The 72,089-nt window shown below is 42.2% G+C and overlaps 1 protein-coding gene across 3 annotated transcripts; it reads right to left on the bottom strand.

Moving 5' to 3' along the window:
- Window positions 1–15,589: 15,589 nt before the first annotated feature.
- Window positions 15,590–61,628, bottom strand: CFH (complement factor H). Of its 3 annotated transcripts, XM_077928341.1 has the most exons (23): window positions 61,412–61,625; window positions 52,418–52,609; window positions 51,196–51,301; window positions 50,221–50,297; window positions 48,161–48,355; window positions 45,104–45,274; window positions 43,568–43,741; window positions 42,282–42,482; window positions 40,717–40,899; window positions 40,022–40,198; window positions 36,190–36,366; window positions 34,980–35,153; window positions 33,927–34,109; window positions 33,098–33,277; window positions 31,560–31,724; window positions 30,466–30,636; window positions 27,855–28,031; window positions 25,715–25,891; window positions 23,458–23,634; window positions 21,740–21,916; window positions 19,757–19,939; window positions 17,705–17,901; window positions 15,590–16,090 (listed from the first exon to the last, which is right to left on the bottom strand). In XM_077928341.1, the coding sequence occupies exons 1-23, from the start codon at window positions 61,473–61,475 to the stop codon at window positions 16,088–16,090; spliced, it is 3,681 nt and encodes a 1,226-aa protein (XP_077784467.1). In that variant the 5' UTR covers window positions 61,476–61,625; the 3' UTR covers window positions 15,590–16,087. The 3 variants fall into 3 exon arrangements, with proteins under 3 accessions (XP_077784467.1, XP_077784469.1, XP_077784468.1); XM_077928343.1 differs by lacking the exon at window positions 23,458–23,634 and having other exon boundaries at window positions 61,412–61,628; XM_077928342.1 differs by lacking the exon at window positions 31,560–31,724 and having other exon boundaries at window positions 61,412–61,626.
- Window positions 61,629–72,089: the final 10,461 nt, after the last annotated feature.

Genomic DNA, 72,089 nt, shown 5'->3' with positions numbered 1-72,089 from the left:
TCTCAAGGGAGCATTTGCAACCGTTTGGCACCATTTTTGAGTGAATTGCCGAAAGTCAGATTTTTGATGAAATTGTGACCCCGGGGCTTAGCGATTTTTTCAAAAAAATCTTTTTTCTGCCGGTTAAGTTGTCGAGGGCTGATTTATTTTCTTGTGTTAAAAAGCCTTCTGTTTCCACCGCCAAACCTCTCAGGGGAGCATTTGCAACCGTTTGGCACCATTTTTGAGTGAATTGCCGAAAGTCAGATTTTTGATGAAATTGTGACCCCGGGGCTTAGAGATTTTTTCAAAAAAATATTTTTTCTGCCGGTTAAGTTGTGGAGGGCTGATTTCTTTTCCTGTGATAAAAAGACTTATTTCGACCGCCAAACCTCTCAGGGGAGCATTTGCCACCGTTTGGCACCATTTTTGAGTGAATTGCCGAAAGTCAGATTTTTGATGAAATTGTGACCCCGGGGCTTAGGGATTTTTTCAAAAAAATCTTTTTCTGCCGGTTAAGTTGTCGAGGGCTGATTTCTTTTCCTGTGATAAAAATGGTGCCAAACGGTTTCAAATGCTCCCCTGAGAGGTTTGGTGTTCGAAACAGAAGGGTGATTTCGAGGGCTGTTTTCGAGGGCTGATTTCTTGTCCAGTGATAAAAAGCCTTCTGTTTCGACGGCCAAACCTTTTAGTGTAGCATTTGCAACCGTTTGGCACCATTTTTGAGTGAATTGCAGCACGTCAGATTTTTGCTGAAATTGTGACCGCGCGGCTTAGGGATCTTTTTCTGCACGTTCAGTCGTCAAGGGCTAATTCTTTTTCTGATGATAAAATCCTTCTGCTTCCACCAAAAAAGCTTTCAGGGGAGCATTTGCAACAGCTGGGCACCATTTTTGAGTGAATAGAAGAACGTCAGATTATTGCTGAAATTGTGACACGTTTTATGAATGTGCGTGGCTTAGGGATTTTTTCAAAAAAGAGCTTTTCCGCAAGTTCAGTCGTCGAGGGCTTATTCTTTTTCCGATGATAAAAACCCTTCTGTTTCCACAGAAAAAGCTTTCAGTAGAGCATTTGTAACCGTTTGGCACCATTTTTGAGTGAATTGCCGAAAGTCAGATTTTTGAGGAAATTGTGACGCTTAGGGATTTTTCTTTTCCTTTGATAAAAAGCCTGCTGTTTCGACCGCCAAACCTCTAAGGGGAGCATTTGGAACCGTTTGGCACCATTTTTTTAGTGAATTGCCGAAAGTCAGATTTTTGATGAAATTGTGACCCCGGGGCTTAGGGATTTTTTCAAAAAAACCTTTTTCTGCCTGTTAAGTTGTCGAGGGCTGATTTCTTTTCCTGTGATAAAAATACTTCTGTTTCGACCGCCAAACGCCTCAGGAGAGCGTTTGCAACCGTTTGGTACCATTTTTGAATGAATTGCGGAAAGTCAGAGTTTTGATGAAATTGTGACCCCGGGGCTTAGGGATTTTTTCAGAAAAATCTTTTTCTGCCGGTTAACTTGTTGAGGGCTGATTTCTTTTCCTGTGATAAAAAGCCTTCTGTTTCGACCACCAAACCTCTCAGGGGAGCATTTGCAACCGTTTGGCACTATTTTTGAGTGAATTGCCGAAAGTCAGATTTTTGATGAAATTGTGACCCCGGGGCTTAGGGATTTTTTCAGAAAAATCATTTTCTGCCGGTTAACTTGTTGAGGGCTGATTTCTTTTCCTGTGATAAAAAGACTTGTTTCGAACGCCAAACCTCTCAGGGGAGCATTTGCCACCGTTTGGCACCATTTTTGAGTGAATTGCCGAAAGTCAGATTTTTGATGAAATTGTGACCCCGGCGCTTAGGGATTTTTTCAAAAAAATCTTTTTCTGCCGGTTAAGTTGTCGAGGGCTGATTTCTTTTCCTGTGATAAAAATACTTCTGTTTCAACCGCCAAACCTCTCAGGAGAGCGTTTGCAACCGTTTGGCACCATTTTTGAATGAATTGCGGAAAGTCAGAGTTTTGATGAAATTGTGACCCCGGGGCTTAGGGATTTTTTCAGAAAAATCTTTTTCTGCCGGTTAACTTGTTGAGGGCTGATTTCTTTTCCTGTGATAAAAAGCCTTCTGTTTCGACCACCAAACCTCTCAGGGGAGCATTTGCAACCGTTTGGCACTATTTTTGAGTGAATTGCCGAAAGTCAGATTTTTGATCAAATTGTGACCCCGGGGGTTAGAGATTTTTTCAAAAAAATATTTTTCTGCCGGTTAAGTTGTCGAGGGCTGATTTCTTTTCCTGTGATAAAACGACTTCTGTTTCGACCGCGAAACGTCTCAGGAGAGCATTTGCAACCGTTTGGAACCTTTTTTGAGTGATTGGCCGAAAGTCAGATTTTTGATGAAATTGTGACCCCGGGGCTTAGGGATTTTTTCCAAAAAATCTTTTTCTGCCGGTTAAGTTGTCGAGGGCTGATTTCTTTTCCTGTGATAAAAATACTTCTGTTTCGACCGCCAAACCTCTCAGGAGAGCGTTTGCAACCGTTTGGCACCATTTTTGAATGAATTGCGGAAAGTCAGAGTTTTGATGAAATTGTGACCCCGGGGCTTAGGGATTTTTTCAGAAAAATCATTTTCTGCCGGTTAACTTGTTGAGGGCTGATTTCTTTTCCTGTGATAAAAAGACTTGTTTCGAACGCCAAACCTCTCAGGGGAGCATTTGCCACCGTTTGGCACCATTTTTGAGTGAATTGCGGAAAGTCAGAGTTTTGATGAAATTGTGACCCCGGGGCTTAGGGATTTTTTCAGAAAAATCTTTTTCTGCCGGTTAACTTGTTGAGGGCTGATTTCTTTTCCTGTGATAAAAAGCCTTCTGTTTCGACCGCCAAACCTCTCAGGGGAGCATTTGGAACCGTTTGGCACCATTTTTGAGTGAATTGCCGAAAGTCAGATTTTTGATGAAATTGTGACCCCGGGGGTTAGAGATTTTTTCACAAAAATATTTTTCTGCCGGTTAAGTTGTCGAGGGCTGATTTCTTTTCCTGTGATAAAACGACTTCTGTTTCGACCGCGAAACCTCTCAGGAGAGCATTTGCAACCGTTTAGCATCTTTTTTGAGTGATTGGCCGAAAGTCAGATTTTTGATGAAATTGTGACCCCAGGGCTTAGGGATTTTTTCAAAAAAATATTTTTCTGCAGGTTAAGTTGTCGAGGGCTGATTTCTTTTCCTGTGATAAAAAGACTTCTGTTTCGACCACCAAACCTCTCAGGGTACCATTTGCCACCGTTTGGCACCATTTTTGAGTGAATTGCCGAAAGTCAGAGGTTTGATGAAATTGTGACCCCGGGGCTTAGGGATTTTTTTCAGAAAAATCATTTTCTGCCGGTTAACTTGTTGAGGGCTGATTTCTATTCCTGTGATAAAAAGACTTGTTTCGAACGCCAAACCTCTCAGGGGAGCATTTGCCACCGTTTGGCACCATTTGTGAGTGAATTGCCGAAAGTGAGATTTTTGATGAAATTGTGACCCCGGGGCTTAGGGATTTTTTCAAAAAAATCTTTTTCTGCCGGTTAAGTTGTCGAGGGCTGATTTCTTTTCCTGTGATAAAAATACTTCTGTTTCAACCGCCAAACCTCTCAGGAGAGCGTTTGCAACCGTTTGGCACCATTTTTGAATGAATTGCGGAAAGTCAGAGTTTTGATGAAATTGTGACCCCGGGGCTTAGGTATTTTTTCAGAAAAATCTTTTTCTGCCGGTTAACTTGTCGAGGGCTGATTTCTTTTCCTGTGATAAAAAGCCTTCTGTTTCGACCACCAAACCTCTCAGGGGAGCATTTGCAACCGTTTGGCACTATTTTTGAGTGAATTGCCGAAAGTCAGATTTTTGATGAAATTGTGACCCCGGGGCTTAGGGATTTTTTCAAAAAAATATTTTTCTGCCGGTTAAGTTGTCGAGGGCTGATTTCTTTTCCTGTGATAAAAAGCCTTCTGTTTCGACCGCCAAACCTCTCAGGGGACCATTTGCCACCGTTTGGCACCAGTTTTGAGTGAATTGCCAAAAGTCAGATTTTTGAGGAAATTGTGACGCTTAGGGATTTTTCTTTTCCTTTGATAAAAAGCCTGCTGTTTCGACCGCCAAACCTCTCAGGGGAGCATTTGGAACCGTTTAGCACCATTTCTGAGTGAATTGCCGAAAGTCAGATTTTTGATGAAATTGTGACCCCGGGGCTTAGGGATTTTTTCAAAAAAATATTTTTCTGCCGGTTAAGTTGTCGAGGGCTGATTTCATTTCCTGTGATAACAAGCCTTCTGTTTCGACCGCCAAAGCTCTCAGGGGACCATTTGCCACCGTTTGGCACCATTTTTGAGTGAATTGCTGAAAGTCAGAGTTTTGATGAAATTGTGACCCCGGGGCTTAGGGATTTTTTCAGAAAAATCATTTTCTGCCGGTTAACTTGTTGAGGGCTGATTTCTTTTCCTGTGATAAAAAGACTTGTTTCGAACGCCAAACCTCTCAGGGGAGCATTTGCCACCGTTTGGCACCATTTTTGAGTGAATTGCCGAAAGTCAGATTTTTGATGAAATTGTGACCCCGGGCTTAGGGATTTTTTCAAAAAAATCTGTTTCTGCCGGTTAAGTTGTCGAGGGCTGATTTCTTTTCCTGTGATAAAAAGCCTTCTGTTTCGACCACCAAACGTCTCAGGGGAGCATTTGCAACCGTTTGGCACTATTTTTGAGAGAATTGCCGAAAGTCAGATTTTTGTTGAAATTGTGACCCCGGGGGTTAGAGATTTTTTCAAAAAAATCTTTTTCTGCCGGTTAAGTTGTCGAGGGCTGATTTCTTTTCCTGTGATAAAACGACTTCTGTTTCGACCGCGAAACATCTCAGGAGAGCATTTGCAACCGTTTAGCATCTTTTTTGAGTGATTGGCCGAAAGTCAGATTTTTGATGAAATTGTGACCCCGGGGCTTAGGGATTTTTTCAAAAAAATATTTTTCTGCCAGTTAAGTTGTCGAGGGCTGATTTCATTTCCTGTGATAACAAGCCTTCTGTTTCGACCGCCAAACCTCTCAGGGGACCATTTGCCACCGTTTGGCACCATTTTTGAGTGAATTGCTGAAAGTCAGAGTTTTGATGAAATTGTGACCCCGGGGCTTAGGGATTTTTTCAGAAAAATCATTTTCTGCCGGTTAACTTGTTGAGGGCTGATTTCTTTTCCTGTGATAAAAAGACTTCTGTTTCAACCGCCAAACCTCTCAGGAGAGCGTTTGCAACCGTTTGGTACCATTTTTGAATGAATTGCGGAAAGTCAGAGTTTTGATGAAATTGTCACCCCGGGTCATAGGGATTTTTTCAGAAAAATCTTTTTCTGCCGGTTAACTTGTTGAGGGCTGGTTTCTTTTCCTGTGATAAAAAGCCTTCTGTTTCGACCACCAAACCTTTCAGGGGAGCATTTGCAACCGTTTGGCACTATTTTTGAGTGAATTGCCGAAAGTCAGATTTTTGATGAAATTGTGACCCCGGGGGGTTAGAGATTTTTTCAAAAAAATATTTTTCTTCCGGTTAAGTTGTCGAGGGCTGATTTCTTTTCCTGTGATAAAACGACTTCTGTGTCGACCGTGAAACCTCTCAGGAGAGCATTTGCAACCATTTGGAAGCTTTTTTGAGTGATTGGCCGAAAGTCAGATTTTTGATGAAATTGTGACTCCGGGGCTTAGGGATTTTTCCAATAAAATATTTTTCTGCCGGTTAAGTTGTCGAGGGCTGATTTCTTTTCCTGTGATAAAACGACTTCTGTTTCGAACGCGAAACCTCTCAGGAGAGCATTTGCAACCGTTTGGAACCTTTTTTGAGTGATTGGCCGAAAGTCAGATTTTTGATGAAATTGTGACCCCGGGGCTTAGGGAGTTTTTTCAAAAAAATATTTTTCCGCCGGTTAAGTTGTCGAGGGCTGATTTCTTATCCTGTGATAAAAAGCCTTCTGTTTCGACCGCCAAACCTCTCAGGGGACCATTTGCCACCGTTTGGCACCATTTTTGAGTGAATTGCCGTAAGTCAGAGTTTTGATGAAATTGTGACCCCGGGGCTTAGGGATTTTTTCAGAAAAATCATTTTCTGCCGGTTAACTTGTTGAGGGCTGATTTCTTTTCCTGTGATAAAACGACTTCTGTTTCGACCGCGAAACTTCTCAGGAGAGCATTTGCAACCGTTTAGCATCTTTTTTGAGTGATTGGCCGAAAGTCAGATTTTTGATGAAATTGTGACCCCGGGGCTTAGGGATTTTTTCCAAAAAATCTTTTTCTGCTGGTTAAGTTGTCGAGGGCTGATTTCATTTCCTGTGATAACAAGCCTTCTGTTTCGACCGCCAAACCTCTCAGGGGACCATTTGCCACCGTTTGGCACCATTTTTGAGTGAATTGCTGAAAGTCAGAGTTTTGATGAAATTGTGACCCCGGGGCTTAGGGATTTTTTCAGAAAAATCATTTTCTGCCGGTTAACTTGTTGAGGGCTGATTTCTTTTCCTGTGATAAAAAGACTTGTTTCGAACGCCATACCTCTCAGGGGAGAATTTGCCACCGTTTGGCACCATTTTTGAGTGAATTGCCGAAAGTCAGATTTTTGATGAAATTGTGACCCCGGGGCTTATGGATTTTTTCAAAAAAATCTTTTTCTGCCGGTTAAGTTGTCGAGGGCTGATTTCTTTTCCTGTGATAAAAATACTTCTGTTTCAACCGCCAAACCTCTCAGGAGAGCGTTTGCAACCGTTTGGTACCATTTTTGAATGAATTGCGGAAAGTCAGAGTTTTGATGAAATTGTCACCCCGGGTCATAGGGATTTTTTCAGAAAAATCTTTTTCTGCCGGTTAACTTGTTGAGGGCTGGTTTCTTTTCCTGTGATAAAAAGCCTTCTGTTTCGACCACCAAACCTTTCAGGGGAGCATTTGCAACCGTTTGGCACTATTTTTGAGTGAATTGCCGAAAGTCAGATTTTTGATGAAATTGTGACCCCGGGGGGTTAGAGATTTTTTCAAAAAAATATTTTTCTTCCGGTTAAGTTGTCGAGGGCTGATTTCTTTTCCTGTGATAAAACGACTTCTGTGTCGACCGTGAAACCTCTCAGGAGAGCATTTGCAACCATTTGGAAGCTTTTTTGAGTGATTGGCCGAAAGTCAGATTTTTGATGAAATTGTGACTCCGGGGCTTAGGGATTTTTCCAATAAAATATTTTTCTGCCGGTTAAGTTGTCGAGGGCTGATTTCTTTTCCTGTGATAAAACGACTTCTGTTTCGAACGCGAAACCTCTCAGGAGAGCATTTGCAACCGTTTGGAACCTTTTTTGAGTGATTGGCCGAAAGTCAGATTTTTGATGAAATTGTGACCCCGGGGCTTAGGGAGTTTTTTCAAAAAAATATTTTTCCGCCGGTTAAGTTGTCGAGGGCTGATTTCTTATCCTGTGATAAAAAGCCTTCTGTTTCGACCGCCAAACCTCTCAGGGGACCATTTGCCACCGTTTGGCACCATTTTTGAGTGAATTGCCGAAAGTCAGAGTTTTGATGAAATTGTGACCCCGGGGCTTAGGGATTTTTTCAGAAAAATCATTTTCTGCCGGTTAACTTGTTGAGGGCTGATTTCTTTTCCTGTGATAAAAAGACTTGTTTCGAACGCCAAACCTCTCAGGGGAGCACTTGCCACCGTTTGGCACCATTTTTGAGTGAATTGCCGAAAGTCAGATTTTTGATGAAATTGTGACCCCGGGGCTTAGGGATTTTTTCAAAAAAATCTTTTTCTGCCGGTTAAGTTGTCGAGGGCTGATTTCTTTTCCTGTGATAAAAATACTTCTGTTTCAACCGCCAAACCTCTCAGGAGAGCGTTTGCAACCGTTTGGCACCATTTTTGAATGAATTGCGGAAAGTCAGAGTTTTGATGAAATTGTGACCCCGGGGCTTAGGGATTTTTTCAGAAAAATCTTTTTCTGCCGGTTAACTTGTTGAGGGCTGATTTCTTTTCCTGTGATAAAAAGACTTCTGTTTCGACCAAGAAACCTCTCAGGAGAGCATTTGCAACCGTTTGGCACCATTTTTGAGTGAATTGCCTAAAGTCAGATTTTTGATGAAATTGTGACCCCGGGGGTTAGAGATTTTTTCAAAAAAATATTTTTCTGCCGGTTAAGTTGTCGAGGGCTGATTTATTTTCCTGTGTTAAAAAGACTTCTGTTTCGACCACGAAACCTCTCAGGAGAGCATTTGCAACCGTTTGGCACCATTTTTGAGTGATTGGCCGAAAGTCAGATTTTTGATGAAATTTTGACTTAGAGATTTTTTCAAAAAAATATTTTCCTGCTGGTTAAGTTGTCGACGGCTGATTTCTTTTCCTGTGATAAAAAGACTTCTGTTTCGACCGCCAAACCTCTCAGGGGAGCATTTGCAACCGTTTGGCACCATATTTGAGTCAATTGGAGAACGTCAGATTTTTGAGGAAATTTTGACGCTTAGGGATTTTTCTTTTCCTTTGATAAAAAGCCTTCTGTTTCGACCGCCAAACCTCTCAGGGGAGCATTTGCAACCGTTTGGCACCATTTGTGAGTGAATTGCCGAAAGTCAGATTTTTGATGAAATTGTGACCCCGGGGCTTAGAGATTTTTTCAAAAAAATATTTTTCTGCCGGTTAAGTTGTCGAGGGCTGATTTATTTCCTGTGATAAAAAGCCTTCTGTTTCGACCGCCAAACCTCTCAGGGGAGCATTTGCAACCGTTTGGCACCATTTTTGAGTGAATTGCCGAAAGTCAGATTTTTGATGAAATTGTGACCCCGGGGCTTAGAGATTTTTTCAAAAAAATATTTTTTCTGCCGGTTAAGTTGTCGAGGGCTGATTTCTTTTCCTGTGATAAAAAGACTTGTTTCGAACGCCAAACCTCTCAGGGGACCATTTGCCACCGTTTGGCACCATTTTTGAGTGAATTGCCGAAAGTCAGATTTTTGATGAAATTGTGACCCCGGAGCTTAGGGATTTTTTCAAAAAAATCTTTTTCTGCCGGTTAAGTTGTCGAGGGCTGATTTATTTTCTTGTGTTAAAAAGCCTTCTGTTTCCACCGCCAAACCTCTCAGGGGAGCATTGGCAACCGTTTGGCACCATTATTGAGTGAATTGCCGAAAGTCATATTTTTCATGAAATTGTGGGATTTTTTTCAGAAAAATCTTTTTCTGCCGGTTAAGTTGTCGAGGGCTGATTTCTTTTCCTGTGATAAAAAGACTTGTTTCGAACGCCAAACCTCTCAGGGGACCATTTGCCACCGTTTGGCACCATTTTTGAGTGAATTGCCGAAAGTCAGATTTTTGATGAAATTGTGACCCCGGAGCTTAGGGATTTTTTCAAAAAAATCTTTTTCTGCCGGTTAAGTTGTTGAGGGCTGATTTCTTTTCCTGTGATAAAAAGACTTCTGTTTCGATCGCCAAACCTCTCAGGGGAGCATTTGCAACCGTTTGGCACCATTTTTGAGTGAATTGCCTGAAGTCAGATTTTTGATGAAATTGTGAGTCCTGGCCTTAGAGATTTTTTCAGAAAAATCTTTTTCTGCTGGTTAAGTTGTCGAGGGCTGATTTATTTTCTTGTGTTAAAAAGCCTTCTGTTTCCACCGCCAAACCTCTCAGGGGAGCATTTGCAACCGTTTGGCACCATTTTTGAGTGAATTGCCGAAAGTCAGATTTTTGATGAAATTGTGACCCCGGGGCTTAGAGATTTTTTCAAAAAAATATTTTTTCTGCCGGTTAAGTTGTCGAGGGCTGATTTCTTTTCCTGTGATAAAAAGACTTGTTTCGAACGCCAAACCTCTCAGGGGACCATTTGCCACCGTTTGGCACCATTTTTGAGTGAATTGCCGAAAGTCAGATTTTTGATGAAATTGTGACCCCGGAGCTTAGGGATTTTTTCAAAAAAATCTTTTTCTGCCGGTTAAGTTGTTGAGGGCTGATTTGTTTTCCTGTGATAAAAAGACTTCTGTTTCGACCACGAAACCTCTCAGGGGAGCATTTGCAACCGTTTGGCACCATTTTTGAGTGAATAGCCTGAAGTCAGATTTTTGATGAAATTGTGAGCCCTGGGCTTAGAGATTTTTTCAGAAAAATCTTTTTCTGCTGGTTAAGTTGTCGAGGGCTGATTTATTTTCTTGTGTTAAAAAGCCTTCTGTTTCCACCGCCAAACCTCTCAGGGGAGCATTGGCAACCGTTTGGCACCATTTTTGAGTGAATTGCCGAAAGTTAGATTTTTCATGAAATTGTGGGATTTTTTTCAGAAAAATCTTTTTCTGCCGGTTAAGTTGTCGAGGGCTGATTTCTTTTCCTGTGATAAAAACACTTCTGTTTCGACCAAGAAACCTCTCAGTAGAGCATTTGCAACCGTTTGGCACCATTTTTGAGTGAATTGCCGAAAGTCAGATTTTTGATGAAATTGTGACCCCGGGGGTTAGAGATTTTTTCATAAAAATATTTTTCTGCCGGTTAAGTTGTTGAGGGCTGATTTCTTTTCCTGTGATAAAAAGACTTCTGTTTCGACCACGAAACCTCTCAGGAGAGCATTTGCAACCGTTTGGCACCATTTGTGAGTGAATTGCCGAAAGTCAGAGTTTTGATGAAATTGTGACCCCGGGGCTTAGAGATTTTTTCAAAAAAATATTTTTCTGCCGGTTAAGTTGTCGAGGGCTGATTTATTTCCTGTGATAAATAGCCTTCTGTTTCGACCGCCAAACCTCTCAAGGGAGCATTTGCAACCGTTTGGCACCATTTTTGAGTGAATTGCCGAAAGTCAGATTTTTGATGAAATTGTGACCCCGGGGCTTAGAGATTTTTTCAAAAAAATATTTTTTCTGCCGGTTAAGTTGTCGAGGGCTGATTTATTTTCTTGTGTTAAAAAGCCTTCTGTTTCCACCGCCAAACCTCTCAGGGGAGCATTTGCAACCGTTTGGCACCATTTTTGAGTGAATTGCCGAAAGTCAGATTTTTGATGAAATTGTGACCCCGGGGCTTAGAGATTTTTTCAAAAAAATATTTTTTCTGCCGGTTAAGTTGTCGAGGGCTGATTTCTTTTCCTGTGATAAAAAGACTTATTTCGACCGCCAAACCTCTCAGGGGAGCATTTGCCACCGTTTGGCACCATTTTTGAGTGAATTGCCGAAAGTCAGATTTTTGATGAAATTGTGACCCCGGGGCTTAGGGATTTTTTCAAAAAAATCTTTTTCTGCCGGTTAAGTTGTCGAGGGCTGATTTCTTTTCCTGTGATAAAAATGGTGCCAAACGGTTTCAAATGCTTCCCTGAGAGGTTTGGTGTTCGAAACAGAAGGGTGATTTCGAGGGCTGTTTTCGAGGGCTGATTTCTTGTCCAGTGATAAAAAGCCTTCTGTTTCGACGGCCAAACCTTTTAGTGTAGCATTTGCAACCGTTTGGCACCATTTTTGAGTGAATTGCAGCACGTCAGATTTTTGCTGAAATTGTGACCGCGCGGCTTAGGGATCTTTTTCTGCACGTTCAGTCGTCAAGGGCTAATTCTTTTTCTGATGATAAAATCCTTCTGCTTCCACCAAAAAAGCTTTCAGGGGAGCATTTGCAACAGCTGGGCACCATTTTTGAGTGAATAGAAGAACGTCAGATTATTGCTGAAATTGTGACACGTTTTATGAATGTGCGTGGCTTAGGGATTTTTTCAAAAAAGAGCTTTTCCGCAAGTTCAGTCGTCGAGGGCTTATTCTTTTTCCGATGATAAAAACCCTTCTGTTTCCACAGAAAAAGCTTTCAGGGGAGCATTTGCCACAGCTTGGCACCATTTTTGAGTGAATTGCAGAACGTCAGATTTTTGCTGAAATTGTGACCGCGCGGCTTAGGGATTTTTTCAAAAAAATGTTTTTCTGCACGTTCCGTCGTCGAGGGCTAATTCTTTTTCCGATGATAAAAACCCATCTTTTCCCACCAAAAAACCTTTCAGGGGAGCATTTGCAGCAGCTGGGCCCCATTTTTGAGTGAATTGCAGAACGTCAGCTTTTTGCTGAAATTGTGAATGCTTCGGGATTTATTCAAAAAATGTTTTCCCCAAGTTCAGTCGTCGACGGCTAATTCTTTTCCTCATTATAAAAACCCTTCTTTTTCCACCTAAAAACCTTTCAGGGGAGCATTTGCAACAGCTGGGCCCCATTTCTGAGTGAATTGCGGAACGTCAGATTTTTACTGAAATTGTAGGGATTTTTTTTTTTTTAAAGTTTTTTTCGAAGCTTTAATTGTGGAGGGCTGATTTCTTGTCCTGTGAGAAAAAGCCTTCTGTTTTGACCGCCAAACCTTTCAGGTCAGTATTTGCAACCATTTGGAACCATTTGTGAGTGAATTGGAGAAATTCGGATTTTTGCTGAAATTGTGACCCCGGGGCTTAGGGATTTTTTCAAAAAAATCTTTTTCTGCAGGTTACATTGTGGACGGCTGATTTCTTGTTCTGTGATAAAACAACTTCTCTTTAGACCGCCAAACTTTCAGGGGAGCATTTGCAACCGTTTGGCACCATTTGTGAGTGATTTGTAGAATGCCAGATTTTTGCTGAAATTTTGACCCCGGCCTTAGGGATTTTTTTTGAAAAAAATCTTGTTTTGCTGGTTAAGTTGTGGAGGGCTGATTTCTTGTTCTGTGAGAAAAGGTCTTCTGTTTCGACCGCCAAACCTTTCAGGGCAGTATTTGCAACCGTTTGGCACCATTTTTGAGTGAATTGTAGAACGTCAGATTTTTTGCTGAAATTGTGATTTCACAAAAAATCTGACGTTATGCAATTCACTCAAGAATGGTGCCACACTGTTGCAAACGCTCCCCTGAAAGGTTTGGCGGTGAAAACAGAAGGGTTTTTATCCTAGGCTTAGAAATCAGGACTTGACGCCTTAAGATGCTCCCAATCTTTTTTTGCAAAAATCCCTAACCTAAATCCCTAAGAAATCAGGCCTCAACTCCGGATGCTGCTGAAAGTCTTTTTTTGAAAAAATCCTTAACCCGCAGGGTGAGAATTTCACCAAAAATACTGACGTCATCCAAATAACTCAAAAATTGTGCCAAACTGTTGAAATTGAAAGGTTTGGCGGGGGAAACTGAACGGTTTTTATGCTAGGCTAATTAATCAAGTGTCGATTACTTAACCTGCTGTCAGGGGCTCAGGGACTGAGCCACAGGAGAGGGAGGAGATGGAGAGCGAAGGGGAACAATCGGAGGGGAGCGCAGGAGGGTGTGACAGTGACCAGGGAGATTCCCTGAGTCTCTCCAGCGAATCAGAAGATTCCCAGAAGGAGGCCCCCAGGGTCAGGGCAAGGGGGGCCAGTGGGGAGTCGCCAAGCGGCAGCTGGAAGTCAGGGCTAGCTTCCCCACCAGAGCGCAGCGGGGGGGGGGGGGGAAGAATCCCACAGATTAGAACAACAGCCTCCTCCTGCAGGAGGAGAGAGTGAGGCAGGACCGACCATGCCTCCGTCAGAGAGTGGAGGGGCGGAGGAGAGAGCAGGGCCGGCCAGCCTCCCAGAAGGAGAAAGCAGTGAAGGGAGCAGTGTAGCCGTTAGGAGGAAAGTGTCCGGCTGGGCGTGCGCGCCAAGTTCAAATGTAGAGGCGCGCGGAACAGTAGAAAATCCGGATTGGGAGCCAGGTCCCAAAGCCCGCCGGAGACAGGGGGAGGAGTCAGAAGAATCTGCCTCCGAACAGTCCAGGAGGGTTGGAACACCAGAGGGCAGGAGGGCCCGGAGGCGAAAGGAGCAGAGGGAAGAAAGGAAGAGGTGGAGCAAAGCTCGGGTCTTGAACTGGTGTAAGGGAGGGGCGGATTCAGACGGGACTTCGCCGGTCTAAGGACTCAGACGTAGCGCTGTGCGCCACTGATGTCAAACCAACAATGAACCACAATAAAGACTTTTGTTTATAAAGAGCAACTGGCGTTGGTCCTTTGTGAGCTGGGACCTGAGGCAGCCGCTGACAACACCTGCGGAAAATATTTTTTTTGAAAAATCCCTAATCGGGCGCCAGAATTTCACTAAAATTCTGACATTATCCAATTCACTCAAAAATCCTGCCAGACTGTTGCAATGCTCCCCTGAAAGCTTTGGCTTTGGAAACAGAAGGGTTTTTATGCTAGGGTTAGAAATCAGGACTTGACGCCTTATGCTGCTGCCAATCTTTTTTTGCATAAATCCCTAACCAAAATTCACCAAAATTCTGACATCATCTAATTCACTCAAAAATGGTGCCAAACTGTTGAAAATGCTCCCCTGAAAGGTTTGGCGGGGGAAATAAAAAGTTTTTTAAGCTAGGCTTAGAAATCAGGCCTCAATGCCTTACGCTGCGGATTTTTTTTTTTAAAAAAACCCAAACAATTTCAGCAAGAACCTGACGTTACCCCATTCAGTCACTGTCCAACCATCTCGTCCTCTGTCGTCCCCTTCTCCTTGTGCCCTCCATCTTTCCCAACATCAGGGTCATTTTTCCAGGGAGTCTTCTCTTCTCATGAGGTGGCCAAAGTATTGGAGCCTCAGCTTCACGATCTGTCCTTCCAGTGAGCACTCAGGGCTGATTTCCTTCAGAATGGAGAGGTTTGATCTTCTTGAGGTCCGTGGGACTCTCAAGAGTCTCCTCCAGCACTATAATTCGAAAGCATCAATTCTTCGGCGATCAGCCTTCTTTATGGTCCAGCTTTCACTTCCATACATCACTACTGGGAAAACCATAGCTTTAACTATATGGATCTTTGTTGGCAAGCTGATGTCTCTGCTTTTTAAGATGCTGTCTAGGTTTGTCATGTTAAATTGCCGTGTTGGCACTTTTCGATAAATTAGTGGGTTTTGGGTTGCAGTTTGGGCACTCTGTCTCCAAAAGGTTCGCCACCATTGTCCTATACCCTTTTAAAATGTGGGTTTTTTTGGGGGGGTATTGGGTTGTTGTTTTCATTTTGATTATTATTTATTATTCATTTATAAAACAGCAAAATATATAAAGGGAGCAAAAGAACTTAAGATTGGGAAACAGAGAAGCAAATGAAACAATATCTATCCCTAGTTAGGGAACATGCACAAGATAATGTTATTGCATTTTGGGCGTACCAGAGGTATATGATTGCTTACTGTGGAAAACAGGACTAGAAAGGCTGATGTGACAGATACTTTCATGGTTTGTTAATATTAGGATTTAAGGACATAAGAAACAGATCGTTACTTCCAAATTCCAGTAGCCACCAATGCAGCCACATATCTCATCTGTGGGGCTGTTAATATGCCAAAGGGTCAATAAGCTTGTTTGAGCATATTCAAAAGCAATGGTAATAGTCAGGGACATAATTTGGTCTTTCAGATTTCAGCAGTGTCCTATGTGGGGCCCAAATTCAGCAAAACCCCCCTTCCATTCTGTTCAATTCACCATGTCATAGTTGCGATGCCCTGTGATGCCCCAGGCTCAGTGCCCAGTGCAGCAGAACCAGTCACACTGATCTAAATCCGCCTCTGTAATACTACAATCCTATAAACGTTAACCCTGAAGTAAGCTTCAATTTACTCAATGGGGTTTCCTCCCACAGGTATGTAAGTTTGCTACTAGTAAATTAAAAAACAAGAATTTGTATGCTATGCGTTTTTATTAAATACTAACAAAGGACATAATTTTTTTTAAACAAGTGCTTTTATTTTTATTTTTTAATGAACATAATAGCCCTACAAGCTTACAAAAATTCACTGCAGTTTTACACAACTAGTGTATTATTTACAGCTGCTAGGCCTCACTGAGAATTCAAAAGTCCAGAGCTGGAAATGTTTATACAAAACTCTTGGCTTATTGTCTCCTGGTGTATTCCTTTCCTTCCTATAATATTGTCTATGATGCTTTAAAGTAGAATTTGTTGTAAGTGAACCAGACCTACATCTATACTCATTGTATCAATCCTTAAAAGTTACAAGTGTGTCTTCAAGGAAGTAGGCTTCCAATTTTAGGCCCATGATTCATTGTGAGCAGCTGCATATAATCCATGGGAAAATCTATTGGTGTTTGTGAAGAAGTAGCTTGATTTGATAATATTAAAAATAAATCATCAATGAATTTTGAAGAGCAGGTGCTGGTTAAAAATGTCTTCTGTATGCTTCTTCCAATTACTTTTGCTGTCACTGTTAAATAGAAAGTAAACAATGGAAATGTAAGGTTACATACATACATAATTATCCTTTGTGTAGATACCTACTAAGAGTCTTTGATTAATTTGTTATATTAAACTGGTTCCATATGCAAGTAACACTATGTAATAATTATATGATTTCAATTTTTTTTTGTCTAGAGTCACTCAACAGACACTGCACAGACCCCATTGCACAATCATTGCTGCCATTATTACTTTCCAAATTATCTGTGTTACAATAAAAGGTCAAACATCATTTTCCATGAGTGATGGCATTACAAAATCGCATTCCACATGTACAAAATATGCCTTGTTAGGCAAACATTTCTGATATTGATAGGTAAACTTTAACACTAATTTAAAGGGTTGGACTCAACCCAAGATTAAAAAAATGGTAAAGGACCCCTGACAGTTAAGTCCAGTCGTGGATGACTCTGGGGTTGCAGTGCTCATCTTGTTCTATAGGCCGAGAGAGCTGGCGTTTGTCTGCAGACAGTTTTTCTGGGTCATGTGGCCAGCATGACTAAGCCACTTCTGGCGAACCAGAGCAGTGCATGGAAACATCGTTTACCTTCCCGCTGGAGTGGTACCTATTTATCCACTTGCACTTTGATGTGCTTTCGAACTGCTAGGTTGGCAGGAGCAGGGACCGAGCAACGGTAGGTCACCCCATCGTGGGGACTTGAAAAACCAGTCAGAAATCAGGTGCTAATACAGACTCAGTGTTGCACCGCAAAGAAGAAGAAGAAGAAGAAGAAGAAGAAGAAGAAGAAGAAGAAGAAGAAGAAGAAGAAGAAGAGTAGTTTGGATTTGATATCCCACTTTATCACTACCTGAAGGAGTCTCAAAGCGGCTAACATTCTCCTTTCCCTTCCTCCCCCACAACAAACACTGTGAGGTGAGTGAGGCTGAGAGACTTCAAAGAAGTGTGACTAGCCCAAGGTCACCCAGCAGCTGCATGTGGAGGAGCAGAGACGCGGACCCAGTTCAACAGATTACGAGTCTACCGCTCTTAACCACTACACCACACTGCTGCTGTATTTATGATACCAGCTGAGATTTTTTGGGGGGTATGTGTGTGTGAATTATGGAACTATCCTAGGGAATATTATGAATCCATTCATTCAGAGTGAAACAGCAACAAGAGATGCTTACTCCACAACCTGACGATTCTGATGCTTAGGAGCACTGAAGTTTAAATGGTCCTGGTGAACTTATTCTAAAGGCTGAGTAAGGAAGCGCTAAAACACTTGTGGCATTTCATACCCAAAGGTGGATTGTGCCATGGCTTAATTTGGGCTTTACTTGTGGCAGCAGAACTACTTTTTTCTCATTTTAATTCTGTCTAGGACTTTGAGAGAGAAAGGAGAAAACAATGGAAGAAAGGGAAGGTGAGAGGAGAGAATAAGAGATGATGAACAACAAAGAAGAGTAACTCTGGGAGGAGATGAGAAAATATAGATGGGTATAGATGGGTAAAAATTGAAAATATGCTGTAGACCAAGAAAATTTCAAATACATTTATTTTGTAATGCATATTGCTTTCTATAGCTAAACAAAAATCACAGATTTTTCTGTTATTATGCTTTAACTGCAATGTACCTACAGGTATACATCTTGGGTATTCCAACTTGCCCTGTCTACATTGGGCTCTGAAGGGAGGCGAGGATGGATCTTCCCGAAAGCCCCATTTGCAGGCAAACTCTGTCTCGTCTCCAGATGTGGAATAGATTTTCTGAGTGGATATCCACCTCAGCCGTATATTGTTTCGATTCATATCTTCTTCAGTTGCTGTACAAGGAACTGTAGAAAGGCACAAATCATGCCATCTAAGAGATTAATTTGACAACGAGGAATTCACTTGACCAAAACGAGAAACGAAAACCAACAACCCTTTGGATTGTGTCCAAAGTTAGTCATACTAAGTCAAACCCACTGAAATAAATTGAGATTGAGAATGTGGTCCCATCAGTGGGTCTCCTCTGAGGAAAAATAAGTAAAGCTTCTGTCAAGTGAATAAATAAATAAATAGCAATTTGAATATTTTCCCCATTAAAACCAATTGGGAGTCACAAGCTTTAGATTTTCTGAGTTGAGATTCAGCCAATGTGAAGAAACCATCAGTAGCAGTCCACATTTAATTGGGTGCTTTCTGAATTGGGGTCTGATACCAATATTATTATACATTATATAGCAGTATGTGGCTGTTGTCATGATAGAAGAAGAAGAAGAGTTTGGATTTGATATCCAGCTTTATCACTACCCGAAGGAGTCTCAAAGCGGCTAACATTCTCCTTTCCCTTCCTCCCCCACAACAAACACTCTGTGAGGTGAGTGGGGCTGAGAGACTTCAGAGAAGTGTGACTAGCCCAAGGTCACCCAGCAGCTGCATGTGGAGGAGCAGGGAAGCGAACCCAGTTCCCTAGACTATGAGACTACCGCTCTTAACCACTACACCACACTGGTCCTTGAGTCAGTCCAGAATATGCAGCCTCAGCATGTAAATGAAGTGTCCAAGCACAAATATCGCAAGGGCTGTCACATGGGAGAGGGAACAAGCTAGCTTTTTCCTGCTCTGGCTCAAACCAATGGCTTCAAGTTCAAGTTACAAGAAAGGATAAACACCAGAAAAAACTTTCTGACAGTAAGAGCTGTTCCACCTCCCTCGGGAGGTTGTGGACTCTGCTTCCTTGAGGTTTTGAAGCAGAGGTTGGATAGCCATGGATGCTGAGATTCCTGCATTGCAGGGGCTTATACTGGATGACCCTTGATGTCCCTTTCAACTCTATGATTCTATGAAGTGCTTGGGGATTCTCTAGTACAACTCCCCAGATCATCTCCACTAGCTTAAACAGAGAGGCTGGTGAACATCAGATTGAACAGTACACCAACAGGATCCTTGTTTTGTGTCTCTGGCCCAACAGCAGGAACAACTCAACCCTCACCCTCCCAGGTGGACTGGCTTCCTGGAGAGGAAGATAGCAGGTCAGCCCCCTCATCCATGATCAAGTCATGGAGGAACGTTTTATTGTGGCCTATTAGGGCATTCAGTAACAGCAGAACAAGATGTGAGGGTTGCCTGTAATGACAGCCCAAATTTTGTCAGAAGATGCAACAACCGTAAGATATCTCCTGTCCCTTCGCCTTATCTGGGGGTAAAGAACAATATGGTCTCCACAAGTGGTTATTGTTCATGTTCTTCTTAAACTATTGATTTTTGTCCAAAACATTACAACGTGAAGTTTGAAGGCTCATTACAGATGTGATTAACCTTAAGGCCCATCTAATAGTTTGTTGATGCAGCTGTTTGCAGGAAGAGGCACTGAGGGGAATTTGAATTCACTGCTGTGAGGAAAGTGGAAAGTCAGTGTCTGAGAGGAAAACCTTGCAAAGGGAAAGACCAACATGGCTGCCTATTATCAGTAAAGGCGCCCAAAGTTTGGTGGGTGGCTCACTTTGCTTCATGAGAGAACTACCTGTAGTTCGTGGGAGGAGCTGGGATGGAGGGTAACTAAAAGTGTGTAGTAAAGCAAAAACACATATAGAACAATGGCAACTGCTGACACCACACTGGTGTCACTAGGTCACAGGTTTTTGAATTTATTGAATATCCATCAATAGAACAGAAAAAGCAAAGATTTAGAGAAATTTCCTGTACCTGTGCATGTTGGTGTATCTGTCCAATGCCCGTTGAGACATTGTACATATTGATTTCCTTGTAGTTTGTGGAAAGCTTGGCACTTATACTCTACATATGCCCCTGGCATATATTCTGAAGTTGCCGTGCCCAGAAAGTCTCCATTTTCAATAGGAGGTGGAGGACCACATTTTCCTGCAGCATCTGTGGTGATGCATTGAAACAGAAAAAGGAATCTATTACATGGCACTTATTAGGATTACACATATGGCTGTGCACACAAGCATTTCTATAATTCAGCTTCTATATCACGAAAAAAGAAAAGTATCATGCAAAGATTTAATTTAAAAAGGAAGAAAAGTTTTAATATACGTTTTATTGAGCTATGTATATCTGCTTGGTGAAATAATCAGTGAACAAATTGTCTTTCTAATGTCTCTTCAAGTGTGGCTGACATTCTATCAGCACCTCCTTAGTTGGTCAAATAGACCAATCATTAAAACAACTAGAATCTATTTTGACACGGATGGGATCTCACTGGGGGGAGGAGCCGGCTGTCCTCTGAATTTTGCTCAGCTCTTCACTATCAAAATTTATCATATTCTGCTGTTTTTGAAAATCTCTTTCAGTATCTTGCAAGTGTCTATTTGTAAAAATTGATTCTGCAGAAGGTTAAAAGGTAAAGGTAAAGGGACCCCTGACCATTAGGTCCAGTCGTGACCGACTCTAGGGTTGCGGCGCTCATCTTGCGTTATTGGCCGAGGGAGCCGGTGTACAGCTTCCGGGTCATGTGGCCAGCATGACTAAGCCGCTTCTGGCGAACCAGAGCAGCGCACGGAAATGCCGTTTACCTTCCTGCTGGAGCGGTACCTATTTATCTACTTGCACTTTGACGTGCTTTCGAACTGATAGGTTGGCAGGAGCTGGGACCGAGCAAGGGGAGTTCACCCCGTCGTGGGGATTCAAGCTGCCGACCTTCTGATCAGCAAGTCCTGATCTTTAGTCTCATCCAGTATTGTGTTTATGTTCCTACCTCTCCAGTCTACTAAAGTTCAGTTTGTAAGCTCTTTCAGGAACGGACGTGTTCTTATTTTTCTGCATTGTCTCCCCTCCACCCCCACTCTTATGCTTTAAAGCACCTTATGCATTGATGGTGTAAAAAACCATAATATTCTTACTTATGAGGTTATAAGGGTTAGCCAAATGGTGGAACGAATGTCTAAATGATCCACAACACATATAACAACACAACTCTCACCACCTCAAATGGCATACTTCAAGGTACACAGGCAGCTCCCAGTCATCTAGAGCTGAGTAATCCAGCTGAACAATTGACTCAACCATTTCCGAGAGAACAAGAGGGCACGTGTGTGTCTTGAGAATGCATCAAGTATTATAAATTCTACTTGAATTTATTATGGAAAGGTTGAGATATCTCAGTTCTTCTGTACTTATTACAGTTCAAGGGACACTGGCTACTAGTGCTGGAAGAGACAAAAATACTTCTAGTCTATCCTTTGCTATGGATCACAGTCATCTGGGAGGGAGACTGGAATCAGATTGGCATAGACGGTCTAGATCAACATGTGCCACAAACAGATGATTACATCGCAAATAGCTCAAATTGATTTAAATAAGCATCGCAAGCCACCTTGTGCTGTGGAAGACCAGTTTGGTCTGCATGGATTTCTTCCCAATCACAATCGTGATGATTGGTCAATGAAGGAAAACTACCACCAACTACTGAGTGATCCCATAGGAATCTCCATCAGGCCCGTTCTAGATGAAGCTTGTTGGTTTTCCCATAGTATACACTTCAGTCTTGACTTCCTCTGGTATATTCCCCATAGCCCAGAGATTAGCAGAAGGTAAATAATAAATGACAGTCCAAGACTATGCAAGAATCTGCACAGTGCAAAATTTAACATACAACTTTATTTTTTTTAAAGGAAGAATGTTATATTCCTCTCTTTTAGACTATTTAAAAAATTGGACACCAAATACCTATGCATCTTGGTGGTTCTGTCCATTCTTTGTTCACACACTTTATTGTAAAAGGTCCAAAAAGGCTGAATCTTTGGCGACAGCGATAGCGCACCTTCTCAAGAGGCAAGTACTTTTGCTTGAGATCAGTCGTAATCTGACCATTAGAAACCCGGGGTGGGGGAGGGCATGTTACATCTGAAATGATAGATAAAACTTCAGTCCTTGAAAATGCATTCTGTTCCCACAAAACAGCACCTACCAGTTTGTTCCAACATTCTGAGAGTGGACAAAAGATGTCATAAGAGAGGATCCTGTCCTAACTGTGAGAATCGCTGGTCTCCAACCCCCATCGAGGGTATAGGCTCCTATCTACCCAGCTGTAACTATAAACACAGAGCCCTGTTCGACTCAGAATAAACTTGCACTGGAGGAAGCTGAGAAAAGAGCACATGCTTGTGGGGTTGCAACCTCAAGCCACGAGCCTGCTATTTGCAACCCCAGTGCTGTCATTCTTTGTTATATAAGTTAGAGGTCAAAAGTGTGTGCTTTTGTCAATGAGTCCAGGAAGAAAAGTCCCTGAAAATGGCAGCTGTATTGGGTCATTTAATGGCAAGTCAAGGTGCATATGGCAACTCTTCTTCCCTGCTGCCTGGAACACAAAAAGCACTGAGGTCCACCTAGATCAATTTTATCTGTGTCAGGGATCTTGTGGCCCTCCAGATGTTGTTGGACTACATCTCCCATCATCCCCAGCCAGCAAGGTTGATGGTCAGAGATGATGGAAAGTGCAACAACATCTGGGGGGGCCACAGGTTCCCCATCCCTGGTCCATATGGACTGGTAGAGGCTCTCCAGGAGTTCAGGCAGAGGTTTGTCCTAGCCTCCACCTGGAGATGCCAGGGATTGAACATGGCGCATTGTGCATAGAAAACCCGTCTTTGATCCCTGCTAGTACATTACAATATTGAAATTCTCCTATACAATTCAAGTCTTCTTTGAGCCCAAAATGCACAGTCTGAGAGGCAGTTTCCATACTCTATCGCTGCCCTTCCCCATCTGAGGCTGACTAGAAAGAGGCATGTCTTAACACTGGGATACCATTCTATCATGCAGTATTTCCTAGTGCAGAGGCAGAATTGCCAGCCTTCAGAGGAGGGCACACAGAAAACAGGGACTCACACAGGTGGATAATTCTCCTTGTTAGGACTTTAAAAATAAACTTATTTGGCTGTAACAGTAAAGCATGCCTCCAGTTTTAATTCAGAAATAAAATATCTGCCTTGGCCACCAGACATTTTGTAATCTCTTTCCAGTTTTTTCCACTTCCTTTTTCACATTTATGTTTAGCACACAGAAGGAAGATCAGGAACCCAGTATACCTGAAGGAGTGTCTCCACACCCATCGTTCTGCTCGGACACTGAGGTCCAGCTCCGAGGGCCTTGTGGCAATTCCCTCCCTGCAAGATGTGAGGTTACAGGGAACCAGGCCAAGGGTAGTGGCGTCTGCCCTGTGGAACACCCTCCCATCAGATGTCAAGGAAATAAACAACTATCCAACTTTTAGAAGACATCTGAAGACAGCCCTGTTTAGGGAAGTTTTTAAGGATTGATGCTTTTTTTTAGTTTTTAGGTATCTTGTAAGCCGCCCAGAGTGGCTGGGGAAATCCAGCCAGATAGGTGAGGTATAAATAATAAAAAATATCATCATCATCATCACCTGCAATGCCAGGTCTTACCTACACATGTCGGTGGTTGTGACCACTCTTTATTTTGACATGTTACATTAGGCGATCCAGAGATTTCAAAACCTTCATGGCACTGATAATGCACCTCGTGGTCAGGCAAATAGACCTCTGCTGTCCCCGCCACAATGTCAGCACTGGCAACTGCTGGGGGCTCTCCGCAGGTTGCATCTACATGGGGAGAGGAAACCAACAAATAAGCTTTTCCTCCACAAATTGTGCTTTCTGCATAATAGATAATCATCATTCTTTTTTAAAAAAGAATACCAGAACCTAATGTGAACGAACACAAAGAGTGCAAGAGCTTAATGCAAGCAAACCTTGCTTACAGACAGAGTCGCCAACTTTTCAAAAACATTGCAGGGGACCCATGCAACGCCCTGGTGTCACATGTGCAACATCACAGAGAGCTGAGCGGTGGAGCCAAATGCGGCTGCAACATGGCCCCAGCAGCAGGTGGACCCCGTCCTCCCCAGCCAGCTGCCGTGCAAGGGAAAGACGTAAAGGACCCCCGTTAGGTCCAGTCGGGGTTGCGGTGCTCATCTCACTTTACTGGCCGAGGGAGCCAGAGTACAGCTTCCGGGTCATGTGGCCAGCATGACTAAGCTGCTTCTGGCGAACCAGAGCAGTGCACAAAAATACTGTTTTCCTTCCGGCTGGAGCAATACCTATTTATCTACTTGCACTTTTTGGTGTGCTTTCGAACTGCTAGGTTGGCAGGAGCAGGGACTGAGCAACGGGAGCTCACCCTGTCGCGGGGATTCAAACCGCTGACCTTCCGATCGGCCAGCCCTAGGCTCAGTGGTTTAACCCACAGCGCCACCCGTGTCCCTGTGCAAGGGAAAGAAGTCGCCCCCAAATGTCTTGGCCCCTATGTTTACAGATCATGGTTAAGGAGGACCAAGCTTAACTGCAATCCTGCTGTCCAATGCCTAACTAAAGCCAAACCTTGGTTTAACTACCACACCTGCATGCAAAGACCAACAGTGGGTCCAACAGTTAAGAAGGCAGTTTCTGCAAATGCTATGAGGGGCAGATGGGGCTCACCAACTAGGTAGCCCATCTAGGAGAAGGAAAGCTCTGATCCTGAACCTTCACTGATTCTTGCCTGATCGAGCACACTACAGTGGTACCTTGATTTAAAAACAGCTTAATTTATGATCAAATTGGAAATAGAATGCTGCAAACCCGGAAGTAGGTGTTTTGGTTTATGAACTTTGCCTTGGAAGCTGAACATGTTCCGCTTCCTGTTGAGTGTGTTCTGTTTGTAAATTGAGTCCCCCCCACTGCTATTCAGAGGCTTCCTGTTGAGTCCCGAGCACCCACACAATACAGAGGTGACATTTGGAGCTTTTGTTTTTGCTATATTTCTGCGTTTTTGTTTATGTGGCTTTTACATTTTTTTGACTGTGACTTGTTCTTCGTTTTATGGGACTGACTTGTGACTGTGGCTTGTGACTTTGTTTTTGTGACTGTGGCTGGTGCCTTCATTTTTGTGACTGTGTGGAACCCAGTTCAGCTACTGGTTGATTGTGTGACTGCAGAAATGGATAAAAGCCCTCCATCCAAACAATGACTATCATCAGTGTACGTAAGAAAAAATAATAATTTTAATTTTTATCATCTACAATACTGTCTTATTTATTTTATAGTTGATTTGATTTTGTGTGGAGTGCCCTACCTGGGTGGATGGAGCAGCCAAGTAATTTCGTTGTCCCCGAGAGGGGGCAATGACAATAAAGATATTATTATATTATTATTATTATTATTTATAGTACAGTACATTGATTATTGCCTTCATTTTATGGATCAATGGTCTTGTTAGATAGTAAAATTCATGTTAAATTGCTGTTTTAGGGGTTGTTTTTCGTTGTCTGGAACGGATTAATCCATTTTCCATTACTATGGGAATCTATGGGAAAGCACGCCTTGGTTTAAGAACACTTTGGTTTAAGAACGGACTTCCAGAATGGATTAAGTTCGTAAACCGATGTAGCACTGTATTGCCAAAGCTGATCAGCAGAACTCTCCAAGGTATCACCAGAGTTCATTCCAAGCCTTTCTACCCCAGATCATTTTAACTGGAGATGTAAAGGATTTAAGCAGAATCACATTTGTGAGCCTAAACATCTACAGAGATGTACTTGCTTGTTCACTATGCCCCTTGCTGTTCAAACCAGTGCTTGAATTGCTCTGTTCCCAGAAGTAAACTACCTTTAGAATTGTTACCCAGGCAAAACATGCAACATACCTTCACAGGTTGAAGCTTCCGACCACTTTCCTTTGTGGCATGTAATATTCCGTGGTCCTTCTGTAGCATAACCTGGTGCACAGCTGAAAGGTATCAGGTCCCCAGGCTCATAGCGATTTTTTATTACTCCTTCATATGCAGCATCAGTGAGTCTGGGGGGCTCCCCACACGACTTTTCTGCGAAGATAATACAAATGAAAATATGATTCTCAAAAAATATCACCACACCTGTGTCTGGATTTCCCTACTAAAATACTGAACAAAGCTGCATTTCAAAGGCTGAAGGGAGTTGTGTGTTGTTGGTTGTTTTTGCGTGGACAGGCGGAGTCCCCAGATCCCGAGTGGTCCCCCCCCCCCCGGCATGTGGAATAACGACTCTCGACAACGTGCTATGGGATTAAATTGGCCACAACTTTATTAAATTTCAAATGTGGGTAGACCTTGGCTCAGGCATTGGGCGTTCTCCCTCCCCAGTCCCCAGCCGGGGACCTAGGGAGCTTCAGGGTTATCCAGTGTGTGTGGGGGGGATGGGCTGGCTCTGGAGAACATATGTTCAAGCAGAGACAGCCGCCCCCATTACGCCGCCGCCGCAGGGGAGAGCAATGACGACCTTTCGGCGTACGGTCAAAGCCTCCTTTCAGAAACCCCCTTTAACGGGGAACCCTGGAGCCAAGTGAGGATTCCCAGGTAAGATCCTCCCTCTATTGTGTGGGCAGGTAATCCCTCCCCCTACCTGGTCTGGTTTCCCTGGCAACGCTTCCCCCAGGTGGGATTGGACAACTCACTGAGGTAGGCGGTGACCTCCAGGTATCCCACCTGAGGGAAGGCAAAGCCTATGCTGATGGGGCCACTCCAGATCCAGGGCTGCACGCGTCCACGCAAAGGGCGCCCCCCGTTTTAAGCGGGGAGCGGTCATTCCCCAAAGAGTAAGATATGAAGGCAGGCAGAAAGTGGGCAGAGGGATCAGTAATCAGAGAAGTTCACAATGGGTTAAATGTTGAAGAACATAAATATTACTGGGAAAGAAAACAGATGGTTTAGTAATTTAATATGTCTGCTATGGCCAATCCACAGAATTTAGATACATGTTTAAGTCTGGCCAGGTCCTTAGTCCAGTGGTTTTCAAACTTTTATACCACCTTCCTAATTGCCTGCTCTCAAGTTTCAATTTGACTCCCAAAGAAATCCTAAATATTGCAGGATTCTGGAGTCACAACCTAAAGCACACTCTCAGTTTAAGCAGGGCAGTGGCTATACCCAGTGCTTTTTTTCCTGGGGGTACGCATACCCCTAAACATTTTGTGAATCTTTGTACTTTTGTCCATTTACTGTATTTATTTTCCTCAATCTGAACTATAAAATGGTGATTTTCTTGAGTCAAAATGAGAGTACCCCTAAACATTTTCTTAGAAAATAAGCACTGGCTATATCTGTTGGGTTTTGCCACTGTCCCACATAATCTTACAGTGCAGCCCATAATACACATTATGCCTTTTGCTGCTGTGCATTACAGGGGAAAACCAGTAAATGTGGATCAGGTTCTATCAATCAAGTTTTCTTTCACAGAAGCTTGTCTGTTCTGACTAGGGATGGTAAGCCAGTAGACCAGCTTCGCACTGAAAAGCCCCTGAAAAGTTTCTGAAACATTCAAGTGCTGCCCAAAACCAAAAGCAAGATCATGGTTGAAATATTAAAGCAACAAAATGTTAGACTGCAATTTGAATTACCCTCAGTTCTGCATGAGGGAGAATATTTCAAAACTCTGAATGTTTGCTGGTTGGCAGGACACTTCAAGTGAGGCAGTGTCACAATTTCTATAGGTTTGGCAAAATGTCTTCCATACATACTCTTGATGGAACAAGACTGTAGTCTCATTGAAAGATCTTCATTGGATATATAGTTACCCTCCACTTTTGAATGGAAGCTGAGGTCCAGCTCTGAGGGTCTAGGAAATAAACAACTATCTGACTTTTAGAAGACATCTGAAGGCAGCTCTGTTTAGGGAAGTTTTTAATGTTTGAGGTTTTTATTGTGTTTTTAATATCCTGTTGAGAGCCGCCCAGAGTGGCTGGGGAAACACAGCCAGATGGGTGGACTGTAAATAATAAATTATTATTATATCAAAAGAATATTTTCTTACCTCTGCAAGTTGGCGGTGGGGACCACTCCCTATTTTCGCATGTTGAAGTACTTGATTCCCCAAGTTCAAAACCTTCATGGCAATGATACTCCACACTTTCACCAGAAAGATACTTTCTCTGGGAACTATTATTTACCTCACCATGGGCAATTGCAGGGGGGTCTCCACATCTTGTATCTGGAAAGGAAGTTATATAGCATGCAGTCTTCATGAATACAATTAAATGGCATAAAAACATTTCCAGAGTGTTTCATATGCAGAACTGCTCTCTCCTTTTTCTTCTGGTAGAAAGTTTCAGAGGCAGCCAATTCAAAGTCAGTTTACAAAGTGAGGCAGGGAAGAAAGAAATTTGGAGGCTTATAGTATTGCTTTGATATCTGTTGTTTTATTAATATGTGCACTGCAGATGGGAGAGTGGTTAGGTACCCAGACACCCTAAGTAGGTTTACCAAGAAGTTTATTCCAGTTAAGTGAGTCAGTGGGAGTTATTCTCATAAAAATGCCCTTATGATTTCAGCTACACTTTCCATTCCGTAGTTCAGTTCTCTACCGCCCACTATTGGGCATTTCAGGATTCTAGGTGGGCGGTAGGGGGTTCTACGGCACAAACTGAATCCTCCTCCCATCGAGCACTGGTGGGCGGTAAGGGAATTTTACCATCAAGAAAGATGCATTAGTGAGCAGTAGGTATAAAAAGGTTAACTACCCCTGCCTTAGTTAATTCAAACCACAGCGGCAAGTTGTAAGACTGCTTAGCTCAGTACCATGCATACTATCTTTCATGGAATGCAGGATTTTATTTTCTCCTTTTATGCCCCATTATAGGTTGCCAATGAAATATGCAGGGTGCAATGCCATTGTCTTGATAGTTGGAGAATGGAGGAGTTATTTGCAGCCAAGCGGTCTTCTTCAGGCATTCAAGTTCTGTATGCAAAATGAAGGCATGTGTAAGGAGGATGGTGGCAACTCCCTCCTTCCTCTATGCATGTTCACTGAATGCCTGAACAAAGTTTGTCCACCCAAAACGGCTTCAGCCCAGTATACCTGAAGGAGTGTCTCCACCCCACTGAGGTCCTCCTCCAAGGGCCTTCTGGCGGTTCCCTCACTGTGAGAAGTGAGATTACAGGGAACCAGGCAGAAGGCCTTCTTGGTAGTGGCGTTCAGACTATGGAAGGCCCTCCCATCAGATGTCAAGGAAATGAATACCTATCTGATTTTTAGAAGACATCTGAAGGCAGCCCTGTTTAGGGAAGTTTTTAATGTTTGATATTTTATCATGTTTTTAATATTCTCTTGGAAGTTGCCTAGAGTGGCTAGGGAAACCCAGCCAGATGGGCAGGGTAAAAACAAGAAAATTATTTATTTATTTATTTATTTATTTATTTATTTTTATTTTTCTGCCTGGGTATGCAAAGAAGAGTGAGATATACAGTCAATCAATCAATCAATCAATCAATCAGATCACATCATATATTTTGCTTCATCAGCTGTGTAGGGGACAACAGGGGAAGAGTGTAAGACACTTGGTTGCTACTTATGGCATCAGCTGCCATTCGTGTTACATCTAATTCCTGTCATTCTATTGAGTGGCTCCCAAACTTATTAGAGAGAAATTCACCATGGAGCACTATCTCCACCCTTATACCAAAGAAACATATTTATTTATTTTCCTTTCCAATCTCTTTGTAGAGCACTTGGAAATGCTTTGTGGAGCACCAAGTGCTCCTTGGAGCACAGTTTGGGAACCACTGATCTATTGAATAAGCATCTTTATTACCTCACGAGTGCATTACTATTTCACAAAAAAAGGTAAAGGACCCCTGGATGGGTTGCGGCGCTCATCTCACTTTCAGGCCAAGGGAGCCAGTGTTTGTCCACAGACAGCTTTCCGGGTCATGTGGCCAGCATGATTAAATCACTTCTGGCACAATGGAACACCATGACGGAAACCAGAGCGCACAGAAACACCGTTTACCTTCCCGCCGCAGCAGTACCTATTTATCTACTTGCACTGGCGTGCTTTCGAACTGCTAGGTTGGCAGGAGCTGGGCAGAGCAATGGGAGCTTACCCCATTGCAGCAAGCCCAAGAAGCTCAGTGGTTTAGACCACAGCAGCACCCACATCCCTGGTTTGAATCCCCATTATTAAACAAGAAGAACGTAAGAAGAGCCTGATGAGTCAGTTCAATGGCCCTTCTAGGCCAGCGTTCTGTCCTCAAGTGGGCAGACAAATGTCTGTTGGAGACCCACAAGCCTGATCTGAGCGTAAGAGCAGTCTCCCTTCCTGTGATTTGCAGCAACTGGTGTATGCAAAGCATAGACATCAATGGCCTTCTCCATGAATTTCTCCAGTCCTCTTTTTAAGCCATCTAACTTGGTGGCTATCACTGTCTTCTGTGTGAGTAGGTTCCAAAGTTTAACTGTGTCCTTAGAATAATCTGAGAGAGGAATTGCCATTTTTTAGGCCACATTGTCATTTATATTTTCTAGTTTCTTTTCTTTTTTTAAAAAAAGTTATGCTTCTTTAGTTTATAAATCACACACCACCACCCTTAATTCTCTGACTTCTTAAAAACAAAAAAAGGAAATATGAAAGGAAGATCATACTAACCTAAACAGCGTGGTGGGGTTTGCCACTTTCCATTGTCACATTTTATTTTTTGTGGCCCTTGAAGAAAGAAGTTCTCCTGACACCTGAAGCTTATCTCCTCACCACTCTTATAGTTTCTCGTATCAGTTATGTCAATGGCATTGGGAAGCTGAGGTGGCGGTGGACAGAATGCTTTAATAAATAAATAAAAGTCCATTAGAATTCAATGATACAAAGTTATGCAAGGAAACTATGAAAAGTGAGCATCTAGTCAAACCTCCTTATCCCTTGAATGGATTCAATGTTGCAATGAGTTAGTTGCATTGGTCTTGAACCAAAGAGCTGCCTGGTAAAACCTGCAAGAGAAGCAGAACTTCTCCAGTTTAGTTCCAGTGAGATCCCCATGTTGCCTCATCAGGCTCTCCAAAACTCAGTGCAGGTGAGGTGTCTGTCTTCAGAAGTGTGGAGAGTTGCTGTCGCTCCTGAAATATTTGCATGCTAACCTTCCTCTATTGCAGTGTTTAAACCTGTGTATGGTTCAGTTCAGCTTTGCACGCTTGTGGTATACCAAAAAGGTTCTTGCTGGCAACCTAAATCTGACATGTGAACTCAATCCAGATTTTAATATTATAAAGCTACCGGAAGGTCACTGTTGAGAAAGTAGCAAGATACGCCACCCAATCCAGTTTTATGTGTTTCTGAATCCTGGGCACCACAGTTAAGTTGACCTCCAGGGATGGTGCTCTCAGACAGGGATGCAGAAGGGAAAATGCACTCTGTGCCTCTGTTTGCAAGAACCAACAGCCTGTAGTGACTGCTTTGCAAGCTGCTAAGTCTGTCCTTGGGTCAAATGATTGCCTTTCCCATGTGGCAGCAATGCTTCTGCTCCTGAAGTGGATAAACTAATATCCTGATCTCATACCAGCCGAGTACATAAGGCATGCAGAATTCATGCAATCTTAAAGGAAGCTTTATGTGATCTTTCCAAAGGAGATGAGTCTAGCCTACCCAGGAAGGCACTCCTGAACAAGTCTGTCCCACTGTTGCTTCCAGTGGCCACATCTGTCACTCAAGCTGAGAAACCATGCATTTGTATATAGCATGCAAAACTGTACCTGTGCATTCTGGCTCAGGTGACCATTTTCCATTAACACATTTTGTTTTATGCTGATTGGGACCACAGGTGTAGGTTACAACGTTGTTGTGCATAAACATTTTCTCCAGAGAAGCAAATGGTACAAACTCTGCATTCTGTGGACGTCTACATTTTGCTGCAACATCTAACAATTCAAATATTGTTCAAGTAAAGTTGTTTGTTAGCAAATCACAATCAAATGGAGTTAATCAACTAGAAAATCTCACTGGTATTTTCCATGCACATCTATTTTCCAATACGCCTTTCAGTCTTTATTGCTGTCAATCCTTGCAGCAGTTTTGGAGGAGAAACCATATTTATTGCCATTTTTTATAGGGCAGCAGAGGTGAAGAAGTAGTAACAGACTTGATTAAGACCACAAAGTATGTCTGTGGCAGAGTTCTCCTGGCAGTAGGTCTAATTTCCAGTCCAATGGATCACAAGCATATAATTGCTTATGTTAATAAATGGTAATTAAATATGAAAAGTGTCTATATAAATATGAGTTGCATTTATTTGTAATTTGTAATTTGCTTGACACTCAGCTCTATTTCTCCTTTACATCTCCAGGTGAGGCAGTGGAAGTGTTGGACCAGTGTCTTGCCTCGGTAATGGACTGGATGAGAACCAACAAACTGAAGCTCAATCCAGATAAGACTGAGCTACTGTTAGTGGGTGGTTTCCTAGACCAGATAGGTGGGAGGTCGTCTGCTCTTGATGGGGTTACACTTCCTCTGAAGGAGCAGGTTCGTAGCTTGGGGATACTCCTGGATCCTTTGCCGTCGCTCGAGGCTCAGGTAGCCCAGAGTGCCTTCCATCAGCTTCGGCTGGTGGCCCAGCTACTCCCCTATCTGGACAGGGATAGCCTAACTACTCTTGTTTATGCTCTGGTAACCTCAAGGTTAGATTACGGCAATGCGTTATATGTAGGGCTGCCTCTGAAGACGATTTGGAAACATCAGCTGGTGCAGAATTCAGTGGCCAGGCTGGAGCAAGGCTGTTTGAGCATATTACACTGATCCTGGTTCAACTGCACTAGCTACCAATTAGTTTCCGGGCTCAATTCAAAGTGCTGGTTTTGACCTATAAAGCCTTAAACTGCTCAGGACCACAATACCGCAAGGACCGCCTCTTTCCCTATGAACCTACCTAAGATCATCTTCTGAGGCCCTCCTTTATGTGCCTCCTCCTCGAGAGGTCCAGAGGGTGACAACACGACAATGGGCCTTCTCTGCAGTGGCTCCCTGTCTGTGGAATGCTCTCCCCAGGGAAGTTCGCCTGGCACCTTCATTATACACTGTTAAGGCGCCAGGCAAAAACGTTCCTTTTTAACCAGGCCTTTGGTTGATTTGATTTACCCTTTTAAAATGTTTTTTTTTGGGGGGGGCTATTGGCTTGTTGTTTCTGTTTTTATTATGTATTTTGTGGTTTTATATCTTGATTTTATTCTGCGAACCGCCCTGAGACCCCTGGGTGTAGGGCGATATATAAATTCAATAAACAATAATAATAGCTTACCAACACATAATGGTAACTCCCACTGCCCATGCAGACACACAGCTTCTTTAGATCCAACAATGAAAAATCTTTCATTACATTCATATGCCACAGTTTCGCCATGCAGATATCTATCTGAGTCAACACTGAGAGGGTGTCCATTTCTAATATTCGGAGGTACTTCACAAGCTCTGGGTTCCTCTGTTGAAAACAGAAGGAAATGATGTGAAACAAAATATGAGTTCTTAATTTTCTTAAAACTATAATCTCAGTCCCCAGTTGTTTTGGCTGCTCATTCTCTTCAGCCTCTCCTACACGCCAAATAAAAAACGCCAAGGGCAGCTCTTCATTTTTCAGCTCATCAGGATATATTGCAGAAGTAGAATGAAGAGGCAGACTTTGATATTATTATGGCTTGTATGATTTTAACTTCATTCTTAATAACTGAGCATTGATTTGTTGTTACTTTTCTCTGTTCCGTTTTGATCTTATTTCCAGTTCCAAGCATTGGAAACTTAAGGCTGGAATTTAGAAATGTATTCTTTTATACCACATTTGGGAGCTTTAGTTTAAACATAGCATTTCAATGATAAAGCAAAGCATGAAGACACTTAAGATGGTCTGGTTCTGCTTCATATGGAGACATCAAATGTTACGCTCCACTTTCCCTTCGGCAGACCTTTTTCTTCTCCTGCAACTTGGGAAACTTCTGGGACAGAAAATTCCAGCATGTAAATAGAAAAGAAATCCTAGTGGAATATATGCACATGGTGGACTTTGCTGAGTTAACAAAAACAGTTTTATCTGCACATAGCACTTGCCCTGTGAACATGCCTTAGTTGTAATTTACCTTTGCAGAGTGGTAAAGATGTCCACTGTCCATCCAAACACTCAATCAACTTTGATCCAGTCATTGCAAATCCGAAATTACACTTGTATTCCACCTTTTCTCCATGTTTATATTTTTCCTTAAGGTCACCACTAATACTGCCATCCGAAATGCTGGGGGGTGGCTGACAAGGATCGACTTGTGCTGGAAGTAAGAGAGCATCACTTCAGTCTTGTATCTGTTGACTCAAAATAAGTCTAGACAGCACACCCTTCCACATAGAATTTTCATAATTATGAAATGATGTTGGATGCGCTGAGTTCCAGCCAGTTGTGTGGAATGGATGGTGTCATTTATGTGGGAAAGACTCAAATGATCAACACTACTCATGTAGCTCCTAGTTTCACCCGTTACCCAGGAAGCTAGGGGGAAATGGTTGTCATGTTGCTGAATGAAACCCCCCCCCCCATCTACAGATAGGTAGGGATGCTCACACAGGGCCATTCTGGGGTTACTCCTGCTTTACATAATTTTGCTTATGGTAGCAAGGAATGTAACCCCTGCATATGATGAAATTTACCTGTATCAAATGGAACTATATAACGGAGTATATTGCGTGTATAACATACCATATTTTCCCATATAATTTTGTGTTTCATTTCATTTCAGGCATTTTCTTTCTCTTTCAAAACTCAGCAATGCAGAGACAGCTTGGACATAACTGGCTGGTTGATGCAATAGGCAGTGCAATGTGAGCAAATCTCAATCGAGCTGCCTTTATTTATAGGTAATCCAAACTCCAGCAGCTAATTTGCTCACCCCATTGTGAACCCCCGACTTTCCAATTAGCAAGCCCAAGAGGCTTAGTGGTTGAGACCACAGCGCCATCGACATCACCTCCTTTCCATACTCCAGTGACCACACAAGACTAAACAAAATATATATATCTATGCACTAGCCAGTGAAATCTTCCCCAGTAAGGCTTGGGAGAAACATTATTAGAAAAGGCTGCCAGGAAATTTTTAAGCACACTGATATTTACTTTTTGTATAAGCTATGGAAAAAACTGCATACCTTTACATGTTGGGGGCTGTGGAGACCATCCAAAATGATAACACTGGGCAGAGTCAGGCCCAACTCTTTTGTGGTTTCCGCGGCAGGAAAATTTCACCACGTCTCCGTGCTGATATTGGTTCTTTCTAGGGTCAAGTTGCCCATTCTCCAGAAGGAAACCATCACAATGTATTGCTAAAGGAAATGTTGAGCAAAGCAGATTGAATATAATTAAGTGCATTTCAAAACAAACCTGCCTGAAATTAACCTGCTGAGCAAAATGTTTGCAAATGTTCATCAAACTTATTGCAGGCTTGCATAACCTCTGACCCCCTGGGAGTGGAGACCAATAAATCTTTAACAAGACAGCATGCCATGTTTCTCAGCTATTGGGTGAGTCCACCTTCCTCATACCTCCAAAATTTCCATGCCTGAAAATCTCTCTAGAAGAAGTCAAATTCTATTTTCTCACAACAACAACAACAACAACAACAACAACTGGCACACTCAGGTGAGTTGCTGGTGCTACACTTGATCTAGAAGATGGTGTGAATTTTTTGAACAACCTGAGCTTGGATATATTCCATTAACTTTTTGCTTTCCTGTTGTTTTTTCTTCATTCTTTACATTCCAGGTGAAGGATTCTTATCAGTCTGCCTGGATGGAGGAACCACTGCAAAAAGGTGCTTCAGTTGGGGTATTTTATTCTCAGATGTTTTCTCTGAACTCTGAGCAAGCCAAACACATTGTTAAACACAGAGCAAGTTGCCTGACTCCTATATGTAGCAATTTCATCTACAGAATCAGATGGCTAAAAATCCAGCTTCATATCTTACTTTATTACATCTGAGATGAGTACATATATTCTTACTGATCACTATTAATTAGATCACGGATGTATGCCAACTTGAGGTATTTTAGTTATGTAAAATCATTAGGAATCACTGGGAGAAAATTACTTGAAGAAAATAAAGGATATTGCTGGTTATAGCAAAATCTGAAGAGAAACCAGAGTATTGCTGGGTATGACATACTAGATAATCCTAAAGTGTATATCTAGGATAATTGGAGGCCTTGCTTCTGAAAGATTATAAACTAGTGGCCTGTGTATGTAACCACAAAGAAAAAATCAGTGAAACGAACCTTGTTTGATTAACAAAGGCTGTGTTATATAATTATATCACGGCTGTGTTATATACCGGTAATTAAACAATGGTATTTTATAACTTACGTAGACATTCAGGATTTGGCCTCCATCCATCCTCTGTGCATACTACATGGTCACCTGTGGCCTTTTTAATGGTTTCAAACCCATCTTTACATTTGTAGTGAAGTATTTCTTCAAACAAGAAAACCGATTGACTTGTGTTAAAGATTACATTATTTTGAGTTGGTACTTGGCATGTCTCTGAGGAAATAAAGAATGAATTATATTTATGATTGGTTTTATATCATCAGTTTACATGCTCTAAAATCTTGCTAGTTCAGACTCCATGAACATACGTGTGAAATTAAGATTTTTTTGCCCCAATATGCATCACTTTACAGTTGTTTAAATTGAATTGCCTTTGCCATTCTACCACCAATTCACTCAGTTTGGAGAGTCCCTTTTGGAGCTCTTCACTGTCTCTTTTTGTTACAATGACCATGAACAATTTAGTATCACCAGCTTCCCTGGCCATTTCACTGCTCACCTCTAACTCTAGATTGTCTATGGGTTAGTTAAAAGGAACAGGTCCCATTACTGATTCTTAGGGACTTCACTTTCTGAATCCCTTCATTCAGAGAACTGTCCATTTCTTTCTTCCTGCTGGTTAACCAATTCCTGGTTCATAAAGGAACTTCACCTCTTATTTCATGACTGCCAAGCTTATTTAGGAGTCTTTGGTGAGATACCTTGTCAAAAGCTTTTTCAAAGTCCAAGGGGTCAACCAGATCACTACCATTCATATGTGCCTGCTAGCACACTCAAAGAACTCTACTAAGTGGGTGAGACAGGATTTGCCCTTACAGCAGCCAGCCTGTTTCTATTTCAGCAAGATTTCTTTCTCTATATGGTTGGTTATTTTATTTTTCACAATACTTTCCACAAATTTCCTCAGAACAGGCATTAAGCAAGCAGAAATTAAGCAACTTTAACCTCGTACCTATGGGACCGCCTCTCCTGGTATGCCCCGCGGAGGACCTTAAGGTCCACAAATAACCACACTGTGGTTAGATTGGTCTCAACTAAGGCCAGGACCTTTTCAGTACTGGCCCCGACTTGGTGGAACGCTCTCTCACGAGAGACTAGGGCCCTGCGGGACTTGACATCTTTTTTTTTTTTAATATCATATTTATTGAAATTTCCAAAAAATCCAACAAAAGAAAAAAGAAAAAGAAAAAAGAGAACATTTACATTTAAACCTTACTTTCAATAACATCTTTCCAAGACTTCCCCACACCTCCCCTTCTTGTATTCCATTTCCATTTGTTTAGTTCAACAAGTTCTTATCCCGAGTTTTTGACCTTATTGTATTTAGCCCATTATTCAATTTAGTTCATTTTATATAGCCACTTTCCCTTTATAATCCACAGTCTTTAAACATTAAGATCTTTTTCTAAGGTCGACCCCAATTCCCTTCCACGAATTCCCCTTTTTCATACTCATAATAAGACAAAATAAAAAAAGAAGAAAAGTTCAAAATATAATTGTACGCCCTTTGGATTCCCAAACTCCAACCCCCCTTTCCCGGTTTCGATCCCCAATGTCCATCAGTCTATCTGCTATCAGCCTGGAGACCTCACATCCGAGGCCCTTAATTCTCTCTCAGTTCCTCTTTGCCGGTTTTTTTGGTAGTCCTTTATATCCAGCACCAAATCTCGGAGAAGCTCTGTCTCGAAAATGTCTATTTTTCTTCCATCCAGACCTCTATATTTAAAAGTGGAACTCAAATCTTGTTTCTTAATCTTTTTAAGTCTGAATGTCCCGAATGCTCCAACTTCCATCTTGCTCAAATTTGTAATCCATAGGTCTTCAGATCTCCACATCAGGAGATCTCTCCAATCTTCATTGTCCAGTTCAAACCAAATTTTCATGGTCCAATTCTTGTTTTCCTTTATGTCCTTCCTAACAGGCCTTTGGCCTTCCTTGATCTTCTGCGGCGATGTGACTCCTCCTTCATTCCCTTCCAGATCATGATATATCTCTTGTTCCCTTTCATCACATTTCTCAGGTTTCTTTTCCTGCTCAGCTGCAAAAACTTCTAGTTCCGCTACAGGGGCTTTTTGTTCAGGAACAAAAACTTGAGTCAAGTCCCTTCCATTTTCAGTAGATATGTTTACTGTCTCCTTCAGTATAGAAACCCCTGTAGTCAAAATATTGCTTTGTTCTTGAAACTTTCCCAGGAGATAAAAAGTCCTATTCAACTCAATGAGTATTTTTCCACTTACAGCCATTCTTGTAATGTCCCCAAACCCCCTCTAGAGGGATTATGGTTACTTAGTATCCTTCCAGTTCCAACCCAAAAGTCAAACTAACTTGTTATTCCTTGTTTTCAACAATTTATATCCAAATTGTATCAAATCTAGCCAGCAAAGGCACCAGAAACAATGTTCTCTTTTTATTCCCCAACTTTGACAGCTACTTTGACAGCTGTCAAAATCTTCTGTATCTCTTCACCAGGCTCTCTCACGGATCACTCCCGGTTCCCGGGGGGGTTGCACTTCAGCTCTCAAAATCGACTCTTATCCTCCAGCAATATTACTTGTACTTTCCAATCGTGAAATTAATAACTTTTATCGAATAAAGAAAAGAATATTCTCTCAACCTTAGTTGTCTAGTCCTTGCTTAAAATTGTTTACAAGGTGGGGAGACGGACTTCCTCTTTGCGCCTTCCCCGATCGTGCCAAATTCAAAGTAAATTTTTTTCCTTTTAAGTCCAATTTCCGTATTACTCATGGGTTGTTGCTTTTAATCCAAATGTTCAAAGGAAGAAGTCAGCGCTCTCCGTCCATGGCATGCGGCTTCACTCGGCAGGGGAAGCAGAGGACTCTCAGCACCGCGCCACTCCCCGTCCCCCATTCTGTAGCCTTTAAAAAGGCTCCTTCGTGGGTCGGGGGGGCGCAAACGGTGCCCGCCGAGTCACCAGGTCCACGGGCTTCCGTGCCCGTGGTTTTTAAGGGTCCCCGCGTCGCCGGCGTGGCAGGACCCGACCCCTGCCGAGCAGATTCCCTCCAGAATCTGCTCGGAATCGACGATGGTGCTAACCCGGAAGTCGGGACTTGACATCTTTCTGCAGGGCCTGCAAGACAGAGCTGTTCCGCCTGGCTTTTAGTTTGTACTCAGTCTGACCCTTATATTTCCCTCCCCTTGTGTTTTCGATTCATGGGCTACTATTAAAATAATGCTGCATTATAAATTGTATTAACCTGTATTTTAATAAACTGGTTTTTTGTTTGTTTGTTTGTCCCCCCCCCCCCAATTATGTTTTATTGTAATTTCATTCATGTTAGCCACCCTGAGCCCAGCTCTGGCTGGGGAGGGCAGGGTATAAATAAAATTATTATTATTATTATTATTACTACTACTACTACTGCTGCTGCTGCTGCTATAACTTCCAGGCTCTCCCTGGATCCCATTTTAAAAACTGGAGATACATTAGCTATTTTCCAGGCCTCATTATGAAGGCTAATCTGGGACAAGTTACATATTGTAGCTAAATGGACAGCAATTTCACATTTGAGTTCCTTGACTACTCTAGGATGGATTTGCCAGTTTGCATTTCATCAATGAGGCCTAGAACTTTGTCTCTCATCAATTGATTGGCAAGAAAACAATTTCTTGTTGTTAGTTTGAGTCTCCTGCTGTAATACGTTCCTCAATATTTTGCTTTCGAAATTACTACCACTGAAAGAAGATGGAGGAAACAGACAGAAGAAGTCCGTATTGTGTAGAGTTTAGCCAGGTTGCACATGGTTATCAGAGCAGACTGCTTTTTAAGCTTAAGTTAATGACTTTTCCAATGTGTGGTCTAAACCAACCCATTTTTCATCCATAATAGATGATTCTTTAAACTGCTTACTGATACACTTTGGTTCAGGCTTCCACCCTTCTTCATGGCATTGTATATCTCCCGTTTCAAGTCCTTGTGGAGTTGTGAAGCCAAGCTGACAGCGATATGATGTTTTGTCATTCAAATTATATTGGTTTCTTCTTTCAGTGAAAAAGCCGTTTGGTGGTTTCGCGGGTCGACATATTTCTAATGAGGAAAAGGAACATATTAGATACATGAACCCATAAATTATGGTGGGCTTTGTTAGCTAAGAATCAGCTTCTTGTGAAGTCCACTACAATGTTTCATAAATTTCTCAACTGAGATCTAGTCTGGTTAAGTTATGTAGCTCAGGTTTTAGAGAGACTTTAAGGTTCATTCCACAGCCTGTCAGAAGTCCCACCCTTTGAATACAAATATTAAACAAGTTCTTCCAGGTTCAGCTCCATCTACCACATGTTTGGTAAGTACCCAGACTGCTTGTGATTGCTTCACCCAGTGAAGAGGAGACGTTCAGAAGAGATAGGTGCTGCAAAGGCCTCTTTCCTCTGCTACTCATTACAAATCAACATGAGATTTGCAAACATGCACATCCTTAAGCTTTCCTATAACTGTGAGAAGTCCAAGAAAATAATATAATGTACTGGTTGTTCACAGCAGGACAGGGGAGGCACCAGGTTCTCAGGTTCTATATTGTCAAATTGGATTCCATAAATAACACTTACTTTTTACATTACAACGTGGAGTAGGTGACCAGCCATTTTTGGTGCACATGGCCTTAGCTTGTTGATTTATAGGATCATATCCAACCTCACAAGAATACGAAATTTCATCACCTTCTATGAACTTCTGCCGATTATGGACATTGAATGTACCATGTGCAAGCAGTCTAGGAATATCACATTTTTCTAAAAGGAAAAAAAAAAAAAGGTTACATCATTGATTGACATATATTTTGGCAATTGAAATCTTATTTTCAAGATAGATGGTGCATTACTCAAGAGACTTAGTTTAAAGTTTTCCTATATGCTTTTGCAACATATAGATGTAGAAAATAGACACACAATGTGATTCATAAAATAGGTCTTTTATGGACCCCTTCATGTGTTGAAAGAATCTTTATGACTCACAGTGTCACACCACTTTTTTTCTCTTTTAACAACCTTTCCTGGCTGCTTAAATATGAATTGATCCAATTCATATTTGAAGGTGAATCTGTATTTGAACATAAATGTAATTCTCACTGCTCTGAATTTTGCAATGCAGTTCTCTGGCCAACTGATGTGTAGAAAGGTGCATATGTTAGGGTACTGTGTGGATTAAAATACATACCTATTTGGAAAATAGCATACAAAAATGCATTATGTAGAGGGAAATGGCTTTGCAAAAATGTGTATGGTAGGCAAATTGCCATACAATATTATCCAACATTTGCTGACAATTTGTCACTACACACACACACACCACACTCAAACCAATAAACTGATGTGGAAATGTGGAGAAATGAACATAAGATTGGAAAAATTAGAAACCCAAAGAAACTAAAACTCACAGATTTGTCGATCACTAACTAGAGGCCCCTGGAAACAAGGGGATGGGACACATTGTGATGTCTGACGTATAGAGAAAAGGAGATGTGACTCCATAGGTATCGGAGGGCAGCCATTTTTGTCTCCATACAATTACCCAGGAAGGAGTGTCACATCATAAAGCACTATGGCTGCCAGGTGCTTATTACACCAAACTTGAGCAGTTAGATTTTTTGTTAAAGGAAAAAGTGTACCATGGAACCCCTTCAAATACCATTATAACTATTATTTTTTATACTTAAAGAATAGGCGTATATTTAGGATTTTGTCTTAAAATATTACACAGGCATTTGATAGAAGGGACTTATAATGTACTTGTGTGGCGATCACAAGGATGAGAGATTAAGATGATCCAACCCACCCCTACGTCCATAGCCGCCTGCCCAAATGCCAAGATCTTCCACTGATATCAGGGGATGGTGATCACACAGAAAGCTTTTCCATCAGCCCCCCCCCCCATATTTATAGAACACTATCGCCACTACCAAATGGGTCAACCTGGTACTCAGCTTATTATATTTTTGGTGTCATATGAAGACATTTTCATATTAAATTTTAAAATTTTTCACTCTGATTACTCACTGTTTAACCACGTTACACATTTTCCTTCCACATCTTTTGGAAGAGGCATATTTTGTGTTTGGGCATGGTCGTTTCCATTTCTGATCAAAGTTGAGAATGCAAGGGAAATGTTAACTTACTGAAGCATTTTGGTTCTGGATTCCAGCCAAGTTTGGTGCATGAACTTCTACCCCATGTTTCTTTATTTCTTGGTAGAAAACCATCACGGCAACGATAGTCAACTGTTTGTCCCACCCTTCTTGGAAAATAGTAGTTTGGATAGTATTCATAGGAATCAGATAGTTGTCCATTCTCAATCCGAATATAGCCACAGTTCTTTGCTTTGGAGAAGATGAGAAAAAGGTTAAGCCAAACATAAATAAATCAGGATGTTCCACTTGCAATTTTCCTTGGGCTGGCTGGTTTAATTGAGGATGCACATTTGGCTCATGTGTATCAGTGTCTGAATATTATCTGGGTTTCCCTCTTTGGTCTGTGTATGAAAACAGAAATAGATGACTGTGGCAGAAGATGCAGGTGGTCCCCAGACCCACGTTTGCTGCCAGGAACAGTCAGAGCTGGGGAAAGACAGTTTGCTGGGGCTTGAAGACCACAGTCTTCTCCAGCCCAAAGATAAGCTTTTGGCCCTTAGAACAAGGACATAGGGTAATGGTGCAGGGACTCCAATATTTTAGCAAGCATTGAAACCAAATCTTTGCAAAAAGCTCGAGCCTATGCAGACATTTAGTCGGATGTGCCTGCATCCCTATTTCTGTATACCTGAAGGAGCGTCTCCACCCTCATCATCCAGCCTGGACACTGAGATCCAGCGCCAAGGGCCTTCTGGCAGTTCTCATTGTGAGAAGCAAGGTTACAGGGAACCAGACAGAGGGCCTTCTCGGTAGTGGCACCCACCCTGTGGAATACCCTCCCTTCAGATGTGAAGGAAATAAGTAGCAATCCTATCTTTAAAAGACATCTGAAGGCAGCCCTGTTCAGAGAAGTTTTTAATATTTAACGCTGTATTGTTTTTAATACTTGATTGGGAGCCGCCCAGAGTGGCTGGGGAAACTCAGCCAGATGGGCGGGGTATAAATAATAAATTATTATCATTAGTATTATTTCGTCCGATATATTTGTGAATGACGGCAATAAAACTTTGTACTTGGGAACAACATTTCATTGGGCAAAAATCTGACCCCTTACTCTGACTGTGAATAACCCAGCCTCCATCCAAGGGACCCCATGTGCCTCCATGCACAGCCCCTCACCTCCAGTCATAGAGCAATAGGTAGAGGTTCATGGCTCTCCCTGCACACACACCTCAATTATCATCGTGATGGACATATAATTCATAAACTACAAAGTTGGATGCATTGAATGCTAGTTGTTCATGTTTTGAAACTGCAAAGAGAAAGCTACTTACGAATACATATCGGAGGAGGAGACCACCCTGTCTCTGTACACGTGGAAGTGGATTGGCGGTTCTGAAGCTGATACCCAGGCTCACACTCTGTTTCGATTGTGTCTTGATATTCATAGTAACTCTCCTTAGGATGGTAGTCGCCATTTTCTACTTGGGGTTGGGAACAGACAATTTCTATGGAGGAATACAAGGAGGACACTTGGTCAACAACAGATCACGCAACAAAGTCTTTCCTTGGCTAGATATAATTCAGTACATTGGTATGAGAACGTATTTATTATTTGTTAAAAACAAACTTCAAAGCGGTTTATGAAATATTAATAAATTTTTCAATGTTAGAAAAGCAATATTTTCAAAGGCCAAAGTCTTAATAAGGAATGGGGGAAATTTATATCTTAAAAACCATTGTAAACAGCTAAAATTGTTAGGTTGGAATAACACTTGCAGTTTAATGGTAAATTTTGGACATAATGGAGATGCAAAAGATTTGGATTATTATAAAAGATGCAGGAGGAAAGGACTAGCAATAGGACCCACAAAGGAGATGAGGGTTAGGGTTAGGGTTAGGGTTAGGGTTAGGGCTAGGGTTAGATTCTGTGGAATCTTGTTTCTATATTGTATGTTATTGTAAAATTTAATTTGAAAAACCCAAGTAAATTTGCAAAAAAGAAAGTAAACAATAATAATAACTTTAAACTTTCAAAAAGATAAAATAACAGTATAATAAGAACAGATTAAAATTCACATCTAAACATCTTAGCAAAAGATTGCAAAACCAGAATCAGCAGAACTTGCTAAAGGAAACTTACTTGATTAACAATATGTATTTTTAAATCAGTCAGTTTCTGAATCGGCGCGTGTGTGTGTGTGTGTGTGTGTGTGTGTGTCAAAGCTCATGCAGAAGTCCCAGGCAGTGTCTGAAGATCAGGCTGGGACAGACCCCTGTCTTGAAACCATGTAGAGCCAGACTGAGCTAGATGGGGATAAGGCAGCTTCCTTTGCTCCTATGACCATAGCCACCAGATGAAAAGGAACAAAAGCACACGTATTCTGTTCTTGGATCACCAAACTATTATTCACTTTAAAATAATCTAAGCACAGTGCTGCAACATGCCACTGCCATTCTAGATCTTCCTCTCTTCCCTTTCTGCTATCATAGATATTTTTTGTGAACCACCCTGAAACCTCTGGATTATTGGGTAGTATATAAATTCATCATCATCATCATCATCATCATCATCATCATCATCATCATAATAAGTGCCTTTGTAGAAGGAGCATTCCCTCCTATATGCAATATGTGAGTGATGAGTAAATAAATACCGGTATAAAACACAAAATGGCATAGTTTTAAAGGTGTAAAAATCATTGTCCTGATTCACCAAGTACAACGTTCTGATCTATTTTAAATCATCTAATCCAATCCACTTACAATTCCCTCAGAGAGCTGTGCAACAGAGTGGGCTTACTTCAAAGTAAGCATGCACCGGGTTACACTGAAACGACGACAGCTCTAGGAACTGGAAACATACAAACCTATGCACGCAAGTCTTGAACTCCACCCATTCCGAGTGCATGTAGCATCCGATCTCTCAGCATGCTTGTACCCATTAGAACATGAGAAGTGCACTCGGTCCCCCTCTTTGTAAAGTTTCTTTGGGTTTAGTATATATCCATGATCAATGTTTTCTTCTTGGCAAGTAATTTCTATCGCAAAATACAAACAAAATTTCCGTATTAGGAAACGAGGTGTTAACTTGTAACAAAAAGAAATGTAATTCAATGTTTCTAAAAAGTTCCTTCCATGAACAATTCACTGTATTTCCATTTCTAAGGCGCCAGAACTCAGAAGGAGTCACGTAATCATGCACAAGAGCAGGATAAATGCAGAACTGAAGTCATAATTCTCATTCAGGAGTGAACTAGATTCAAGCCCAGTGACATAAAATATTCTCAACAGCTTCCATATGTTTGCTATGTGTTGAAAGAATCTTTAGGCGTCACAGTGACACACCACTTTTTTCTCTTTTAACAACCTCTCCTAGCTGCTTAAATATGAATTGATCCTATCAATATTTGAATCTGAATCTGTATTTGAACGTGAATGTTATTTGCCTTCGCAAAAAAAAATTCAGAAACCAAAACATAGTCATCCTTCGAAATTCTCACTGCTCTGAATTTTGCAATGCAGATCTCTGGCCAACTGATGTGCAGAAAGGTGCATATGCTAGGGTACTGTGTGGATTAAAATACATACATATTTGGAAAATAGCATACAAAAATGCAATATGTAGAGGGAAATGGCTTTGCAAAAATGTGTATATTAGGCAAACTGCCATACAATGTTTGCCAACATTTGCTGACAATTTGTCACTATATATATGTGTGTGTGTGTGTATTCTCTCCCTCTCTCCCTCACACACACACACAGTTGTGGCTGGTCGGCTGGTGTGGGTGGTTTGGCACTGCTCACCTGGGCTACCCAATATCATATATTGCTGCCAACTACCAAGAGTCGGGGGCAAGGCAGTGGGGAGTTGTGTGACAGGTGCAGTGGCAGAGTCATTCCAGCACTGCCACTGCCACTGCACTGTGCTGAGCTCCTCATTGCCTTGACCTTCCCCTTTCTTCTCTAACTGGCAGTGATAGCACTGCCTCCCTATCATCCCAAGCATTTCCCTTGAGCATCGCGACTCGTTTCCTCAAAAAGTGAATGCCTATGTCATAGAAGCACAACAAAGGAAGTGAGCCATGACCTCTCCTCTCCTGCTGGAATTGTGTTTGCCCTCATTGCCTAAGGATTTTGGATGCGTGAAAATGCCTTGCTCTACACTGGATTGCTTCTGTGCCTGGCCACAATCCAATATTTGGCCATTCATTAGCCCAGGTGAGAACAAAAATGGCCTTTCCAAAAACACTGTCTCTACAAGCCAGCATCTGGAAAGGCTAGTTGCCCCATCCCCAGGTTTGAACATGATACTCTGGATGGCAGAGGTACTCTATCCAATTTGCACAAAGTACTCATCTCTGTTGGGAAAGATGGAGGGCACAAGGAGAAGGGGACAACAGAGGACGAGATGGTTGGATAGTGTTCTCAAAGCTACCAGCATGAGTTTGACCAAACTGCGGGAGGCAGTGGAAGACAGGAGTGCCTGGCGTGCTCTGGTCCATGGGGTCACAAAGAGTCGGACACGACTAAAAGACTAAACAACAACACTCATCTCTTACTTTTTCACTCAGCACCAATGGCTGAGAACGATGTGCTCAAGCAGCTTCTTAAAGTACCTGTGGCAGGAAGCTTAAAATACCCTACCTCATTTTTGTAGATGGCTTGCCTGTTGTGTCAAATAACATCCCCCCACCTTTTAAGGAAATAAAGCATTTAAGAGTGTCCCCATTGTTCAATCTTCATTCAGTCTTTATGGGACCTCATCAAGATTGCTCCAGCCCGGTTCAGCTTTCCCCTCACCTCTTTCTCTACCTTTTACCCTTGCCTCTCCTCCATCTTTGTCATTTACTTCCATTCTACTCAGGTACCTAGAGAGGACAGGAAGCCTCACACCTCCCCTTTAAAGCTATTTTTCAATTATCTGAGAAGGTTCAGGAGAATCCAAGGTGCTTGCTTTGGAAACCACACCATGTCAGGCTCAAAGGAACCTATGCATGTACAAAATCCTTTTAATTTACATGTCAGGGTTGTTCCATGAAATCTAGGTCTCTATTACAGTGTGCCAGATTCCTAGCAACCTCTTCTTGCTTTATAATGTGCCAGTAGCTTTCCCCACCTCCCTCTCTTTCTCTCCAGGCTCTGCTCTGTGGTTATAGTTATAGGCAGTTGCACACTTGCTTATTGTTCTGTGATAAGTATGTATAAGCCTTGGTTTTGTACCTCTACTGCCAATCTCCCCCTGTTACTGTAAAAAAGAAAATGTCCCCATGGTGAACCATCTTCTGACCCCCAAGTATTGAAAGACATGCTTCCATTGATGGCACATGTACACATGAACATCACATGTGATAAGGGACACATGTTAACACACCATCAATAAATTCAAAGATTCATTAAATTGTTGATTTAGTTAGGTAAAGCTAAGGAGAACTGCAGACCCTATTTCCCAGGGATGTTCCTATTTTCCAGGGATGTCCCTGATTTAGAGAAGCTGTCCTGGTGTCTGAGTTGATCCTGGAATGTCCCACTTTTCCTTAGGATGTCCTTATTTTCATCAGAGAAATGTTGGAGGGTATGGAGTTATCTGACCCCCGAGCCATATTTAGGTAATCCTGTATAGTTTTTAAAATGTTATTAAGTTTTTATATATGTTGGAAGCTGCCCAGAGTGTCTGGGACAACCCAATAAGATATGTGGGGTATAAATAGTAAAATTAACATTATGCAACGGAACATCCCTATTTTCATCAGAGAAATGTTGGAGGGTATGGAATTGATGGATCTAATTTTAAACGAACAGCCCTATTATTTTATACAAACTCTTTGGTGATAATTTTTGGCATGCAAAAGAGGTTTTAAGCACTGAGCTTCAACATATCTTCTGCTGCTTTTGATTGTTCAATTTATCCCCTCCTCCCAACTAACCTACACATCTTGGTACATCGTCACTCCAGTTTCCATGAGCTGTGCAAAAGATTTGTTCGGACCCCTGGATTTTGAAACTTCCAGAGCATTCAAATCGTAACACCTGGCCAAACAGAAATTCCTGGTCTAAGTCTTGTACTCCAGTCATAAGGATTCTTCCATTTTCTGGTGCTTTTACTGGGAAACACTTCGTCACTATAAAACAAATAACAACGTCATGCAAAGTTTAGCAAGATATTTTTTGAAGGTGATCGAGAAAAACAGTAGAAAATGCGTAGCAGAATTACTACAACCATAATACAGTCGTACCTTGGAAGTGGAACGGGAGCCATTCCGGAAGTCCATTCAGCTTTCAAAACATTCAAAAACCAAATCACAGCTTCTGATTGGTTGCAGGAAGTTCCTGCAGCCAATCAGAAGCCCCGTAAGCTCCGTCGGATGTTCAGGTTCCAAAAGAACGTTCGCAAACTGGAACAAACACTTCTGGGTTTGTGGTGTTCAGGAGAGTTCCAGGGCATTTGCGATCCAAGGTATGACTGTACTCGACAGGAGATATTCAAGTGTACTATTTATCAACTGACAAGGAATGCAGAAAATGCAATTCCCCCATCATTTTCTGACTATTTCCGTCTGTCTCTCTCCACTGTGTTGGGACAGGCATCTATCCCTTGGCACATAGGAAACAGGAAGCCCGGCCCAGATTGAATTATTGAGCAGATCAATCAAAATTAAACCTGGCTGTGTGTGGATTTAATACACACAAGATTTTCTGTTCAGTTTTTCTTTTATTTGCCATTGGCCATAACATACAATCTATAGCCAAAGCGTTGGCTATCGCAGCAGCCAAAGATTCCTTTTAAAACCAGTAAATCTTCAATCTCTACAGTATGAATTGCTAGCTATGTCAATGTTTCCATTAGCAAAGAAGAAACTATTCCTCCACAAAAAAGTAGACCAATATTCATAGATTCTCACAATTTGGGAATGGGACACAGGGGTGACTGCGCTGTTTTGTAATCTATGGTTTATAGATTACAACTTTGGATTCAAACAGGCATCAAATATTGTGCTCTCCCTCCTGCTTTTCTGCTTCTCCGTCATATAACACCTAACTCTAACCTTTCTAACCTAAGCTCTGTGGCTTTATCTTTTGAGGGAGAGGCCCCAACCATTTGCCATCTCACAATGAGTTCCTTTGACTTTTGTTGTCTTAATGGCCCATCTCAACACAGGAGGCTAGCTGAATTTAACTAGCTTTTAACACTTGCTGATTCCAGGGGATTAGAAGTGCCTAGCATACAGCCTAATACACATGAGTCTGGCACCCAGTTTCAACATCCCAAGCCTTCATTGAATTCTAACACTTGCTCAGCTTGGAGATTATGGTGGTCTGGCACCCACAAACTGATAACACTACGGAATCCTGGGAGCTGTGCGAACAAAAGAGCTTCAAGTAAAAGAGCTTCAAGTAAAACAATTAAAGGACAAAGGCTCAGAATCAGTCCCCCTGCACACATAGAAAGAACATCCAGATATACACAGAGGATTGCAGCACCCTGGAAAGCTCCTCTGAGTTCCCCAGCCTTCAAAACAAAGGAGAAAGGAAATAAAAGAATTGGTGGAAGCTACCTTAGAGAATGGGGATGCGGGTGGCACTGTGGGTTAAACCACAGAGCCTAGGACTTGCTGATCAGAAGGTTGGCGGTTTGAATCTCCGCGACGGGGTGAGCTCCCGTCGCTCGGTCCCTGCTCCTGCCCACCTAGCAGTTCGAAAGCACGTCAAAGTGCAAGTAGATAAATAGGTACCGCTCCAGCGGGAAGGTAAATGGCGTTTCCGTGCGGTGCTCTGGTTCGCCAGAAGTGGCTTAGTCATGCTGGCCACATGACCCGGAAGCTGTACGCCGGCTCCCTCGGCCAATAAAGCGAGATGAGCGCTGCAACCCGAGTCGGTCACGACTGGACCTAATGGTCAGGGGTCCCTTTACCTTTTTACCTTATAGAACCTTAGACAATTCCGATGTACTCTGAATTTCAGTCAAGATCTCTGAAGGTCCACTTACCTTCACAATGAGGGACATCATTGCTCCATCCATCCGCACGGCAATCACGGTAATTTGTATGACTGAGCATCTTGTACCTGGAAGATTTTTAAAAAATAAACTGAATTTTTTTAAAACTATAGAATTACATGAGTGGATCAGCTTCTGTAATATTACTTTGAAACATGATGAGGCTTCTGGAAAAGAAAGAGCATTTTCTGGTTGTTTCTAGGGATGACACGAATATTCAGGAACAGCTACAGCGTGCACACCAGGCAAAGTTGACAAAAATAATTTGCAGCCACTTGTTTTGTTCTGCCTGAAATTGTTACGATATGGATGCACTGTGACCGCGAGCAGCAGGTGGCTTGAAAGCAAAACATAATGGGAATGTTGGAACTGTTCCGTGGGAGCAGAGGGAGAGTCTTATTTCAGTGCAAAGCACCGGAAATAGATCAGAGTGATATATGACGTGTACAGGAAGTGTAGAAGGCGGAGTTTTGTCTCTCTACTGATGGTGTCTGATGAGAGAGGACGTGTTTCTCTGTAATGCTGCAAAGACAGAAATAAAGGCATGTAAATACATTTCTGTCTATCTCTCTTTCCCCCTGCCTGGGGGGGGGGGGGAAGAGCGGTGTGTTCTTCTCACGTTGCGGAGGATCGCTGATCGCGACCTTGCCTGCATCTGCCGGGAATGCAGACAGGGAGGTCACCAGGAGATCGTGCCGGGAGCCTGGAGAGTGGCCAGTTTCTCCTGATATGGCTGGCAGATATCCTAACAGAAATACCTTGCGGTGAAATGGGTGCCTTAGCCCAAGAGCAGTCAGGCACCCCAGCACTACCCAAGTACAACCACCCATTTAAGCATATAATATATACCTGGTGTTCTATTTTTTTAAAAAATGAGTTTTTTAAATCAGTAGAGTTTTTAATCATAAAGCAGCTGTCCTAAAAATACTACCATGATTAAATATCTGAAGGGGAGGGGAGACTTACCCATCATCACATCGATACACAACACGAGCACCAAAAACAAATTCGTTTTCATTAACAATATCAAAAGAGCCAGACTGAATATCTCCAGGATGTCCGCATGGCTTTTCTGGAAATTAAAAAAAGTGAAATGTAATGCATTATAACACTTCTGGTTAGAAAAACATGGCATTTGAGAACCATGCAAAGTTAGGAGGAATATATGAGTTTGTGAAGAACAGCCTTGCATCTCCTTGTCTCTCCATGAAGAAATAGAAGGCATGCAACATCACTGAGCTCAAAATTCCCACACTCCTGCTCTGATTCACCAGGTGCCTCTCGTAGAAAGATTGGGGTGGAAGTCTTAAGTTGCTTCAAGCACCTTCTTTAAGAAGTCATAACCAGGGAGATACGGAGCTGTTTGTGGTGGCAAACAACTTTTCTTCATAACATTGTATTTGGCCCTCAGCTTCCGTGTGTGTCCGTGTTTGTGTGTGCAATGATTCTTCAACATCAACTTGGTTGGACTGGGCATGTTGTGCAGATACCTGAATATCAACTTCCAAAGCAACAACTCTATTCCGAACTTAAAAATGGAAAGCGTAATGCTGGTGGTCAACAAAAGAGGTTCGAAGACTCTCTCAAGGCAAATCTAAAAAAATGTAGTATAAACACTGACAACTGGGAAACACTGGCCTGCAAGCACTCCAATTGGAGAACAGCCTTTATAAAAGGTGTCATGGACTTTGAAGATGCTTGAACTCAGGATGAAAGAGAGAAATGCATTAAGAGGAAGGCACGCTTGGCAAACCCTCACTGTGATCAGCTCCCACCCGGAAACCTATGTCCCCACTGTGGAAGGACATGTGGATCCAGAACTGGCCTCCACAGTCACTTACGGACTCACTTTTAAAACCGTGTTTATGGAAGACAATCTTACTTGGCTATGAGTGATCACGAAAGAAGAAGGGGAAGAGAAGTATTGCAGGCAGTATTCAGCTTTCAGTTAAAAAGGAAAATGATAATATTTCTCCACCTCTCTGAGTGGAAACAAATAATGGAATCCAAATGTCAAACAAAAAAAGGAGATAGTGCCTACAAACTGAAATAGAACCTTGTGGTCTCTGTTAGAATGCTAAAAAAAACGAGTCATCCCAATGATTATCACAGAGAGAGAAAAATTAACTGCTCAAAATATTTCAATTGCCTGTGATTCTGAATTCTGCAAAGTTATGCTTTTACTTACTTCTGCATTCCACGTGTGGTACAGATTGCACCCATTCTCCATCATTGCACTGAAATCTAAGGCGCCCAAGTTTTATATATCCAGGCCGGCAGTTGTAGACTACTTCTTCCCCATGGGAATAGGATGGTTTGCCTGGTAATTTTGCAAGTTCTTCACGGTCTCTTCTTGGGGGTGGTCCACAGTCATTTCCACCTAGATACAAGTGAGGGGTTGGAAAACATCAATCAAGTATGACTTCCAGGTCCTGTACACTAACATTTAAAGTATCTAAAGAAAAAAGAGCAAGAACTGAGGATTCCAATGAATAAAGCAATAAAAACGCTGGCTTCGTAACTGTGATTGCTATCTAACCTCCCTTCATTGTACTATAAATCAGGTTTGAGCAGAAAGTACGTTGCTGTCCATCAATGGAAAGTGTTCAGAATACCCTGTTGCTGGGATTCTCACAAAATACTGGTCTTATCCGGCAACACACTAATTCAGCACTGGTACTCTTCCTCCCCTAACATCCCATACAAAACCAGACTAGTGCAAGGCAATTCAGATTGCTCTGCCAATCAATTAACTGAACGGCATGATCCTACACAAGGCTACGTGAGCTCTGTGGTTTAGGAATGAGACTGGTTCATCTGACTTAATACTACATTTGTAGTCACTGGAGCATACTCAGACTATTATTGAAAAAAGATTCAGCTCTCTCTTTTTCAAGTGTGCAGTTGCATTTTATATAGTACTTTTGCTCCCACTAGAGGGTGCAGTCATACTATCCAAAGGATGCACTGTCTGATTAAAGACTATGAAAGACCCATTCAAACTTGTTTTCTTCTACTTATTTTTCAAGATCTGTTTCTTTTGTTTGATATGCGGAGCTGTTAACTTGTTCCACTACTGTATCAACCTTCTCTGTAAAAAACAACAAACTCCAACTTTTTCATGATTTGAGAAATCATGCGAGTAATTATTTTTTGCAAATTGTCCTGGCCGATAGCATCATCATCACCATTTTGCTTCCGACCTCACTATTTACAGGTCCACCTCTCCCCAACAAACCATGCAACTCAATGACACTTCATGAATTTGATGAACTTCAGTCTGCAAAGGTATATGACATTATAAATGCTATACTGTGACTTCAAGGAGGAATGGGAACTTTACACAAATTATTTAAAAACACAACAAAATGAACTGGACTCCTTGGCAGGTTTTGAGTAAACATACACAAATTTATCGTTGATAACATGAAGGACAGATATGTAAGGGTATATATAATTTTATAATACGCAGAGAAAATATGTGCAGCAAAATAGGGAGAGGAGCTGAGGGAAGTCCATGGTGGGGAGGGAGGGGGGGAAGGGGAAAATTATGTAGAGAACTGTATGGTTTGATAATTTGTTATGTGGAAATTGAGCAGTAAAAATAATAATAATAAACGCTATACTTTAAGTTAGAGTCATAGAATAGTAGAGATGGAAGGGACTCTGAGGATCATATGGTCCAAACCTCTGCAATGCCGGAATATGCAGCTATCCCATAGTGGGACTGAACCTGCAACCTTGGTGTGACCAGCACCACGCTCTTACCAACTGAGCTATCCAGTCACCAGAAAACTCTTTGCTGTTTTTGCTGCAAGAGACTAACACCGCTACACCTCCGGGCACGATCTGAGAATGCCCAAATTCAATTCTGCAGGCAATCAATAGCGTATAAAGTGCAAGGCAGATGGGAATCTTTTCTATGGGGCTGTTTGCACGAATGCATTGTATCCAACAGCAGCCAGTGATATCCCTCTGAAAGCTCACAAGCAGCATGTGAAGGAATGTGTTGTGTAGGGGAGGAACCTGTGGATCCCCCAAAGACCCACTGTGACCAACTGGCTGCACACTTTGAGGATTAAGTCACTCAGCTTTGGAGTGATCTTGATTCTGCACTTGCTGAAGTGATCTTGACTCTGCACTTGAAATATCATATTGGCCCAAATATAAGCCACACTTTTTGTTTCCAAATTCCAACTGTGAAAAGTTCAAGTGTGGCTTATATTCGGAACTGGGTGCACCCGCTTCCCAGCACTACCACCCTGAAGCGGGTCTTATATTCAGGCCAATACGGTATGCAGTGCTGTTATCGAGGATGTTTTGCAGGGTCAGTTTCACCTTATGCAATCAGCTGATATAGTCAAGGAAATGTGTCCGACCACATGCCCCCTAGTCCCCTGTCCATAGAACCATAGAACTGTAGAGTTTGAAGGGACCCCAGGGTCCTCTAGTCTAACCCCCTGCAACGCAGTTGGCCCATCATCATCATTTTTAATTTGTATACCGTCTTTCTATCTTACAATACTCAAGGCGGTTTACAAGCTGAAGAAACAAAAAATGTGCATCTTATAACAATCTAATGCAATACAAAAATGTGATAAAACAACTTTAAAATAGGCAACCTACATCAAAAAGGTAACATTCAACATTCTTTAGAATAGTATAAAATAATAATATCAACATATAAAAGTTAAGCAGAAATCCACTCAACAGTTACAATAAATATCTAAACTATAATCAATAAAACAGTGGCAAGCCACAGTACATAAAATAATACAATACACATTGAGAAGCAGAGACTAGAGGGTAGAGCAAGGCAAGTGGAAGGAGGCCCTCACAGTTCTTCCTTCAGGGACAGCTCCCTCATGAGGAGTCCCAGGACCAGGGGGTGTGGCAAGGCAGGTGGGGGCAGGGGGTGTGGCAACCAACTGCCACAAGCCCCTTTTAGGGCTGGGGGTGGAGAGGACCGTGGTGGGGCAGCCCCAAGCATTCTTGGAGGACAAAGATTATTTAGATCCATTCCAATCTGGGTTCAGACCTGGCCACCGTTTCGGTCAAACTGATGAATGACCTTTTTGCAGAGAGTGGGACAAGGGGATTATGACCTTGTTCCAGCTTCTGGATCAGTCATTGGTGTTTGAGACCATAGACCATGACATCCTCTTGAACCAACTCTGGGGAATGGGAATTGGGGCCACGGTATGACAGTGCTTCCAATGCTACCTTCAGGACCACGTCTAGAGTGTAGCAGTAGAAGAGTGGCTTTTGGGCCCTGGTGGCTACTTTATGGGGTGCTGCAGGGGATAAATTATTATTATTATTATTATTATTATTATTATTATTATTATTATTAATTTATTACTTATATGGCTCCCAACAGATTATTAAAAACACGATAACACATCAAACATAAAAAACTTCCCTAAACAGGACTGCCTTCAGATGTCTTCTAAAAGTCAGATAGTTGTTTGTTTCCTTGATATCTGAAGGGAGCTCATTCCACAGGGCAGGCGCCACTACTGAGAAGGCCCTCTGCCTGGTTCCCTGTGACCTCACAGTGAGGGAACCGCCAGAAGGCCCTTGGCACTGGACCTCAGGGTCTGGGCTGAAGGATGGGGGTGGAGATGCCCCTTCAGGTATACTGGGCCAAGACCATTTAGGGCTTTAAAGGTCAGCACCAACACTTCGAATTGTGCTTGGAACCGTACTGAGAGTCAATGTAGGTCTTTCAGGACCGGTGTTATATGGAACTATTACACTCCAGTGCTATTTAATATCTACATGAAGCCATTGGGAGCAGTCATTAGGAGTTTTGGGGTTAGATGTCCTCAGTATGCAGATGACACTCAGTTCTATTTCTCCATAACATCTGAATCAGGAGAGGCTGCAAAGTCCCTGGATGGACCACTGCCGGGACGCAGTGGTGAAATGGATGCGGAAAAACAAGCTGAGCTTGAATCCTGGCACTGTGGGTGAGTTGTTCCTATGTTTGAGAAATTGGTCAGTTGGATGGGGTCACACTCCCCGTGAAGGGACTTGCAGTTTGTGGGGGGTGCTTCTGCATCCAGTTATGCCACTGGAGGCTCAGGTAGCCTTGGGGGCTAGAAATGCCTTTTTACCAACTGCAGCTGGCTCGACAGCTCTCTCCCACTCCCCTCAGGGCAAACACTTCCATTTCCTACAGCAGCTCTTAAGAGTCAAAGGGACTGGGCTTCGGGGCATGTACACATGAAAAGTGTTCCCATACTTGTACTACAGCCTTAATGATGTGATAGCAGGGGAGTACTGGAGAGAAGGAAGAGGCAATTTTATACAGAGAGAGAAAGAAAGAAAGAAAAACAGAAAGAAACCTAGTTTACTGGGCCTCACAGGCTCGCATTATAATTTAGAGCCCTGTGCAAACTGTCTCTTGGAATTCTCTACTTCAGTTGTGCCTGAAGACGACGGAAGGGCCACTTCAGCAAATTTCTTCACAGGGAGAAGACATTTTCCAGCAGGAGTCAGCTCTAATAGGAGTGAGACTCACTGTTAGCAGTAGCACAATGTTTTCCTTCCTTTCTATCTTAGGCTTCTCATTGTGGTCACTTTAAACCACAGAGGCGCAGGTTAATTCTGTGTCCAGGGCGGCTGTCTACCAGCTCCACCTGGTACGCAGGCTAAGACTCTACCTGCCCATGGACTGTCTTGCCAGAGTGGTGCATGCTCTAGTTATCTCCCGCTTGGACTACTGCAATGCGCTCTACGTGGGGCTACCTTTGACGGTGACCCAGAAACTGCAATTAATCCAGAATGCGGCAGCTAGACTGGTGACTGGGACTGGCCGCGAGGACCACATAACACCGGTCCTGAGAGATCTGCATTGGCTCCCAGTACGTTTCCGAGCACAATTCAAAGTGTTGGTGCTGACCTTTAAAGCCCTAAACGGCCTCGGTCCTGTATACCTGAAGGAGCATCTCCACCCCCATCGTTCAGCCTGGACACTGAGATCCAGCGCCGAGGGCCTTCTGGCGGTTCCCTCATTGCGAGAAGTGAGGTTACAGGGAACCAGACAGAGGGCCTTCTCAGTAGTGGCGCCCACCCTGTGGAACACCCTCCCTTCAGATGTGAAGGAAATAAGCGGCTATCCTATCTTTAAAAGACATCTGAAGGCAGCCCTGTTCAGGGAAGTTTTTAATATTTAATGCTGTACTGTTTTAAACATTTGATTGGGAGCCTCCCAGAGTGGCTGGGGAAACTCAGCCAGATAGGCGGGGTATAAATAATAAATTATTATTATTAAACGGGAGCAGAGGCAATGGTGTCGACAACCCACCCACTATTTTTGCCTTCTCCACAATGCCCAGTGCCATGCCAGAGCTTTGGGTTGGGGGGAGGTGTGAAAGTTGCCACAAAAATAGGGTGAAGAATATTCAGAGGAAATTCGGTGGCGGGGGAGCCTTCCTTTTCTGTCAGTAGTTGGGGGAGGGATCTCAGAAATTTCTCTCAGAAAAAAGGGTCCTAAGGAATTTCAGCTTAGCTCCTGCTAAGTGCTCTTGCATAGCATGCAGCCCTGCTGGCTAATAGCATTAGAAGCATAACAGCTATGGGCTTTCAGCTTCTTTTCAGATTTTAAATGTATGAATTTTGCTTTTCAAAAAGATCCCCAAACATGCATGCCTTCCTCTGCATTTATATAATGGAAACATTTCAGAACATGTTAGAAAACATTCTGGGTGAAGAATGGTTTTCAAAACAGTTATCAGCAACAACTCTTTGTGATTTGACAGCATGGAAAACATTGCTGTCCCCGGTTATTTTAATCTAAACAGGAATCCTGATCAACACTGCAGATGAAGAATTCTTATCTCAGAAATACTCACTTATTTCCCCATTACCACCCACAAGAATATCCGATGAGCAACGGATATAAACGGAAGTCTACAGTATTATTTGTTCTATTATACCTGGGAGCACAGCATGAAAAATTGGACTTGAGCACTAACAAAAAGGAGCGCAGCCCGACTCTCTCGTAACTAATGATTAACTACATTCTTGCCCAATGTCTACTTCCAAGCGACGTTTGCAATTCATGGCAATATAAGGGTATTTACAAGGCAAGATCTGAATAATCTAGCTGGTGGGGTGTGTGTGTGTGTGTGTGTGTGGGTGTGTGTGTGTGTGAGAGAGAGAGAGAGAGAGAGAGAGAGAGAGAGAGAGAGGTTGGAGACAGAGTGCACAAATTAGGACTGGTTCACACATTACAGTTGCCATGGGAATGCTGTCAAAAATGGCTATCCAGTGATGCTCACTCGCTATTTGGCTCATAAGGTTTCAAGCACTGACTACACAACAGCCACATCATATTTGCAAAAGTGGCCCTCTATGCCCACAGTAACCACCTTTGTCTGGCACAGTGTGCTGGCTAATACTGGGCACTATGAAAAGGTAGCAAATGGTTATTTATTTAATTTATTGTTGTTCCATTTCCCTTCCCAGAGTAGAGGAGCGCGTTTATGGGGTTTTTTCTATGTAAGATGCTAAAATAACTTTACTGGCATTAGGTACTATGGGGAGATGCCATTTTCTGCTGTCCCTCAGGCAGTAACTTGAGTGGGCCCCAACTGTGGGGGCAGTGAAAAACCACAGTGTAGTGGGGTGGGTCATATTGTATGATAAATACTTCCAAACGTTAATGACCAGCTGGAATTTGCTTGCCAAAACAATATTTTTTTCTAAGATTATCCCCCATCCTAACCATATCCCTTGTTTTGGGACATTCATGTTCATTGCATAGTGCATAATAGCAGCTATGGCACCTGATCACTATTTTGTACCCATTAAGATAGTTACCAATAAGCTCTAAAATAATTACTTTGAACATCTCAAGGTGATACAAAGTGCACGGTGACACAGAAATATTTTGAAGATGGGCTATTAAAGAATGCACAGAATAAGCATTCATTGCTAAGAAGGTGGATTGTAACTAATTTTTAGAAATAACAGCGGCAATAGATACTTGCTAAATATTTTTCTGCTTGCATACTTTTTTAAAAAAAATACTCTGACACAATATGGAATAGTAAGCTGTCGTAGTTCGATCTCGCTCAGTATTGTTCACATCGGTGTTTCTCAAGCTTAAGTCCCCTGCTGTTGTTGGACGACAACTCCCATCATCCTTAGCTAGCAGGACCAGTGGTCAGGGATGGATGATGGGAGTTGTAGTCCAACAACAGCAAGGGACCCAAGTTTGTGAAACACTGGCTACACTGACTGACAGTGGCTTCCCAGGGTTTCAGGGCAAAATGTTCCCCACCGCTAGTACATAGAACTGTAGCTTTCTTATAACAAATACAATTTACATGTGAAATTGTGTACTACAAATATAAAAGAGACACTGTTCTTGCAATGTAACGGAACAGATATGAGTACTGATTTTAAGCTTGTATTTTGTTTTCCAAAAAACAGAAAAGCACAATTCTTTCACAAATTTAGTATTTTGTTGCTCTATTAATGCCTCTCTTTAATTGGATCCAGAAAAAGGTGAATATACCAGGACGTGACCACCATACATACATTATAGTCTGCTGGTGTTAAGCCAAATTTCCAACATGTTGTACCTTTTGCTTCTCCACCTTTCAGCAAATGCAGTCCCCAACCATAACAAGCTACACCTACAAGAACGTCTTCATTCATACAACCATTAAAGGTAAAGGAATGCTGATCGCCAAATAATTGATGCTTTTGAATTATGGTGCTGGAGGAGACTCTTGAGAGTCCCATGGACTGCAAGAAGATCAAACCTATCCATTCTAAAGGAAATCAGCCCTGAGTGCTCACTGGAAGGACAGATCCTGAAGCTGAGACTCCAATACTTTGGCCACCTCATGAGAAGAGAAGACTCCCTGGAAAAGACCCTGATGTTGGGAAAGATGGAGGACACAAGGAGAAGGGGACGACAGAGGACGAGATGGTTGGACAGTGTTCTCGAAGCTACCAGCATGAGTTTGACCAAACTGCGGGAGGCAGTGGAAGACAGGAGTGCCTGGCGTGCTCTGGTCCATGGGGTCACGAAGAGTCAGACACGACTAAACGACTAAACAACAACAACGCTGCCCTATGCCATCATACCTATACAGACAAAACCTCAGCAATGACATCAAATGCACCGCTTCTTCTTCTTCTTTTTTGCAAAGCAAATGAATATGCAAAACCCTCTCTACTTCTATGTTTATGCAAAATTTCTTGGATCCGTATACCTGCTTTTAGCCTCTCTGTTTTCTGTTCACACTTCAGTTGTGTATAACAACACACACTCTCAAAGTTCAGTGAGATGGAAAATTGGTTTCTACTTAATATGGTGTATTTTCAGCTGGGTGGTTCTACCATTTTGTATATACTAACAATGTAGTATTTGTAGTCTACTCAGAAGTTGCAGCTGCAATCCAGAGTGTTCAATGGAACTTACTCCTAACTGGTTTACAGCTGATGTTCAAGCATCTCCATGCATGCACACAAAAATGCCTCTTAATATGGTCCGAGTCTTCATTTCTGATTCTCTGGAGGCAGGGTGGGTTACAATGCTCCCCTTTCTAGTAGAACTCCTACCTTGATAAGATGGTAAGAACAATCACATGAGAGAAAAACCCATTGAACTTAGCGGGACATACTTCTGAATAAACGTGTTTAGGGTCACACTGCACAGCTCTCTTCTCAAGCATCCCTGAAACTACAGTTGAGTCAAACCACTCACATCTTTAACTTGACAATGGAAATCTGAAAGGAATGAATCTGGAACTCGTACAACTCTTGTAGCCAAATCCCAATGAATTAGGAGTACCGTGTTTTTTGCTCTATAAGACTCACTTTTTCCCTCCTAAAAAGTAAGGGGAAATGTGTGTGCGTCTTATGGAGCGAATGCAGGCTGCGCAGCTATCCCAGAAGCCAGAACAGCAAGAGGGATTGCTGCTTTCACTGCACAGAGTGAAACAACTCTTGCTGTTCTGGCTTCTGAGATTCAGAATATTTTTTTTCTTGTTTTCCTCCTCCAAAAACTAGGTGCGTCTTGTGGTCTGGTGCGTCTTATAGAGCGAAAAATACGGTATTTAGGATTGCAGCCTTAGAGAAGTAAAATACAGGCATATCAACCACATCATTCAAACACTGAGATCTATTTTCTGCATCGGTTTAAAATTCAACTACTTACCCTTCTGCGCAGAGCAACATATCCACAGCAGAAGCAGAGCAGTATAGCTCAGCAAATGTGGCATCGTTACCGAGCCTTGCAAAGGGTTGACACCCTTTGCAAACGGATTCTGCCTGGTTGCCTCTTAGTCTCTGCTACATCCACTTAGCCTCTCCTGATTGTGCCAAGGAATGACCTTGCTTAAGCTTTTTCTTCTCACTTCACCAATCACTTCCCCCTCTAACCCTGTTGCAACATGCACACAATCAGCCTTTTCTTTTGGCAGAGAATTATGCAAACGAAGTAGAAAATACTTCCCCAATTTCTCAACTGCCTCTGTCCTTCCTGCTCTGTTTGCTTTCACTCTTTCACGCTTCACATATGTGGCTATTTTCATTGGGAATTTCCCAGAAAACTCAAACAGAGTTGCACTGGGCTACAAGCTGCCTAAAGGATTCCAGATTTCACAGAGGTTCCAGAATTTTACCATATGGGCTGCTAACATTTACACCTATTCCTCACTCCCCACCAACACTAACCCCAAACATAGTTCATTACATCTTATTCAGTTCTTCTGAAAATATTATTGGGGGAGGGGACCTGCATCATTTACATAAGGTCAACAAGGTACAGTGGTACCTCGGGTTAAGTACTTAATTCGTTCCACAGGTCCGTTCTTAACCTGAAACTGTTCTTAACCTGAAGCACCACTTTAGCTAATGGGGCCTCCTGCTGCCGCTGTGCCACCGGAGCATGATTTCTGTTCTCATCCTGAAGCAAAGTTCTTAACCCGAGGTACTATTTCTGGGTTAGCAGAGTCTGTAACCTGAAGCGTATGTAACCTGAAGCGTATGTAACCCGAGGTACCACTGTATTGGGTGCTGCACGTTAACGTATGGTACTTATTTATTTGAAACATTTCAACTCAAGGCAGCTGGCTGCAAGGATAAAAACGTGTATTTACAATTTAAAATGAAGTAACAATCTAAAATAAATCTTAAAGTATAACACTAAAACAGTGAAGGAGCAACAGAAAATTACAGAAGACAGCAGGTAGGAATGGGTAAATCTGACAGTCTTTCAGTTTATCATTTCCCCACAACAGTTCAGTTCTCCACAGTTTGCAACTTTACTTTTTAAAAGCCCTTAGAAAGTTCATCAGAATGTTAGTGTGGATTTATTCTCCCCCCCCCCCCATGAATTTTTGCCTAACATACTTTTTTTTTTTTGCAAAGCAGTTTTCCCTAATAAAATGTATTTTATATGCTATTTTCACTAATACATGAATGTTATGTACATTTTACACCAGTATATGCATTGTGTGCACACATGACTTTAATGGGCAATTGATTGCAAAATTCAGGGAGTGGTCTCAATGCATGGGAGAACAAAGTAGAGACCTTTGCAATAGAAAAGTAAGGCTAGTAGCAGCACAGATGGGCCTGCTTTTATGGATGAAATATAATGGAAGTTAAATGTCTTGGGAAAAATTGGGTGCAATTCCACCTCTGAAAGCATTTGGATGTAACATTAAAGGATGGTTTCGGTGCAATGATAAACTATAAGACTATGCAAGCCTCAGTAAAGCACACGCAGCCATGCAGAATGTCTGTGAGGATGAAATCAGCAGCTTTTGTTTGCATTTTACTGACAGAAGTGTAGTGTTACATTTGAACACAGACAAACTGTGGTTAGTTAGAACTATGGTTTACTAAAACAAGCCGATTTCAAACCATGGTTTATGAAGCTGGCTTGTTTCAGGAAACTTAATATTAACCACAGGTTTTTTTGGGTTCAGATGTAATACTAAATTGGGGATAATTGAAAATAAAATTGTTGCCTAGGCTCACGCCTGTAATTAAAAGCCACTATTTGCATTGTTCCCAAACACCTTTAAAAGTAACTGCTTTAAAGCAATCTAAACAAATCAATGGTGTAAGCTTCCTTGGAAAAATACAGTGAAGCATAATCTCAAGGAAGTGTGCACAAGATTGCAGCAACTACCTATTGCTAAGTGTGCTTATTCATAAGTAAGTTCTACAGAATTCATTAGGACTTATTTCCTGGCCATCGAACTTAACATTTAAGTCTTAGAGTCAAATGTTGCCCTTTGTTTCAGGCAGCAAAACGAACATCCTTGTGCTTTCAATTCTGCATGAAGGAACCCTGCACACACAGGGATGCACAAAAGGCCTCTAGAAGATATCCAGTTATTTATTTAATTTTAAATTTATTTTTTTTAAAAAAGGAAGTATCATTTTCAAGACAAGCCTTCTTCATTCACAAGCCTGGTGAAACTGGAGCTATGTCTGATGATCTGAAAATGCTGATAATCTTTACCTGGACTTTATTTTAACCCATGGGCAACTACTCATTCTGCGTGTCTATTTTATGGTTTCGTATTTCATCTTCCAATTTTTGTTTTATATACATTATAAAATGAAATAATAACTTTTACCCCCCCCCCCAATTCTGCCACCATCTATAGATGTTCTATATTTTCAGGATAGTAGATTTGGTGTACAAAAGCAAGGCTCGGGATCACTCTTCTAATGAGAAGATTGAATTATCTGCTTTCTCCAAAATATTCCTACCATCTCTGTATGATTCTTTTGGGGGAAGAGAGATGCAAAGGTATAATACACCTCAATGAGAACAAATGAGAAAAAAGTAGTCATTCTGTTTGGTTTTTTTAAAGACCTCTTAACAGCAACCCAGTCTTGAATAAGTTTACCCAAAGTTTGAGATCCATTAAACTGAATGGGTGCACTGGATTGAAGTCTTAGAAGCTGAAATATCCCATTCTTTCCCCTTTGGAGTTTTTGAGTCTTCTGCCCTTTTACTCTGTTCTTTGCTCTCTCCTCACTTTTCATCAATATCCAGCCCCTCATTCCAGCTGGCTTTATGGTTAAAGCCTCCTCTAAACTTTGGCCAGCTGAAATTAAGTTTATCGTTAGTTTTGGCCTAAGAATTATCCAAGGGAGTTCCTTCTCGGAACATGAAAACAAACAGTCCTTCTGCAATGTTTGCTAACTAGACATGTCAGCATGGTAGGGAGGCAGAAGATCAGACAGAGATTTGTGGTACCATAAATGGCTGGGGAAATTGCTTTCTTAACTTTTTTTTACTTCCTTTAGTATGTTACTGTTGTTACAATGAAGATTTTCTAAACCCAGGTGTATTTCTTTAACAATAGGTAAAGGTAGAAATTTTAAGCCTAGAGTTTTCTGTTTAAATGTTTTGAGAAACCTGATGTTTGCACAGATCAACAAACAGAGTAAAAGAAAAACTTTAAAAAGGGGAAGAGAAAGAATAGCAGTCCATTTTAAGTTAATAGATATGTAACTATTTAATTAGGTGTGTAGTCTGATCACCATTTAGCTTCACTTGGAAGCTAAACAAGTGAAAACATCAGATCATGAGACTGAGGTTGCATATATATATATATATATATGTAATTTTATTGTCAGTCCAAGCACTTGTGGTTTTTTTCCTAAATTGCTCAGTTGTAATCTAGATCCATTCCACATTTTCTGAAACTGAAAAGTGCTTTTTGAGCAATTGGTTGCATTCTGAAAACAAAGGCTCATTGCAGATTGACTTTGCATCACCCCACAGTATGTCCATTTGAAAACAGATGATAGCACAGGTAAGTGGACCTGGCAATGCGGGCTGCATCCGTACATCCCCGTTGACATGTGTGGCCAATGTAAAGGAAAAGGTAAAGGGACCCCTGACCATTAGGTCCAGTCGTGGCTGACTCTGGGGTTGCGGCGCTCATCTCGCTTTACTGGCCGAGGGAGCCAGCGTACAGCTTCCGGGTCATGTGGCCAGCATGACTAAGCTGCTTCTGGCAAACCAGAGCAGTGCACGGAAACGCCGTTTACCTTCCGGCCGGAGCGGTACCTATTTATCTACTTGCACTTTGACGTGCTTTCGAGCTGCTAGGTTGGCAGGAGCAGGGACCGAGCAACGGGAGCTCACCCCGTCGCAGGGATTCAAACCGCCGACCTTCTGATTGGCAAGTCCTAGGCTCTGTGGTTTAACCCACAGCACCACCCGCGTCCCAATGTACCAAGATTTTATTTATTAGGTACATTTCCATATCACCCTTCATCCAAAGATCACACAGTGGTTTACAATATAAAAACACAAAAAAATAGCAAATAATAGCAAAAACAAGAAACCCTCCCATCACTAGTCCAGGAATAATCATAAATTCATTTATCATTGTTGACCTGCAGTCAACTGCAGACAAAGCACAATCTTCACTTCCTTCTTCATTCACCGGAGGAATGTAATTCTTTGCATATATCATAGTATCTTTGGCCTAAACTGATGGACTTTACACCCAGTTCAAAAGAATGTAAGATAATATGGAGATAGCACAATATGGTTCTGAACAGAGTACACAAAAGTCTAGTGGGGCATCTAATGAAGTACTTCCAGCAGTTCAAGGATTTCTACTTGCACAATGGAATGTCCACTCCCTCTCCTTTACCCACGAGTCCTCGGTGCCCACCCCAAATTTGCCCAGAACTGATTTAGGTTAGCACATGGGGAGAGCAGAGGGAGGGATGCAAAACTTTCTTACACAGCTAAAAATAAACAATGTACAGTGGTACCTCGGGTTACAGACGCTTCAGGTTACAAACTCTGCTAAGAACTTTGCTTCAGGATGAGAACAGAAATCATGTGGCGGCGGCAGCGGGAGGCCCCATTAGTTAAAGTGGTACCTCAGGTTAAGAACAGTTTCAGGTTAAGAACGGACCTCCAGAACGAATTAAGTTCTTAACCCAAGGTACCACTGTACAAGACATACTTTGTGGGATGAAGCAACAGCCTAGTTTTTGACTGTGGCGCATGTTTAGTACTACTGATGACATCCACAACAGCAGAGGGAATAAAAATGGGAGCACATGATGCCCTGTGTTTCCTGTTGCTCTCTTTGAGTGCCTGGAACATTTAAGGAACACCCTTGGCATTAAAATAAAGCATATCCTGTAGTTAATATAACAACCCACAATATGCCTGCCTGTCGATCATTACATTTGCTTCGCCCTTTTTAAAATTAGATATCCAGTTTGTTGGGTTGCCAGGCAAGGTTGAACGATTCAACAGCTCAGCTGTGCCAGTTGTTCAAAACAAGTCCCTGGCTTACTGGTTTATTTACGTTTTAAATCCTGCTGCTAGAAGATGTATGACGAACACTCTTGCAGAGACCCACAGGGATGTTTTAAACATTGGTTCTTATGGCAAAATGCATCTGTGGATTCAGTTTCTGAAGAATGGTTGCAGATAGTTCATTCCTGAATTTTGCAAATTTTATCCCATGCCTGAAATTCTCTGCTCCCAGGAGTTGAGTCCACCAAACTGTTTGCAGTGCCTGTTATTATCCATCTTCCTCCATCAGCATATATTTCTTACCCTGTCCTAACTAGAACAAGCTAAAACAATCTTGTGCCATACATTATTTGTTCTCTTCCCTGCCCATTTAAATTTGTTGCCGTCATTTCACAATTTACCTGTATTGAAAGACAAGGCCAGCTTCTACAATGTTCAGTATTTGGTAGGTTATAACAACAAAGAAAGACAGTCTTAAATGTTTGTTTTAAATAACCTGCTCAGTGAACTTTTCTAACTAACATAGTTCTTCTCCCCCCCCCAATAGATATTTCAAATTTATTTTCCTGTTGATTGTCATGATTGTTTATAGTTAACAAAGCAATGCAAGTGAATTGCTTAAAATATGTTAATACATCTATTCAGCTGCCTTCTTTTAAACATATCTACTGAGAAGTCCCAGTGACTATAATGGGACATTTCTCATACGTATTCATGGGAAAGATAGCAGTCCTTCATTAATCTAATCTATTTATCACTTGTGTTAGACCACAGACTCCATGCAAGGTTATTCTCTTAAATTACATTGAGGTTTGGAGATGGCTCTTTTCGGGAGCACTACACAATACACACCAACATATACCCAGATAACAAGCCAACATAAGATAAGACAATAACTTTTTAATGTGACTCAGAGAAACATGAAATGTGGGCCATGAACAATGAAGGGGACGGGGAATCCAGAAAGCATAGAAAAAGATTCATTCATTGTTAGTCAGACAGACAAAACAAACACCCATACCAATGGGTGTGTCAAGCAATAAAGGAATTTGGAAAGTCTGGAAAAACACACACGTTGAAACCCACTTTGTGGGTAATGAAGATCCATATAAACACAGTGACACTGGACGTAATAATTAACTTATTAGGCGAATGAGCCTTTGGCATGAAGAATCTCTTGCTCCAAAGTTTGAAACTGGCTGCTTCTTATAAGCCCCTTTTGAGTCAGTTTGGGTTTTGACATGATGCAAATAGTGGTTAGACAAAAAGAGTAGCAAAAGTTTCCAATCTCCTCACAGCCATCTCAGAAAAGGAAAAGAAGGCAAGGAAGAAGCTTGGGGGTTTGCCCAGGCTAGTACGCTGAACAATAAACATAATCATTTATGAAAGCAACCACTAGATATGTTTGGACCATTCTCCTGTGCTCCCTTTCTCTTCTTTTTCCTAAAGTGTTTTATTAAATGTTTTTAGTTTTCATGGACACGACAAACACAAACTAAAGTAAAATGAAATAAGCTGGTAGCAGGAGAAGGGGAGAGGGTAGGGGAGAGGTGTGGAGCAAGGTTTGCTCACCTTCCGTGTATGGTCATAAACAAAATACCTGAGTTCAGCACAGGCCTGATATATAGTTTAGTAAACATCTGTAATATGCAGGTAGTTCATGCATGGTGAGCAAGGATAGCTCTTTGGCTTGTTGGTGGATTGTTGGGCTGTGATAAGTTTTTTATTTTTGTAAAAGGACAGGGAAAGCAGCAAACAGAGCTCAACTAATCCATTTCTACCATAATGTTGCAAGAATCCATACAACCGAGAGGCATCTTATCAATATGACTTTATCCATAAATGTTATTTCGGTTTCTTTTTTGTTTGTTTAGTTGTTTAGTCGTGTCCGACTCTTCGTGACCCCATGAACCAGAGCATGCCAGGCACTCCTGTCTTCCACTGCCTCACGCAGTTTGGTCAAACTCATGCTGGTAGCTTCGAGAACACTGTTCAACCATCTCGTCCTCTGCCGTCCCCTTCTCCTTGTGCCCTCCATCTTTCCCAACATCAGGGAGTCTACTCTTCTCATGAGGTGGCCAAAGTATTGGAGCCTCAGCTTCAGGATCTGTCCTTCCAGTGAGCACTCAGGGCTGATTTCCTTCAGAATGGATAGGTTTGATCTTCTTGCAGTCCATGGGACTCACAAGAATCTCCTCCAACACCATAATTCAAAAGCATCAATTCTTTGGCGATCAGCCTTTATGGTCCAGCTCTCACTTCCATACATCACTACTGGGAAAACCATAGCTTCAACTATACGGGCCTTTGTTGGCAATGTGATGTCTCTGCTTTTTAAGATGCTGTCTAGGTTTATCATCACTTTTCTCCCAAGAAGCAGGCGTCTTTTAATTTCGTGACTGCTGTTACCATCTGCAGTGATCATGACCAAGCTAATATGAAAAAACCCTCAGTCCAGTATTAAATAGTTCAGTAATGCATCATGTGTGGCCAGTGTCACTGCGGATCACACAATCCCAACATATCACACTGTTTCTGGTCTGGCTGTACAAGCAACCAATATGAGCCCGGTTTTATGTGCTTATTTTAAACTATAAACTCTTACATGACTTGTGACCCCAAACCTCATGCACCTGGCTCTTACAGTAACATGTAGTCTGCCTTTAAATTCTGAAACCAGCAAGCAAATCCCTCCCAAAAGCCTTTTTTGGGGTCAATGTGTAATTTAAAAAGGGTAAAGGTAAAGGACCCCTGGACGGTGAAGTCCAGTCACAGGCGACTAATGGGGTTGCAGTGCTCACTTTCAGGCCAAGGGAGCTGGTGTTTGTCCACAGACAGCTTTCTGGGTCACGTGGCCAACATGACTTAACCACTTCTGGCGCAACGGAACACCATGATGGAAACCAGAGCGCATGGAAATGCTGTTTACTTTCCCGTCACAGCGGTACCTATTTATCTACTTGCACTGGCATGCTTTCAAATTGCTAGGTTGGCAGAAACTGGGACAGAGCAACGGGAGCTCACTCCATCATAGGGATTCGAACTGCTGAACTTCTGATCAGCAAGCCCAAGAGGCTCAGTGGTTTAGAGCACAGTGCCACACCTGCCTGGTTCTGTCTTATTGGTGCAAGGGGACTCCCTCGGTTTGTGTGCCTGACATCCTTGCTGTTTTTTTCCTTTGGCTAACACTTGACACTAACAAACTGGTTGCATCCATGCCCGGTCACCAGTTCAAGATCTGCTATGAGCTGTAATGCTGACATCGGTATTATATTGTTCCAGAGATCCTTGCTGCCATTTTTAGCCTCACTGGATACAGACCTCATTCTTTGCAGGATCTGTTTTCCTCCTCTTCCAGTAAGTGCAGCAAATGGATGAAATGCGGGCAAGGAGCATATCAATTTTTTAAAATGGAGATGTAATATTTTCTTGGAAGTTGTTGATGTTTTCCTTAACCAAGTTTGTTTTAGCTGGAACTTTGGAGTTGTTTTGATTATTGTGAAGGCGCTGTGCCAGTAGGCAAATCAGCTTTCATGCACATTGCCATAATAAGCTTGGTTAAAAAACAAAATGCAAGCCTTGGTTATGCTTCAGTATTTTTAATGAGATAATACTTTCCCCCTCTAGCCACTAAAAGCTATCCATAAACTCTATTTGAACCACTATGTTGTTCCTCTGTTGCTTTTACAAGAAGTTATCACTCCACCCTTCCTTAATGATGCAATCCTTGGATTCCTTTTGCCCACCAACAGTTCACTACCAATTCATATTTATTGATGCTTTCCAAAGAGCTAAAACAGGCCAGGATGTCAACAATTTGAGTTCTGGGTCCAGCAAGTTACTCAGTTACCTCATCTAAGAGATCTTAGTTCCGGCCCTGTAAAAATACTAAAATTATGAATGAGGATCTCATTTCTAGATGGCATATTCCAAAGCTGCCTAGCTCTGCTTGCACCTAAGAGACTATTATAACAAGCAATACACAAATCAGGGCAAACATCACTTTGGATAACTTTGCAAAGGTTGTATTCTGAACACTTGCTGCTGAGCACCCTTTAGTAGTAAGGCAATCACACCGAGCCTTTAAGTATGGAAAACAAAAAGTTATGTTTATTACAATAAATACATACTGGATAGTAAAGAATTCCCAGTTTTAGCAACGTTGAGGATCCAAAGCAGCCATGTTTGCTGTTTGATCTCTGCAGGAGAGGAACAAAAGGAAGATGCAGAATCTCCTCTCTGCTTCAGAAGTAGGAGTGTGAGAAAACAGGGAGGGTAAGCAGGAAGTCAGATCTGAGAATAGTCTAGCAATTTAGAAGAGGTCAGTGGTTAGGTTAGGAAAACAGTCTAGGAAGGATGAAGGTTCCTCTTTCCGTCTCGTTTCTCCCTGGGCAAACTCTTCAGCTTTAATATAAGTTGACACACCTTGTGTCATTTCCCGACACACAATCCTGATCATTTGTCTAATTGACAAAATGTACCATTTGTGTAGTACATGTGATGGCCTGGGACTCAGGCTCGGACTCGGAACCAGAGGAGTCTCAGTCCGCACCGGATCCTTTGCCTCAGGCGGCATCTGAACCTAGTCTGGGGCCTGATTCTGAAGAGCCCCAGTCTGCAGAGGTTCCCCTGCAACAAGCACCAGCTGGGCCGAGTCAGGGGCCTGAGCCTGCCCTGGCTCCAGATGCGGGGATTACTTCGTTGCCTTCAGCTGGGCAATCACTTACAGCTGCTCCACTCTAAGTTGGGTCAGGAGAGGCTGAGGCGGCCCCTGGGTCTAGTAACCCACAGACATCTCCCGAGCTGCAGAGACTAAGGTCTGAGAGAAGGGGAGACCTGAGTACTCGCAGGAGGAGTGCTTGCCTTCGGGTGAGACAGGGAGGTGAGTCACTGGGGGATCAGGACTGGCCGTTACCCCAACAAAGATAAAAGGCTGTAGGACCCCACCCCAAGTTGCGGGAGCAACATTGCTGTTTGCCAGAACCTGCCTGAGACCCTGTGCCTGGTTTCCTGCCTTGGCCCTGTCAGACTGACTCCTCGCAGAACCCTTGGATTTGGGACTGGACCTGGACCGCATTGCTCGGGTTACCCCCCGGGCCCAGCACAGTACATAAAAAACTAAGAGCATTGCCTCTTTTTAGTGTATTACTATAGAGTGGGTGGCAAGGAAGTGCAAGGAGACATGAAAGATCATTCAGAATACAGTGGTACCTCGGGTTAAGTACTTAATTTCTTCCAGAGGTCCGTTCTTAACCTGAAACTGTTCTTAACCTGAAGCACCACTTTAGCTAATGGGACCTCCTGCTGCCGCCGCGCCGCTGGAGCATGATTTCTGTTCTTATCCTGAAGCAAAGTTCTTAACCTGAAGCACTATTTCTGGGTTAGCGGAGTCTGTAACCTGAGGTGTATGTAACCCGAGGTACCACTGTATATGCATCCTAAAACCCTGGCTGACTTGGCAGCAAGTCAGTATGCCAAGACCCCAGTCCAGGATCAAGCTGTGTGTCTAAAGTCCAAAAAGGAGCACAGCATCAGAGATCCTGGAGCATCCAAGCTGAGGTTCACCAACATGGGC

The sequence above is a fragment of the Podarcis muralis genome, chromosome 5 (assembly GCF_964188315.1).
Source record: "Podarcis muralis chromosome 5, rPodMur119.hap1.1, whole genome shotgun sequence".
NCBI classification, from domain to species: domain Eukaryota; kingdom Metazoa; phylum Chordata; class Lepidosauria; order Squamata; family Lacertidae; genus Podarcis; species Podarcis muralis.
Note: the sequence above shows the minus strand (reverse complement) of the source record. Positions and strands in the feature narration are given on the sequence as shown.

Coding starts and splice junctions, on each gene's coding strand:
- CFH (XM_077928341.1), bottom strand. CDS start 61,475: ATGCCACATTTGCTGAGCTATACTGCTCTGCTTCTGCTGTGGATATGT. Junction 45,275..48,160: donor CGATGTACCAAGATGTGTAG/GTTAGTTGGGAG, acceptor ATTTTGCGATAG/AAATTACTTGCCAAGAAGAA. Junction 19,940..21,739: donor AGAACCACCAAGATGCATAG/GTATTTGGTGTC, acceptor GCATCACCACAG/ATGCTGCAGGAAAATGTGGT.